This window comes from Cibotium barometz, chromosome 4, assembly GCF_041138505.1.
Source record: "Cibotium barometz isolate CiBa-2024 chromosome 4, ASM4113850v1, whole genome shotgun sequence".
Classification (NCBI taxonomy): Eukaryota; Viridiplantae; Streptophyta; class Polypodiopsida; order Cyatheales; family Cibotiaceae; genus Cibotium; species Cibotium barometz.
The window spans coordinates 46,895,533-46,965,532 of record NC_141049.1 but is presented as its reverse complement, the minus strand read 5'-3'; the positions used below and the strand labels follow the sequence as shown (position 1 = coordinate 46,965,532).

At 40.1% G+C, this 70,000-nt stretch overlaps 2 protein-coding genes across 2 annotated transcripts; both read right to left on the bottom strand.

The window, feature by feature from the left end:
* Positions 1–28,860: 28,860 nt before the first annotated feature.
* On the bottom strand, positions 28,861–30,947 carry LOC147639326 (mitogen-activated protein kinase kinase kinase 18-like). Its single transcript, XM_086790119.1, has one exon. It carries the CDS (start codon positions 30,551–30,553, stop codon positions 29,111–29,113), a length of 1,443 nt encoding a protein of 480 aa, XP_086646245.1. The 5' UTR covers positions 30,554–30,947; the 3' UTR covers positions 28,861–29,110.
* A 5,091-nt stretch (positions 30,948–36,038) lies between these two features.
* LOC147639325 (mitogen-activated protein kinase kinase kinase 20-like) lies at positions 36,039–37,693 on the bottom strand. Its single transcript, XM_086790113.1, has one exon. It carries the CDS (start codon positions 37,544–37,546, stop codon positions 36,314–36,316), a length of 1,233 nt encoding a protein of 410 aa, XP_086646239.1. The 5' UTR covers positions 37,547–37,693; the 3' UTR covers positions 36,039–36,313.
* Positions 37,694–70,000: the final 32,307 nt, after the last annotated feature.

The following is a 70,000-nucleotide window of genomic DNA, read 5'->3' as shown; positions in this document are numbered from 1 at the left end:
TTTGGCTCTTCATTCACATCGCGATGCGAGATATGATATCATCTTGCAAATGGTAACAAAGGTGTACTTGAACTCGAATTGGATTCAATATGAAGTCCTTCAAAATCAATGCACCCAATGCTTATTCTCTCTAATGCCTCTTATTTTCACATGTGATCATTACTTTTAGGTATTACAAGTAAATTACCATCTTAACTAAGTTCAGGTTGATATATTATCCTACAATGATACATTCTTAAAAATAAACTTGAAGCGTAAAGATATTATCAATCAAAGATTGATAAACCATATGGATCACGTATTATGCTCTAGATTTCATATACCTTGAAGATAAAAGAGTTGTTGACGATTCAAAAGTGTGGAGTGAGTAAAATCTGCGTAAACCTTTATTATGGAATGGAGCCCTTTAAAGTTGCTTTTTGAATTGATTTTTTAAATGTGATCATTTGATAAAGACCTCCTAGTGTAATTTTTTGAGATTGATTTAACTACCTTTAATGGAGTTTAGTTCCTTTAAGCTATCAATTGGGTTGTTGATAATTTTAAAATCAAATTATAATAAGCATATTTTAAGTTCCAAAAGAAAAAAATGTTTACCGTTTATTATGTTTAAAAAGTTTTCATCATGATACAAGTCTTTTGGATTAGCTACGAAAAAATAATTTATGTGAACTCTATCACCTATTTTATCTATCAAAAGATGTGATTATCCCTACCCTGAGAGAGAGAGAGAGAGAGAGAGAGAGAGAGAGAGAGAGAGAGAGAGAGAGAGAGAGAGAGAGAGAGAGAGAGAGAGAGAGAGAGAGAGAGAGAGAGAATTCCGAAACCTAGAATCATTGTTGGTTGATTTGAACCAGGTGGTTTAAGAGGATGGTTCTTGCCCTGCATTGAGATAGCTATTGATTGGTTGTCCCATTAGGTTGCAGCATTGCACGAGAATCAATATGTGAGATATAAGCTTATGGCTCGAATGAATGCCTTAATGGATTCTAATTGTCAGTCACATACGTTCTTTGCTTATTTGCACCAAAAGCATGCACGTGAGAATATTGTCAAGATGCAAGATAGGCAAGGAGTATTGATTATTGATCCTGTTTATGTTCTAGATGTGTGTATGGACTTTTATCTCCATTTGTTGGGTTTACAGGAGGTCATATCTCATGATGTCATTGTAGCTAGAGAGTCTTTGTTTCACTTGGTTCGTCTCACCAGGTATCAAATGTTTCTGCAAATGAATTGGAAAGAGATTTTTTTGTGTAGTACGAGGTGGAAGATGTGTTGTTGAAGCGTTTGCCTAAAGGGAAAAGTCTAGGATGGGATAGGCTCCCCCATGATCTTTTCACTATGTATGTTGATGAGTTGAAGGTCCCTCTCGCTTCCATTTTTCAGGAGGTGTGGAATACAGGTATCATGCCTGCGAGTTGGAAGATTGGGCTTGTATGTTTATTGCCTAAAGTTCCATCCCGAGTTAATCTGCATCAATGAGACCAATCACATTGATAGGGGCCATGTATAAGATATTTGCAAAGGTGTTGGCCAACAGGTTGCAACGATTTCTTCCTACTTTGATTCATCCAAGACAATATGGATTTATTAAAGATCCGAATATTTTACAGAATATACTAAATGTATAAATTGGAATTGATTATGCAAGGGCTTCGATGCAAGAGGTGATTATGATTTAACTGGATATTAAAAAGACTTTTGATCACGTTAGTTGGTCTTTTCTTTCACAACTTATGCAGGCTATGGGATTTGGCCCTCTCATGTCTTCTTTGATTTATACTATTATAACCAACATGTAGTGGCTAGGTTTATGATTAATGGTGGGGTGATTGAGCCCATTCATTTGAGGAGATCGGTTAGGCAGGGATGCCCACTTAACCCTCTCTTGTTCGCAATCGTTACACATCCAATCTTATCTCGACTGGATAAGTTAGTGGAGGACTGTGAAGTTGTAGGGCTTACTCTTCCAAGTAGATAGCAAATGGTCGGCCAAGCATTGGCAGATGATTCTTTTATGTTCCTTAAGTCTCAAAGAGATAATGTTCAGAAGGTTATGGTTGTTTGGGATACTTTTGGTCTTGCTTTAGGGTTATACATTAATATGCAGAAATCTACTCTGATATGTTGTACCGAGAGCAATTTGCTTGGTTTGGGATGGAATGGATAGGTCATACAAAGGGGATACATCACAGGTTATTCGATTGGAGTTGATGTTGATTCATATGCTTTGTTGGCATGGATTTCTGCAAGGATAGATGATAATTTTGTGTATTGAAAATCTCAAGGTTAGCCTATGCATGTTCAGCTCAAAGTGGCACAATCCATTATGATTAGCATGATATATTTTTTCTTGCCTTTATTGCCATGGACGAGCAAAGCTTTACATCGTATACAACAGCCAATTAGATTTATGGTATGGAAAAGAGCAAGAAATAAGCCAGGGCAGACGTAGATTTCTTGGGAACATGTTGCTACTTCTAAGAGGAGTGGAGAGGTAGCCCTATTAGATGTCAGATTACATATGGTCGCTAGGAGATGGCCTTTATTGCAAGACATATGTGTATCTCAAGAGCCATGGGTGGAAATGGCTAAGGTCCTCAAAGAGGAGGTCACACTTGTGCATGGTAATACTAGGATTGATGGTACATGGTGGGATGTACTGAATGGTTCCCAACAACTTTGAGTGGTGTCTTCACCTCTCCTTTCTCATTTGATGATCTCATGGAAGGATGGCACACAATAAATGGAAGCCTTTAGATCAACAGCTGTTGTTGAATTCGATGGCAAGTGAGGTGTTGGCTACTTCATGAGAGTTCTAGAGTGGCCTGACAAACTTGTTGAGCGGCCAAAATTCAATAGAATGGCTTGATTGGGACTAGTGAGAAAATTATGGATGCTTTATTACCATGTAGAGGCCGCTTATTGTCTTCAAAAAATCTATCAATATTTGTGGATTCCACATGGATATGTATAGTTATAGGAGAAAGTGAGGGCAGGACTTATACCGTTTGGTGATATTCCTCAGTTGGAGGATCAACAACCTTGGTTAGATTGGGCATTTCGAAAGCCTTAGAATATTGTCCAGCATATACAACAAATCAAGTGTACCATATGATGGTGGAAGATAAGTGCTGGATCACTGAGAAGGCTAATAGGGTATGGAACATCAGGAAAAGTAGGGCCTGGTGGAAGGAAGTAATCTTACAGGGTTGGTGGCCTAAGATTCCATATCAAGGGAATGTGTTCTTATGGCACATGCTAGTTGGAGGCCTACCATTAGGGGACTAGTTGCGAAAGCGACGGATTACTTCTGATAATTATGTGTTTTTTACTACATGCTTGGAAACATGCCCGCATCTTTTCATTTCATGTCCGGTGGCAAAGAAGGTGTGGGATTTCCTTTCTCACGTATGGATTCCATTGATAGATAGGCCCGTAAAGGTTAAAGACTGGATTTTTGGCAAGATTCTGAATGGACCGGATAACCCAGAACATTTAGTTTTCTTTCATTTTTTAAGGTGGATAGGCTTGTGGCATATCTAGCTAACTAGGAATGCCTTCATATTTGATGCAAAAGTTGCTATTACAACTCACATAGGTTGTATAAAAGGGCTACCATTGTGGCAAGTCTCTTCCTTGTGGTCAGCTCATTTGGTGGAGAATGACACGGCTACACCTGTGGTTCGGAGTAATTAGTGAGGGAAAGCTAGTACATCACATGGCGGCCATGTGGTTCGGAGTAATTAGTGAGGGAAAGCTAGTACATCACATGGCGGCCATGTGGCCATTTGTAAAGTAATTTTGGGAATATATCTTCTATTACAAGAGAGAGAGAGAGAGAGAGAGAGAGAGAGAGAGAGAGGTGAAAAAACGAAAGTAGAAGAAAAGTTTTATCGCTATATACATAGATTGTTGAAAGCTTTTGTAGGAAAAAAAGGAAAATTTTAGAAGAAACTAAAATAAAGATTTTATTGAGTCCTTTTATATGACTACCAGAGCTAGGGTGGGTTGATTTAGCACCTTGCTGTGAAAGATTTAAGGGCTTGTACATCTAAATAAGTTTATGCACCTTGCCTTTATGGATCAACATGGGCAAGTTTCATAATCTTCTTCTAGCCATGTTAGACATTGTGCTACAAAGTCAAGATTGTTTCTTTGCAACGTTAACCTTAAGTTATTGCTTGTTTTTTGCATGTTTTCCTGCATCTGTAAGATCTTTTGCTGGAGCTCTTTAACTAGTTGGATTTACTAATACTAGTTGTGTAAACATAATTTTTCCAGTCTCTATTCTTTTACTATGTAATGAAGATGTTTACCACTTGATTTTTTTTGTTATCCTCAAGCAATGTAGTTATGAAAAAGTGTCCAAAATATGCCTAAGCCATATAGACTCCACAATCACTGTGAAAGCTATCCTATATTCAGTTTCATAGCTTGAAGTGAACATTGTCTTCTTGCTAAGCCATGATATACATGAATCATCAAGATGAAAGCAAAAGCCACTAGTGGGGCACTCGTGTGCCATAGCATCCAACTCAATCACTAAAGGCATGCAGCTTAATATCACCCCCCTTAGCATAGAATAGGCCAAGGAACTGAGTGCCTTTTGTAAGTATCAGAATGCTTGCTTGGTAGCCTCCCAATCCTTACTTCCAAGATTTTGCACAAACCTGCTTAACTAGGAGATCCCAAACCATTATGAGGCATTTGGACTCTAAAAGGGCCATGTTGATTAACATTTGGACTCTCTCTACCTCTCCATAGCCTCTAATCTTCCCCTTCCATAGCCATAATTTTCTTCTTGCATAGCCACTAATGTTATTCCTCCCACTAATGCTCTCTTTCTCTCTCTACCGCTCCATAAACACTAATCTTCCCCTTCCATAGCCACTAATCTTCTTCCTCCCCAAGGTCTCTCTCTCTCTATCTCTCTCTCTCTCTCTATCTCTATCTCTCTCTCTATCTCTGCATATTATTTCCCACCCCCTGCAAGGGGATGGTCACCGAGAGAGCTTTGGTCACTAAGAGAGCTTGGTGGAGGGAGATTTTCTTGGCTTCCCTCTCTCTCTCTACTTGAACAATCTCTCTCTAACTATTGCCACCACCATCTCTTCCCACCACTGCCCAGCGTAGCCTAGCCCACACCACCAACTTTGTTCCTTCCTTTCTCTCTCTATCCATTTACCACCGTCCCTTCCTCTCCCTCCCTCCCTTTCACTCTCCCACCCTCCCTCTCTCTCATTCTCCCACCATCTTCCCTCCCTCTCTCACTCTCCTTCATCTCCCTCTCCCTCCCTCTCTTTCAATCTCCCCCTCTCACGATGTCTATCCTTCTCTTTACTCACTCTCTCTACCCCCCCTCTCTCACTCTCTCTATCCTTTTCTTTACTCTCTCTATCCTCCCCCTCTCGCTCTCTCCTTCAGTTCCCTCTCCCTCCCTCCCTTTCACTCTCCCACCCTCCTCTCTCTCTCTCTCTCTCTCTCTCTCTCTATCCATCTCTTTGCTCACTCTCTCTCTACCCTCCCCGCTCCCCCCTCTCTCTCTCTCTCTCTCTCTCTCTCTCTCTCTCTCTCTCTATCCCTCTCTCTCTCTCTCTCTATCCTACTCTTTGCTAACTGTCTCTATCCTTCTCTCTTTTATAGCTCTCTCTGTCCTCTCCTTGTCTCTCTCTCTCTCTCTCTATCCCTCTCTCTCTCTCTATCCTACTCTTTGCTAACTGTCTCTATCCTTCTCTCTTTTATAGCTCTCTCTGTCCTCTCCCTGTCTCACTCTCTCTATCATTCTCTTTACTCACTCTCTCTATCCTCTCCCTCTCTCTCTCTCTCTATCCTTCTCTTTGCTCTCTTTCAGTCCTTTTCTTTGCTCTCTCTCTCTCTCTCTCTCTCTCTCTCTCTCTCTCTCTCTCTCTCTCTCTCTCTCTCTTAGTCCTTTTCTTTTCTCACTCTCTCTATCCTCCCTTTCAACGCTAAGGAGTAATGTCATGGTACGACAAGACACTCCTACAAACCGTACATTTTGTAAGTGCATGCACCACAAAAATACATTACATTATCATTACCAAATTATCATTACCAACAATGAGTAAAATCATACTTGGAAAATTCATTTGGGTTGGGGTCAAGTCACCCAGGCTAGGTGGATTAATATGTCACAATGGTGAACTTGGCGCTTCACCTCTTGCCAAGCTTATCTGAATCCATAACTTAATCTATGCTAGTATCCAAACAATGTAACAATAATACTAATTAACCACAAGTAAAAGAGTGCCCTGCCTATGTTGCTGCATGACCCACTTCTTCAACTTTTCCTTTCCCTTCATTGCATACTTTTTTCCCTTCATCATCATCATCCTCTTCATATTCATCATCCCCTTCATTTTTCATAAGACCTTTGCCCTTGCCTTAAACATGTGATTTGTCACATAGACTTCTAGGCTTCACAATAGAATTCACGATTCAAAAAGATATAAAAAATCATATTTAAAATAAAGTGAAATATCTAATTGTATAGTTTATATCATGGTTGATTTCGCTTTACAAGCCCGAGTATATATCTCCTTCTCGATCTTGGGAAATTTGCCACTTGGAAAGTCAAGGAAAAATGGGAATATCTTGTATATCCCTGCATCGCAAAGGTCTCAAAGTTGTTGCTGTGTATACATAGTGCTCTCATATTTTGGATTGCGCCAATCTTTTAAGATTGCAGGCACATTTGTAATATATCTCTCCGTGCATGGCACTTACAAATCCATCTACACATTATTATTTATGTTCAGTTTATGAATATAAGAGTATAACTAAGTAGTAAGTAATCTTTATAGAATGTTATGGACCTAAACACATCATGCTTGGTAGCCTTAACGATGACAGGGTTTGAAGTAACCACACCTTGTTTCTTTAGGGATCCCACCATTTCCTCGAATAGCTTCCAAAAATAAAGTCTCTTAAGATTCTCTAGGAATGTATTTGGGAAAATTACCTTGTACTTTTCTGGATCCCACCATTTCCTCGAATAACTTCCCAAAATACAGTCTCTTAAGATACTCCAAGAATGTATCTAAGAAAATTACCTTGTACTTTTCTGATATTTTTGCACGGACAGCTACACCCTACGCTCCAATCTCATGCCATATGACTTCTATAATCGAAGCCATCCCTGAAAAAACTTGCATTTATTGTATTGCCATTGAAATTGTTATTCAAACAAAATAAAGTGCTTTGTAAATATCAAGAAGATAGGGAAAGTAATTATTATTTATTTTTAGGGATTTGTGAATCCTTCAGCCTCTGCAAATTTCCATCAATCAAAATATCCAAAATATGTGCTTTGTGCGGGTCATTTGGCAATGAGCTACCTGCCAAGTTGTATAGTCTATCCTCTGTCAAATAATCCACTTTCTCGTCCCAATTAACTTGCACTAGTCGTCTACAACACAACACCAAAATTAAACCACAACATTAAAATCATAAAATGTTGTTGCCTATGAAATAGAAAGAGGAAAGAGTGTAAGATTTCTTACTCAAAGAAACCTTCTCCTTGTGGAGGGTTTGCAATCACCGCCAGCCGCCTTGTAGCATGCCTCCACTTTCTTTCATCTTTATAAAATGCAGTTCTTCATTTCTCTTCAAACTCATGTGCAAGGTACTCATCCTATTATTCACAAATTACAACATTAGTGGATAATATGCAAATCTTAATCATATATTGCAAGCGTCAAAAGATTGAAGGTTTACCTGGAATATTATTTGGGAAAGTTCTAAAAGCTCATAGTTATACCAAGATGGGCGGCCCTTTTTTTTCTGTGTGAGGCATGGCATGCTTGTCCATCTCTCTAGTGTGCTTCATAATTTTTTCTTTGTTTTCCAACCCAAGCACCCTAATGAAGCCCACTTCATTCATCCTATGGCAAAAAAATTTAAGGTTGATGAGAGATTGAAACATAGTACGTTGAACATTCCAAATTCAAAGAGACTTAAGACATGTATTCTCTTATTTATTTAAGTGAGCTATCACTACGAGAACGTCCCCGTTGCTATCTTCATTGAATTCAATAAGGATAGTGCCAACACAAGGCTTTCTTGATATGACATTATTCAATGCTACAGTTAGATAGTGCAAGTCCCAAAACCATTTTATAAAACAAAAGACCGCATTCAAAAAGTAGGTAATTTAAGTAGACTCACATTTATTAATCTCCTCCATCCATGCCACAACTTGATGATTTTTGTCCCACACATACAAGGCTAGCCAATAATGATGTATCCTTTGGTTTGATTGAACTTGTCGATATCACCATCTTTGAGGGGAAAAGGAAGAGGTACTTGTCCTGCAAAACGGTCCCAATAGCTACCTTGATATTATTGAACATCACGGAAACTTGTGTCCTGCTTTGGAATTAGGGAGACGCCATGAGGACGAACACGTAGCACGAGAGAGAGAGAGAGAGAGAAGAAATAGATTACCAAATACAATCAAATAGAAGGAGGTTGAACAAGGAAGAAAGATTCCTAAAAGATATAAGAAAGAGAAGAGGTGATCTAAATAAAGCAAAAGATAAAAATAGAGAAAAAACGTAATAGATATAAATAGAGGGATAGATATAAATAGAGAGAGAAAAGATTAAATTAAAAAATTTTAGGGTTTTGAAAGAAGAGAAAGAAGAAACAAAGAAGAAGAGAGGAGAGGGAAGAAACAATGAAGAAAAGAGAAGGAGAGGAGAGGAAAAGGAATAGAGAGAGAGAGAGAGAGAAGAGGAGAGGGAAGAAACAACGAAGAAAAGAGAAGGAGAGGAGAGGAAAAGGAATAGAGAGAGAGAGAGAGAGAGAGAGAGAGAGAGAGAGAGAGAGAGAGACAGTCTATGAGAGAGAGGGAGGGAGAGGGCTCTCGTTTTAGGGTTTAGGGAGGGAGAGATTCAGTGAGAGAGAGGGAGAGGGGGTTGTCGTTTTAGGGTTTAGAAAGGGGGAGAGATGAGCGTTTTGTTTTTAAGGGGGGATGCCACGTTTACGTGTAGGGAGGGGGAGAGCTGTGTTCACGTTTAGAGGGGGGAACGGGCTACTGCATTCACATGTAGGGAGGGGAGGGAGTGGTCGTGCTGGGGGGCCGCGTTCGCATTTGGGGGGGAGGGTAAAATGCGTTCATGCATTTAATGGGGGGGAAGGCGTGTTGCCAGTTGGGGGGAGGGAGTGTGCCACAACAAAGGGCGACCATTGCCCTTTGTTGGCACACTCCCCCACGAACTAAGCATGACTGTCACCCTTAGTTGGTGGGGGGTAGGGGGGTCACCAACTAAGGGCGACGGTCGCCCTTAGTTGGGGACCCCCCCACTAACTAAGGGTGATGGTCACCCTTAGTTTGGGGGGGATGGTCGCCCTTAGTTGGCGACTCCCCCACCAATGAAGGGCAACCGTCGCCCTTAGTAGTGGGAGGTGGTCGCCCTCAGTTGGTGACCCCCTTTCCCCCCACCAACTAATGGCGATGGTGGTCGCTCTTAGTTGTTGGGGGGAGGGACGGTCGCCCTTAGTTGGTGACCCCCCCACCAACGAAGGGTGACCATCGCCCTTAGTAGTGGGAGGTGTGTGCCACCCCTCACCCTAACTAAGGGCGACTATCGCCCTTAAACATTGTTGTGGGAAAAATAGGTAACTAATGAGGGTTACCTAAAAAGTTTCCCTCCAAAAATACATGAAAGCTTTAGAATAGCTTAAAAACACACTTTTTTTAAAGCACATCTAGAATCCCATGTGTAGATTAAAAACCTACATGAATTTTGACACTTTTTCAAGAGAGAACATGTGGTGACCTCCATAGATTTATAAACTAATAATGCTTGACATAAAAACAACTTGACTTTTAAATGGGATAGAAGAAATCCCCACAACTTAAAGAAATACCAAAAAAAATTAATTAAAAATTATAGAATAAATTTCATGAATTAAATAGACCTTTTTTAATCAACTTTCTTGGAACAAAGTTTACCACTATACATAAATATACACATTATTTGACAAGTGATAAAAAAAGATTAGAATAGATAACATCATAAGCTCTATAGTTTATAAAAAACCCTACATTCAGGCTTGAATGTATTTCTAAACCCAATAGCAAAGCCAATACAAATAATATGAAATAAAAGTTCTTCATACAAAGATGAGACGAAACTTCTTGAAGGTTTCTAGAGCAATAAACTAAAGTATGTAAAGTAGGAGAGTCATGATAAACTAAATTATGTAAAGTAGTAGACTCAAAAATCCAAACATCTAGGACTTGATTTGGATATTCCTCTGCTTCTTTATTGGATTGGTGATCATTTTCTTCTCCTTGGGGACTAGGGAGCATCAAAGTAAGATTTTCATTTTCTATTAGAGATGCTAATTCCCCAAGCTAATCAGAGAGGGGAGGCATAGGTTCTTTTTATGCTGACTAGAACTTCTCATTAGCGTTAATGGAGACTGCTCCCACCTCTTGATCTTCATTTGGAAGTTCCATAGCACCCTTCACACGCATAGGAATAAAGGCTGCTCTTGGATCTCATCCTTTTCAACTACAATGCAGTTTCTCTTTCTCTTAACTGCACATGTCACAGTTGTACCTACAGTTTTAAAAAAATGAATATGAGAACTAACATACAATCAATAATAAGAAATTATATATTTAAATATGATTTTTTATAGCAAAAATACGTGTATACTAGTTCCAAAAAACAAGTAAAGTATCCAATTATCTGGCATAGAAAATAGGTCGATCAAACGATTAATCAAGCATTGAGGCTTTTGGTAGGGATTCACCAATAAGGCTTTGGACTCAGTCACATGCCTTAGTTTTCTAGTTACTACCGGAAAAGAAATCACGTTGGAGCATCCAGAATCATTGACATGTGCTTTAACACGTCTTTGCTCAATGTCATCCTAATAGCCAACCGTGATAATTTCAAAGGAACTTTTGAAACGAAAACTAGGAACATGATCTATATTTGTTTTGACCCTACAATCAAATTTAGTGAAACATAAATTTAAAGTGTGAATAATAATGAAAAGAAACTAAAAATATAATTTCTTGAAACCATACCAAACAAGAGACTCCAGACCATGTGCTTCTTTTCTCAGAGCTGCAGTTACTGATGTAGCTTGGCTAGTACTATGAAAGATCACAAATCTCCACATATTCAATGTAGTTACCACTTTAAAATTTTGTAACATCTTTTGAATTTCTTGATAGGTATATGCTCTCTGAGCATTCGTAGAACCACTCATATTAAAACCATATGGGATATCAGCAATAACAACACTGTAATCTTTTGAATTTCTTGATAGGTATATGCTCTCTGAGCATTCGTAGAACCACTCATATTAAAACCATATGGGATATCAGCAATAACAACACTGTAATCTTTCTTGGAATGATATTCTAAAGTTTATTTACATCCCCACAAATCACTTTATAGAATGCTGATTTACTTTCCTGTCCAGGAAGAAAAAACTCTTCTAGTCCATCTCCTTCAGTTGGAGCAGCATTTTGTAAAAGGTGTCTTGCTTTCTCTTGACGAGCTCTTTCAAGGTGCACAAGAAAGTTTTGTGGACACTCTGATTCTTCTTGAAAGAGTGACTTTTTTCCTTTTTTAGTTGGAGGCTTCTGTTTTGTTAGTAGAAAGTTAATATACAAGAATATAATATTTAGTGGGGCTGGTTTCTTTATACATAACAACAATACCATCACATTTGAGTCTTTAATACAAAAACAAAAGAATATTACCCAATCTCTGAAGGACAAGAAAAAATCTTTCAAAATTGCCTGAGAGCTAGATTGGGGATACTCTGCACGTATGTCGTTCCCAAGTGGTGCAGTTTAATTTTTTTATCATGACCTCTTGCATCTTCATATAAACTTTATGGCTGTAAGACACATGTAAAGACAATATAAATACTTCATTTACATCAAGAAGATAAAAAAATTAATAACTAAAAACTTTACTTACTTTTGTAGCTTCAAAGACATTTTATCAAGTGATAGCTCCTTCGAAATGACACGCCATAAGATAGAAACTAGCAGTGTCTGATCCTTCACTCCTTGAAGTGCTCGCTATGGATTACTTCATATCTTCTACAAGGTCTTCAATTGATGTGTCCACCTTCTTACCACAACTTTTAGCCAAGCCACTAGATTCATTTAACCCTTTAGAGGTTTTCTGCCCTTTCAAAGCTTTATTCTCCCACATTGAAAAGATTCTATTCTGTTGAAGGTCCCAAATCTATCCTGGTATGAAAAGCAAGATGAAATATAGGATCATACTTTCTGATTCCATAAGAGATCTCCTCTTTCTCCACAAGAATCCCAACCTCCAAAAGACACTGTCTTCGTAATATGCCATCAACCAATGACATAATAGTTATAATTCTGACATTCTACCACTTTAAAGCTATTTTTATTGGGACAATCTTGGGGGTCTACCAAAACAATAAATGGAACCACTGTGGCATGGGGATTTACCTTCATTTTCTTCTTAAGATTATTGACAAACATGTACTGTGTGAGGTTCTCTAATCTCCATTGATCTTCTACCAGATGGTGTATCAACAGGTGGTCGATGTATCTTTTCCATTGGCAAGTTTAAAATGCTACCATTGATGAGCACAAGTTTTTGTTGTTTAATTATCTCCCTTATTTTATTTTGTTGAGTTGGGAGTGCACCTGTGCCAAGCTCACCACCAGGAGTGATGATGTCAAGCTCCTCGTTGTCATCTGAAGATACAAAATCCTCCTCGCTTGACAAATTGATGTTTTTACGAGAAGTCCTCTTATCTCAAGAGCTTGTAGACATAGAAGTCCTTTTAACTTCTCTCTGTTTCCCTCCTTTCCCATGAGAGTCATAGAGGACCTTGGAGGCTCTTGAGGGGTGACCTCTAAGAAGGTAGCAACATTAGAGTCTGCAGTAGTCGGAGTCAAGAAAGGTCCTAAGCTCACTAACAAATTGTCATTTTTTTCCAATGCACAAGTTAGTTGCACATGACCACAAAGACCCACTTGAAGATTATTTTAGCTCACTAGAAACTCTCTAATGTTGTTCATATCATCAACAATAAAAGAAACAACATCATCTCTCTCTTCCCCTGTGTATAATCCACCTTTAACACTTTGCCACAAGACTTTTGACTCTAAGAAGATTACCCTTGCCAAAGTGCCTAGAAATGATGAAAAAAAGACCACCATCGACCCGAAAAGACTCCACTCATGTTGAAGATAAGCAAGAGTTTTAATTGATGTACCTGCTGAGAGTTGACGTCTATCTTTTGGTGCATTTATAAAACCATGAGTTTTTCTGGGGGGTACATAATAAGTTGTTGTCTTTGTCCTAGCTCTCACTGGAATAGACATAGGTTCATCCTTCTTCTGATTTTCTTCTTCATCTTCATCAACAGAGGATGGTGATGAAGCTATAAATCTCTTTTGGGTGAAGGCTTCAGGTGGCAGTAGCCCGGGGAGGAAAAGTGGCAATGGTCCCAAAACCTACTCGAGTTTGAGTTTGTACTTCTTCATCTTCATCAACACTGCATCGAGTTCATGGGAAATTGGATGCATTATAACGGAATCAAATAAAAGAAAATCTAAAAAAGTTTGAAAATGGAGAAGAAGATCTCACCTTAGATGAAAGTCGCCTTCTCTTTTGTTCGCCATATTTGTGTCAACAAATTTCAATAGTCACAGTGTGGTATAGAAAATGTAGAGAAGTGGCGTAGCATGAAATCAAGCAAAGATATTGCCCACTGTGTAGAAAAAGGGATAGAAAGAAGATATGCACCGATAAAGTGCCCAAGGAGAAAGCGATGGTTTTTTTGGGCTGAAGTGCTTTTAGCGCAATTTTACTAGTAAAAAAAGAGACTTTTGAATTATTATATCATGCTCACTATTTTTGGCATGCTTATGTAAGCAAAGTTGATGCACCGCATCAACTTCTCCACACAAACTCGATATCGTGCATCGAGTTTATGGTAAACTCGATGCATAACATCAAGTTTTCATAGAGAAGTTGATGCAGTGCATCAACTTATGTAAGAAACTATACTTTTTTAGTCCTAAAACAATAATTATCTCACACGACCACTATGCATGCTTTTTTGGGCTCGCGGTCACTATATGAGTACTAATTACACTATCGGACAAGTGGAAAAATCCAATAAGGTTTTACTATAACGGCCCTTCGGTCCGAGGGGTGGGCCACCCCCCAGACCCCCTCCTAAGAAGGGGGTGTGCCCCCCCCCTTCACCCCCTGGGCTATGCACCTTATCGGGTGCCTATAAGTTGTTGGTCTAATTGCGCGAGGTGACAGTGCCTCCAGATATAGCTCTTCTATGGTTAGGTTTAGAAATAACTTACCACACATACATGTAACCTAGCTAACATTGTGATAGCTTAATCAAAAACTATCTCATATGAATTCCCTAAAAAATATAGAGTTCTTGCATTGCATCAACTTCTCCACAGAAACTTGATGTTGTGCATCAACTCAATGCATAACATCTAGTTTGTGTAAAAATGTTTATACAACTTTGCATAATGGTTTTTAAAGTTGATGCACTATATTAACTTTTGATGTTGTGCATCAACTCAATGCATAACATTAAGTTCGTGTGAAAAAGTTGATACGGTGCATCAACTTTGTTGTTGATGCAATGCACCAACTTTGTATACACAAAAAAGTTTTTAAAAGTGGATGCATGTCATCAAATTTTCCACACCAACATGTTGTGTATCAACTAAATGCATAGCATCAAGTCTATGTGGAAAAGTTGATACAATGCATCCACTTTTAAAAACTTTGTTTGTGTATGCAAAATTGATGCATCGCATCAACTTTGTCAAAGAGTGTGTATTTGTGAGTCTTTGTGTAAGAGAATGCCATGTGTCACGTTAGGAGTTATCCCATAAGCATATGGTACTTAAGTGTTTGTGTTCACTCTATAAGAGTGATGATGTACTTTCTTGAGTGTTATATCAATCAAGTCAAGCTATGTTGGTCTACATGTAAGTACTTGTTCATTGCTTTCATTTCCTTTCATTTCCATTTCATTATGTTTGCCATCTTTCCTTTCTGCACCTAGAGTTAGCTTGCCCTCCTGTTCCTTCATGTGGTATCAGAGCCATGCTTCTCCATGGGCAACCCTTGGGGGTGAAGGCCGACCTACAAATGGAAGTTGGTCTTCCTCCTTTGGTTGACCACTCCCATGAAATTCTCTTCTCTTTCTCACCATCGCGCTTGTAGCCTATCTCCTCTCCCTAAAGCCTCTTCATGAGCATCGCTTGGTTTGCTTAGCTCCCCTCACCAGCCTCATCGTGTGATCTTCTGATTGCCGGCATATGTGCTGAGGATAACGTCACCAATGGAGCAGGCACTTACCATCAGAAAGACCCGAGCATCACTCCTGTGGCGAGGTAATCTGGTGCCAGCGACTATCAACAACATTCATCTTCTATTTGCATCGTTTAGGAGCCCAAGCTCTGGTCGCTGCTTGTTTCTTTGAGTCGTCACCCCCATCTGACAGCAGCAAATGTACAGCAATAACGACGTATTGTCTTTCAGGTTAGCAACATCTTGTTCTGTTCTTCTGCATAGCTTTTCTTTGACAACTGGCTATGTGTGGCGAGCCCGCCGCCCTGCTCAGGAGATGAAGGCATCATTCTTGTTTGCGTTCAACAGAAGCTGTGTGTAGAGGCACTTCCTGTGAATATCAGAAGAGGGCTTTGCTGACTTCTACCCAACCTGATCAAGAAGGTCGAGACCCAGATCTGATTTTCTCCTCTTCACCGACTTCACAGCCACTTGGAGCCATGACATCACTCCATTCTACATCTGTTATGGTCGAAAAGTTTAAGGGGGAAGGCTTTCCCACCTGGCAAACCAAGATGCAGCTCCTCCTTATGAAAGAAGGAGTATGGGACATGATTGACGACAATGAAGCAGATGCTACTGATGATCTTCAGCAACCCAAAGTGTGGAAGCAATGCAATGCAATTCCCGAGCCATTGCTATCATTGGGCTTTGCTTGGCAGATTCCTTTATTCATCATATGGATTTCAAATCAACAGCCAAGGAGATCTAGAAGAGCCTGGAGGCCCTATTTGGTAACAAAATTACAAACTCCAAAGTTTTTTTGAAGCTACAATTTTTTAAGTTAAAAATGGAGGACAATGATGACTTTTGTGATCATTTAGGAAAACTCCAATCTCTTGTGCAACAACTATCAAGCTTAAAATTCCCTCCAAACAATGAGGATAAAATGGTGGTCCTTATGAAGAGTATGGAAGGGATCTCTCGTTTTGAGAACACCCTTGAAGTACTTGGTTGGCTACCACCACATTTGATGATATGGTGGTTCTTCTTCTTGAAAAAGATCACCGAAACAAAGATTCTACTTTTTTTGCAGAGGCACTGAAGAAGCTCTCATCTCCCATAGCACATGGAAAGCCAGTAAGAACATCATATGTAGGTACTGTAAGCGAAAGGGTCACATGGAAGCAAATTGCTTCAAGAAGAAGGAGAAAGAACAAGAACAACACCATGCTAATCTTATTGCCACACCTGTTTTGTTGCTGATCCACCAGATGAGATGTACTTTCTACCCATGTCACCCTCGATGAGGATGACAAAGATTATTGTTTATGATTTCTTCTATGTGTGTATGGGTGCTCTGCCCTTGCATTATGCATAAAATGGATGAAATAAACAGTGTGATGGTCAATAAGGGTCCTCTGCCTTGGGTTGTCCCCAAAAATGTGTATTGGTTTTACTTTGATATGATGTATTGACACCCACTTCAAAGTAAGGGGGGGTGACCAGTGATGGTTCTCACTGCCAATCGCAAGCTGACTCAAAATTCACTATCACACGGGAGGTGTTGGATAGTTGGACTTGCTCTTTGCAGTATTGCGGTGGAGGGGGGATCGGTCTACTCCTTGTGTGTTGGGTCTCACATCTTTGCTTTGAGGGGGGATGTTGAGAAAATCATAGTCAAAGAGTGTGTATTTGTGAGTCTTTGTGTGAGAGAGTGCCACATGTCACTTTAGGAGTTATCCCATAAGCATATGGTACTTGACTGTGTGTGTGTTCACTCTATAAGAGTGATGTACTTTCTTGAGTGTTATATCAAGTCAAGCTATCTTGGTCTACATGTTAGTACTTGTTCATTGCTTTCAATTCCTTTCATTTCCATTTCATTATGTTTGCCGTCTTTCCTTTCTGCACCTAGAGTTAGCTTGGTCTCCTGTTCCTTCACTTTGCCACACAAAATAGATGTTGTGTATCACTTTGATGCACAAAATCAAATTTGTGTGGCAAAGTTGATGGAATGCAACATCTTTGTACACACAAATGAAATTTCTTAAAGTTGATACACTCCATCAACTTTGCTACATAAACTTAATGTTTTGTATCAACTCAATACAAAACATCAAGTTTGTGTGGAAAAATTGATACAATGCATCAACTTTGCATACATTGTTTTCTTAACAAAGTTGATGAAATGCATTAACTTTGCATTAATAAACAAAACTTCTTAAAATTGATGCATTGCATCAACTTTACCAGGTCACCTTAATGCTGTGCATATTCTTAAAGTTGATACATTGCATCAAGTTTGCAAAGCCACCTTGATATTATGCATATTCTTAAAGTTGATACATTGCATCAACTTTGCCAAGCCACCTTGATGTTGTGAACTTAATACAAAACATCAACTGTTTATACAGAAACTTGATACACAACATCAACTGATGCAATGTATTAACTTTTATACAGGACTTTTATACAGGAACAATTTTTTTTTAAGTTGATACATTGCATCAACTTTGCATACACAAATAGAGTTAACTTGTGTATATCAACTCGATGCACAACATCAAGATTCTATGCCAAAGTTGATGCAATGCATTAACTTTATGTACACAAACAATTTTTAAAAATCAAGATTTTGTGTACCAAGCCATGGTTGGTGGACTTGAAAGTACGATTTGCTCTCCTTGTTGCTTTGCTTCTTGTGTGCCCAAATAGTGCTCTCTCTCTTACTTTATATCTCTCTCTCTCACAATGCGAGGTGACCAAACGAGCCTCTCAACTTCTTATGTAGCCTCATAGTTCCAAAAATAGTAGTTATTTAGTGTTTTAATTCTAGGGTTTCTTAATCAAGTCCCACCTTAATTATGTATTAAGTTTAACGACTTTCTATATAATGGCCACATGGGCTATTAGGTTCTCATTTCTCATTTGTTAGCCAAGGAGAAAGATATGAGGAGAGACATTCCGTTGGTCATTTGCCCTACACAAGTGGGTGGGAGCTCATCCCCCACCACTGCATCACATTCAAAGGGTCTCTCATTCTCATCCTATTCCTTGTCTACTAGGGTTAAAAAACTAAAAATAGAGATAGAGAAGTGGACACTCCAAGCCATGGGCAATCACCAGGCTTATCTTTTACATCATATGAAGCTACGATCACAAGAAGGAGTCTTTACTTTGCTTCTCCAAGTAAAACCTCCACACCACAACAAGCAACAAATGATGGTAGTGAATGAACATGATGCCTTGGATACCATTGAGCAGTCGACACTATCTCCAAGCAACAAATGATGGTAGTGATGAACATGATGCCTTGGATACCATTGAGCAGTCGACGACATTATCTCCAATGTATCGAGGTAAGACCTACCATGGGTTGAAGAAAAAAGCATTCTTGTGTGCAGATAGAAAAGTAAGGGATGTAGTTAAAAAAACAGAATGTTGCAAGCAAGAATGTCTAGAAAAGTTTCGGTTGAAAAAGTTAAAGGCATTACGAACACGCTATTTTGACATGAGCAATGGAGAGCAAGATGCATTTCTTAGTGGTCTGCTAATGCCTTGTTTGCATGGAAATTTCGAATATAGCCTTGGGTCTGATTTGGTATGTAGGACAGCCTTTAAGGTTGCTTTGAGTCTTGGAAATGTACGGCTTGAGAGGGTGAAGTGTAGGAACAAAAAATGGGGCAAACCAAAGCCGTTAGATCCTTTAATATCCATAGGTCCAATGGAGAAAAATGCTTTAACATGGCTTCATTGTTATTTTAAGTATCATGTAGAATGTATGCCGACAATAGGAAGGTTTAACTTATTTGACAATTTTACAAGGTCAGAGGTATTCTCATTGTATAGAGATGCTATGACAACTAAACAAGAGTAGTATACAAGCTACTCTTATTTTACCAGGCTTTGGAAAACCTTCTTTGCCAACGTGACTATCCCATGAAAAGTTCGAATGGGTGTGTGCACTATGTGTGCAAAGCTAAAAACAAGAAGAAAGATTGCAAGTGATCCAGTGAGCTAAGGATAGTCAAGAATGCTTTGAGAATTCACAGCGAGGAAGTGCAAGAAAATGAAAGAAGGCAATGGACCATAGAGGGAAGTGTTTTGCATCTCCAGAAAAGTATCTCGGGCTAGTTATTGATGGAATGGACCAGAAAAAAACTTGCTTGCCTCACTTTGCTAGGCTGTCTAAGGACATTACAAAAGGCACACTTGTGCAAATGCATTTGGTTGGTTGTCTTGTGTATACAATGCTCAAGTTCACCCAAGGGTTTTTTTCGCATATCCAAATATCCATAATGATCCAAATCTAACCCGTCACAATCATTCATCATGTGATATCTAATTGGGAAGGTGCATTGCCAAGTATATTATATTTACAGCTAGATAACACTGCAAGAGAGAATAAGAATCAAATAGTTCTTGGATACCTAACCATGTTGGTTTCCTTAGGGGTGTTTAAGAAAGTGAAAGTGAATTTTCTACTTGTGGGTCACACTCATGACCACATTGATCAGATGTTTAGCACATTTTCAAAAAAATTATCTCGCCACAATGCATTTACTTTGCTGACCATGATGACACTTATAGAGAAAGCTTACACACCAAAGCCAATGGTAGAGAATTTGAAGAAGACAATGGATTTCAAGTTTTTTGTTAATGAGCCAAGGATAGAAAAAAGGAGGTGCTTGGAGCAGTTGAATGATCTAAGTTATCAGCATGCCTTTCTGATTAAACTTGTAGAAGAAAGTGGACAAACTTTATTGTATGGAAAGATTTTCTCTACTGATGCAGAGTGGCTTCCTTCAGGTGGCCTTAAAGTTCTCAAATTTATTCCAAACATGGTTATGCAAGCTTCAAAAATGGAACCCTTGGAAATTTTAAAGGAAGCAAAGGAGGCAAGCAAGGTAGGTCATGCTATGGACTTTCAAAGGTGCATTGCAGAGACAAGATCGCTAATCGAGAAGGCAAAGCAATATGCAGGAGAGCAAGATGTAAAATGGTGGGACACGTTCTTTGAAAAATAAGAAGAAATACTTGAAAGGAATATCAATAACTCATGGAATCAACAGAGATAGATAAACTTCTTCATGTGGTGGGGAAGCAAGAGAGATATACATAGGAGCTAGATGATCGAAAGAAAGGCGAAAAAGAATTCAAGAGATGTGGAGTGGTGATCCACAAGAGATAAAGGAGGGTACCCTTGTTGCTACCCTAGCTGAGGATGATGCTTTAAAACATCCGTTTTGGATTGGCAAGGTAATAGCTATCACAACAAAGATGAAATTGGCGAGCATACATTGTCACTAACAGTGCACTACATGAGAACAACTCATGCAAATGAATTTTGAGGGAAATTATAGCTTGGAAATGGTAAATACAACAAAAGGAAAGGGCAAACACAAGAGGGGAAAGAACACTGCCAGCACTAATGTACTACCACTTGATGAGGTAGATATTTTGGTGTATGACTTCTCTCACAAAAACAAGCTATTTGAGAAAGTTAACCATTTCTATTTTACAAGAGAAGATCCCTTGTTTCAATAACTCTGAGCTTTGTAGCACATCCTCGGGTGTGCTAACATGACAGCGAACCCAAGGAGTCTTAGCTTCAGGTGTACACATAGAAGAAAAAAATGTCTTTGTGTGGATAGTGATAAAGAGGATGCCTCATCTACCTCCTCAGGGGAAGGCACACCAACGAGTGATGTTGGTGATGGTATAAGTAGGAGTGATGAGGAGCCATAACTAACCATGAGTTGTATGTCTAGAAAACAGCTCCTTTTTTAGAGTTGTATTAAATACTTTTCTGGATTGAAGATGTCAATGACAAATGATCTCTATTTTGGTATATTTTTTAATACTTATTGTTAGATTTTAAGTTGTAATCTAAGCAAAACCATGTCTTTTTTTTCCATTTTTTGTAAAAAATGCGCAGAGTGTCCTAAATAGTGTCATTTTTGGGTGGCATTGTACGCATGCATAGACCACTTTCCAAAAAAGGTAAAAATTTGGCCTTTTTTGATGGAATCTTTGAAAGATGCTAAATGTTTCTTGTTTTCACGAAATATTACCTAGTTTGCCCTCCAGTGTTCTTAGTGAGGGTGGGGGGTGGCACACCTCCCACTGATGAAGGGCAATTGTTACCCTTAGTTCATAGTTGGTGAACTAAGGGCGATGGTCACCCTTAGTGGGGGGTGTGGGACACCCCCCACCAACTAAGGGCGACCATCGCCCTTAGTGAGGGTGTGATGGGTGGCACCCCCCAACTAAGGGGGATGGTCGCCCTTAGTGGGGCGATGGCTAAACTACCCACTCTTTCTAAGCATATGCCTAAACTACCCACTTTTTCCTACCCACTCTTTCTATGCAATAACTACCCACTCTTTCCAACAAGCACATGCCTAAACTCAACATGAATGACTCACAATGGTAAATATTATTAGTGAATAATGTGGGAATAGACAAGAGCTAGGTAGGTTGTGTGAACTAGCACTCTAATATGTGTAAGTTTAGGGTTTAAATAAAGCGGTTCCAATGTGTGTGAACACAAGTGCTAGTGTGTGTAAGTTCTTTGTATGGGATATGTACTCCTTACCTGTGGTTGGTTAAAATTAGTGGCTTAAGAAATATACAAGGATGTACTCTTTACTTGGAATAAAAATGGATGGAATTATAAAACAATACAAGAGCTATCTGATGTTCTTTTGCTTTGCAATAGTCCTAGATGATGATTGGCAGTAAGGTTATAGTCTAAATTGGGATCACAGAGGACATGTAAAGGTTATGCAATCATTATATGGGAGTTATTTATGGAATAATCATTATATGGGAGTTAGTTATGGAATAATCTTCAAATGGAAGTTAGTTATGCAAGCATTTATTATATAATATAATTATTGAAAACTATTTATGACACTATTTATAATGATTGAAGAATGTTTTTATGTTTGTCAGAATAATGATTATTTTTACAAAATGAGTATATTAATTTTTTCTAATATGTATAGAATTAGTGTTTAGATTTTGAATTCGTTGTCATTAGTTTGTTGTGTGTTTGTGAGCTAGTTTTCTGAGAGCTTGTGTATTTGTGAGCTGGTTTTTTGGGAGCTTATCTTTCCATGAAGAACACTTCTTTCACATTTTTGTAGGAGGTTTGTAGAGTGATCCTATTGTTAGAACTGTACAAGGTCAGAAATAGTTTCCTAATCATCAGACTGACATCCTCAGGGGTTCAACCTCCATAGACTCAATGAAAACAACTCATATATCACAACAAACAACAAAACAACAAACTTAGCATTAATTCTTCATAGACACAACCCAAACTCACTGTCTGCTCCAAATAGATAAAATACAACAGTGTCTTAACATCCCTGAGACTGGGAGCTCAGATAAGATATAGAAACACCAAGAAAATTGAGAGATTCTTCAAGAACCAACATCAAAAGTCTCTACAGCCCTACAGGTCTCCTCCTTCAAACACGGCAAGGAATAGTTGAGCAAACGTTGCCGAGTCTTTGCTCAATGAACTTGACTTACAAGGGTCGCACTCCATTGGAACCACATTTTTGCCTCTTTTAAGTGCACTCACAATTGTAGTACCTGTGCGTGCAAAGAGGTCCATTATCCACTCTCTCTTGATTGAAAGAAGATCAATTAAATCCATCATCAAAAGCTGGGGATTTTGATATGAAAAAATTTGATGTAATTAGGTGTTTTGATGCATATCTAGATACTCTCAAAACACTCAAAAACACCAATTTCAACTACTCATATGATCAATTTAGATCCCAATTAATACATTTTCTAATTTTTTTGCCTCTTGAACAAGATTAATCACCCTTAATGACAAAAACTAGTCCATTAAGAGAAATTAGTCAAATTCAAGGATTTTTTGATGGTTTTAAAATTTTTTTTGAAAGATTAAGCTACTCCTAATGCTTGTTAACACTCTAATGCAACCAATTTTAACAACAACCACACAATGAAGAATTTTTTGATGGTTTTAAGAATTTTTTTGAAAGATTAAGCTACTCCTAATGCTTGTTAACACTCTAATGCAACCAATTTTAATAACAAACACATAATTACGCTAAAATTAATGATCTTAGTTCTATGTTTAACACTAAAGAGAGCTAACATTCACTAAAAATTGCATTCTGTTACATTGTTTGATGCAATGGATGCAAACTAAGCCTAATACAAACTATGTGCAAGCCATAAGAATATGAAAAACCACAAAAACAACAATTAAGGTAAAAATTAAGCAAAAGGCATTCTTTTCAAAATCAAAAAAGAGAGCTATTCTACACCAAATCACCATCAACAAATCCACTTCTTCTTTATGGAAAACCATTAATAAAGATAATGGGAAATGGGTAATGTGTAGATTAGAGGAAAAACAATGGAAAAAGCCAAGGGATGGCTCCCCGACAGCGGCGCCAAAAATGTTAAGGCTCACCCTAACCCTCCTTGAAAACACATCCAAAAAGAGATTACCTAGTGATCCTCACTGTCGTGAGGATCTTTCCAATGGCCGAGCTCGTAACCCTTGAGGTCTCCAAGCTCTACAACTCCTTGAGAAGCAATTCCACCGTGCCTCCCGCCACGAGCGTTGTCACACCGCCGCGTTGCACTACGAGTACTCGTCCCTCCTCTCACCTCACTTCACTCACACCACACACTCACTAGCATGCATTAGGGAGAGATATTAGCAAGAGGATTAGCAAGAGCAAGACTCAATTATTGAACATTGGGAGAGTATGCTATATTATGAAAGATATTCACTTATATACATAGCCATAAGTGTTCACACTCACTTAAACTATGCCGGTCGGGCACTTTAGGCTCATAATAGGCCTAATGCTATTAAAATGACTACTCTCATAATATATCCATGAAGTACATCACTTAGGACTTCATCCCAACTTGCTACCACACGCTCTTGAAGAGCGAGAATCGCCATAAATACTCTGTCACACCATTATGGGCGCCCGTCCAAGTTGTAGCTTTGGACACTATTGCTTCATGTCTTGAATGTATGACCCTTTGGTGTTTCTATCATGACTCCTTGATGTAAGATACTGGTGGTAGCTCTTGTTAACCCTCTCTTGTTAACCCTAGAATTGGGTTAGCATATGCTGGGGTCGTATATGGATATCGAGGCGAGCCCATACATATGCTAGACAATAGCCACTAAACCTTATTTTGCTTGAACCCAAGAAACTTCCAATGAGGATTTAAAACCCCTCGCACTCACGAACATGGTGTGGATCACATGCACTTGGTTGCATGAAAACCTAGGTATCCTTACAAAATCTTTTTTCTACCCATTCCCCCATTTCATCCCTTGTGTTGTGTAATAAGAGCTCTTTTATCTAGTCCTTCAATCTTTTTAAAGTGCTTGATGAAGCCATAATCTGATGGAATAATGTGTAGAGAAAGAAAGATAGAGGGGATAAGCGGAGACTAGGTGTTAGAAAAAAATGTAACTATCACGTGTGTTCAACATGACATTTTTAGTCATGTTTTTACACAAATATATTTACAAAGGGGTGCCTATCAATAACAAAGGTTACATTACTTTGTATAGGAAAAGGGTGCATTCTAATCATGGAAAAGGGTGCATTCTAATCATGGAAAATTCACAAGATAAGGAATTTTAAATATAGGTCTTGAATGCACATGATATACATGGTTTTCATATAGTGAACCCTTGAGGAGGAGATTAAGGACTATGGAAGGGTAGATTAGGAGTTATGGAAGGGGAGATTAGGCGTTATGGAAAGGGAGATTAGTAAGAGGGTAGTTTGTTATAGTATTAGGAGCTCCGAAAAGAGATTTGCAAGTGGTGGCAATATATATAAAGAAAGACAGAGAGAGAGAGACCTTGGGGAGGAAGAAGATTAGTGGTGTGGGCAATAATATGTAGAGAAAGAAAGAGAGAGAGACCTTGGGTAGGACGAAGATTAGTGGCTATGAAAGGGAAAGATTAGTGCCTATGGAGAGGTAGAGAGAGAAAGAGAGCTTGGGGAGGAAGAAGATTAGTGGATATGGAGGAAGAAGATTAGTGGCTATGGAAGGGGAAGGTTATTGGATATGGAGAGGTAGAGAGCTTGGGAAGGAAGAAGATTAGTGGCTATAGAGAGGTAGAGAGAGAAATAGAGCTTTTGGTAATGGAGAAGATTAAGGACTATGGAAGGGGAGATAAGCAAGAGGGTAGTTTGTTAGACATTTAAGAGCTTGGAAAAGAGAAATAGAGGTTCAAAAATGACTTTTTGACCATAGGATTTTATTTTTTTTATTTTTTTTGGGGGGGGGGGTTGAAGGGAAATGGGACCATTTTGGGGGAAGGTGAAAATTGGCCTTTTTGATGTACGAGAATTGAAGTGGAGCCATTTGTGCATAGAATGTAGGGGGCGGGGAGAAGGGACAAGACTAGTAATTAGGGAGACAAGCCTAGCCCCCCTTACTTTTCAAGAGAATAGAATGTGCTCACTCCTCTTTTCCTATTGGTCCATTTTAAATGAAATGTTAATCAAGTGGATAGAATGTGCACACTCCTTTTTTCCTATTGGTCCATTAACTCCTCTTTTCCTATTGGTCCATTCATAAAGAAATGTTAATCAAAAGAGCCCTTTTAGAGTCCAAATGCCTCATAATGGTTTGGGGTAGGTCTCCTAGTTAAGCAAGTTTGTAAACAATCTTGGAAGGAAGCATTGGGAAGCTACCAAGCGAGTATTCTGATATAAGGCACTCAGTCCTTTGGCCTATTCTATGCTAAGGAGGGTGATATTTAGCTGCATGCTTTTAGTGATTTCGTTTGAGCTTGATGTTATGGCACATGAGTGTCCCACTCTAGTGGCTTTCGCTTTCATCTTGATGATTCATGTACATCATGGCTCAGCAAGAAGATAGTGGCCACTTTGAGCTATGAAACTAAGTACAGGGTGACTTTTATAGTGATTGTGGAGTTTGTATGGCTTAGGCATCATTTGAACATTTTTCATGGATCAGACGTAGGATGCAAGGACTAAGATTTGTGAACATTAAAGGTTTAGAAGTTGATGCACACACAAGTGCTGTGGAGGATACCAAAAAATTCAAGAGGTAAACATCTTCATTCGACAGTGAAGGAAAGAGGTTGGAAAAATTATGTTTACACAACTAGTATCAATAGATCCAACAAGTTAAAGAGCTCCAGTAGAAGATCAAACCGATGCAGGCAAACATGTAGCTTGAAAAGGGAAGCGACAAGTTAACGTTAACAATGCAAAGAAATAACCTTGACTTTGCAACTCAATGTCTAACATGGCTAGAAGAAGATTATGAAACTTGCCCATGTTGATCAACAAGGCAAGGTGCATAAATTTATTCATATGTACAAGTCCTTAAATCTTGCACATCAAGGTGCCCAATCATCCCAAACCCACCCTAGCCTTGGTAGTTATGTACAAGGACTCAATAAACTCTTTATTTTAGTTTCTTCTTAAACATGGAATTTTTTTTCCTTACAAAAACATTATCTTTCATCAATCTATATATATAGCGATAAAACAATCTATATATATAGCGATAAAACCTCTCTCCTACTTTCGATGGATACAATAGGTGATAGTGTTTACATAAATTATTTTTTTGTAGCTAATCTGAAAGACTTCATATTTGAAAATCATAGTATTCATGATGAAAACTTTTTAAACATAATAAATGGTAAACATTTGTTTTCTTTTGGAACTTAAAATATGCTTATTATACTTTGATTTTAAAATTATCAATAACCCAATTGATAGCTTAAAGAGATTAAGTTGCATTAAAGGTGGTTAAATCAATCTCAAACAAATTACACTAGGAGGTCTTTATTAAATAATCATATTTAAAAAAATCGATTCAAAATGCAACTTTCGAGGGCTCCATTCCATGATAAAGGTTTATGCAAATTTTACTCACTTGACACTTTCAAATTGCTAACAACTCTTTTATCTTCAAGGTATATGAAATCTAGAGCATAACATGTGATCCATATGGTTTATCAATCTTTGATTTGATAATATCTTTGCGCTTCAAGTTGATTTTCAAGAATGTGTCATTGTAGGATAATATATTATCAATCTTTGATTGATAATATCTTTGTGCTTCAAGTTGATTTTCAAGAATGTCATTGTAGGATAATATATAAGCTTGAACTTAGTTGTTACTTGTAATAACTAAAAGTAATGATCACGTGTGAAAATAGCTCACGGGCATTAGAGAGCATACGTGTGGGTGCATTGATTTTGAAGGACTTCATATTGAACCCAATTCGAATTCAAGTACACCTTTGTTACCATTTGCAATATGATATCATATCTCACATCACGATGTGGTAGAAGAGCCAAAGATGTAAATTTTTTCTACATTCATGGCCAAATTTCAATTCAAGTGATGGGACAAACCATGTTTGTGTCTGTGCGTGTGTGAAACTAACATACAAGTTAAAGCACCTCTCTTTGATTAACAAGAATAAACAAGAAAATTGGAGCTAAAAGGTTACGTGGGACTTGCCTAGTGCTCTAGCAACTCATAACACCATGGCAATGTTGCTAGAAACACATGTTTGTTGGACCTCCATAAAGCACGCTTGTGAACGATTATGAGATATTTATTAGCATAAATCAATGATAAGTCAAAAAAAGGATGCTTTGTCAACCAAGCCAGGCAAACTTTCTTAGGCAAAAAAAGTACTGTCTATACGTACTCAAGTGGGAAAGATATCAACCAAATATTAGTAGTAAGGTCTGATCAGATCAACTCTGGACAAGATATCCAACCGAATGGACTAGGTTTCTCAGATAGGACCAGAGAGTTTTCTGAAATTTACTTGCCATGAGTGTGAGTGGCAGGAGGACATGCACAGAGCCCTTTGGACATAGCAAAAAGCCCTCATAATAAATGTTGGAGATGGGAAATGCCATAGATACCATGAGTTGGAGGATGACATGCACATCTTCATTCATTGTCCTGTTGCAAAAGTGTGTTTTAATGCCTTGGCTAAATGTATTCAGAATTGGAATGGTTACACCTTAGGCTGAAAAAACTTGTTACTAGGGGAAAGGATTGGGTGCACCATGGAATTATGGACAATTTTGAGAATTGAAATGTTGTGGTGTATTTGGTTACATAGACTTAAGTTCATTTTTAACAACAAGCCTACTAACCACATCTGGCTGAAAGAGAAATTGGTGCATACAGGTGAAAGACACATACAAAGGAGGCTGAAAGATCTGGACTCAAAATTAGGGAAACTGCACAACAAAGCTAAAGACAATCAGGTGGACCAGCTGAGTCAAGCAATTCACGAACATTTGATGATAAGAGAGACAATCATTTCCAAGGATATTGTGCTTATTAGAGCTCTTTATACGCTATAACCTCTCTCTCTAATATCTTAATATAAGCAGCCTTTATTTGAAAAAAAGGACGCTTTGGCCTCATCAGAAAAAATAAGTGAGAAAATATAAGCAAACAAAAAACACAAGAACAACTTGCAAGACCTCAATAATATATTTGCATTTTCAAAAATGTGTAGCCAAAGTACACAAGCTCTCTCTTGTCCGGGCATCTCCAGGATTGCATTCACTGCATGCCGACGAGACGTTTGAGTCGCGGATGTGCTTGCACGCCTGACCAATTTGAATTGTGCTTGCAGGCGCACCTCTCCGACAGCCCAAGCGTAGTTCTGTGGAGCTAATTTGCTCGCTGATTCTTCACATATCGCCATGAAAGAAAGCCTCCCCAATTCACCCCACAACCTTTGTGTTCCTTCGAAATGCTGCAGAGTCCAAGCTCACTTCGTAGCCTTTTTTCAATTGGACCTCCCCGGCTCCAAAAGACTCCATGAAGGGCATTCGCCTGTCTTTCGACCAACCGTCTGCACTCTTCACTGTGACCCAATTACTAGCATCTGGGATGCTTACATCCCTTGAGTACGTTGTTTCTGTCGTCGTGAAAGAAGGGCAAGGCGATCTAGTGGCCATTGGCTGTTGCTTAGAAGCCATGTGTGGGAAACAGAGAATGGGCACAGAGCCCATATAAGAGTCATCTTCCCAATCGCTGTCACTGCTGTGAAGGAATTCAAGAGTGCTTCTGGGAGATAGTTGATCGCACTTGTCATCACCGCCTGCTTCCAATCTGGAAACAAAAGGATGCTGGAGAAGCTCGGCAGCCGTCCACCTAGCCTTTGGATCCCTCTGCAGGCATTGATGCAAGAAATCCCTGGCCTCTGCAGAGATAGACTCTGGCAATGGTGGATTTTCCTGTGAGCACCCAACCTTGAATAGAAGAGCTGCCAGATTGGCGATGTTTCCCCATGGTGGCCTGCCTTGAAGCATCTCCACCACAGTGCATCCCAGGGACCAGATGTCTGAAGGGGGTCCTTGCTCCACAGCTTGGACAACCTCAGGAGCCATCCAGAGAGGGGTACCCCTAAAAGGTCCGCCCACTTGCGAGGGTGCGCCCACTCTTTGAGCAGCCCCAAAATCAGCAATCTTGACACCGGACGATCCAATCAAGATGTTCTGGCCCTTGATGTCGCAGTGAGCAATCCCATTCTGGTGAAGGTAATTCAAGCCCTCTAGAATTGCGCGGGTGTAGTGCCGGACGCGGAGCTCATCCAGTTTGCCGCCGGATTTCTTGAGGAGGTCGGCGAGGCTGCCGCCGTCCATATACTCCAGGAAGAGGTTGCGGGCCACGGGGGAACCGTTTTCTGTGGAGTAATCGGCCCCTAAGCAGCGGAGGATGGTAGGAGAGCGGAGGCCCTGGAGGATGGTGAGTTCATTCTCTAAGGCCAAGAGCTCTGCAGAAGAGGAGGAAGAAGGGGCAGGGGAAGAGCAAGGGGTGGACTTGACTGCAAAGAGCGCGCCGTCGTCGAGGTTAACGGCGAGGGAGACGTGACCGAAAGAGCCAGAGCCAAGAGGGGAGCTTCGAAGCCAGTGTCGAATGGAGGGCTCCGAAGAGGAAGAGCGGCGGGGCAGAGACATGGTGGAACTAATGAATTGTGGTGCGAGCGGGCTATTTATGCGCGGGTGCCAGGTTGGCCACCGGAGTCTTTCACTGCCCTCCACGTGGAGTAGGTGCCGGCTATTTGTGCTTTTGGGGACCAGAGGCTTCGAGCAATGATGCGCCGACACGTTGAATCGCGGAAGCCCGGGAAGCCGGCAGGCGGCTTGAATGGCCAGGGCCATGGACCGGTACGGACAATCTCATCACGCTGGACCTTTGAAGTTTAGAGGCGGCCCCATAACCCTCTACATTTGAGGGGCACCCGGACAGACTAGTGTGTAGAGAGTTTTGAACCCCCGTCTTTTTTTTTTAATGCAAAGAAATTTATATTAAGTATCAAAATAGATACAGCACCCTAAGGTGAACACTGGAGCTTATGGACTTTCCTAAGCCCCCCCTCTCTATTTTCCCTCTAAGCTGCAATAGCCCACACCTCCAAATGTGGAGAGTTGGAACTTGGGGGGTGGCTGACCTATGATAGGAGGTGCAATAGCCCACACCTCCCTTCTAGAGGTGTGGATGGAGCTTTAACTCTTCATGAAATCTAGAGCATCACATGTGATCCATATGGTATTTTGACCTTTTGAGATGTCACTAACTCTTCATGAAATCTAGAACTCGCACATGATCCATATGGTATTTGAATCCTATCAATATTTTTTGTTGACAATACCTTTCTCCACTTACCAACCTTAGGTCATGGATGTGAAAACTTCTTATAGCGTTGGGTGGTCTTTATTTATTGTCATCCTTATGCAAGATATGATATCATCTTGCAAAAGGTGACCAAACGTCACACATGTAGGCTACTCTCTCTAGTTCACTATTTTCGGACTCATTAGCTCAATGCCCTTTGCCTTTTCCTCCCTATTCCATATACGTGTTTGGACTGGGCTTCAACTTGAAAAATACCTTATGCAAGATATGATATCATCTTGCAAAAGGTGACCAAACGTCACACATGTAGGCTACTCTCTCTAGTTCACTATTTTCGGACTCATTAGCTCAATGCCCTTTGCCTTTTCCTCCCTATTCCATATACGTGTTTGGACTGGGCTTCAACTTGAAAAATACCACTTTAAAAAAGAAGTTAAGAAGCCCATGAAATAGTGCTTTAACGCTATTCTCGAGGAAACCAAGTTCAATCGGTGCCCTTCCACATACTCAACTTTGGCGTGAAATGTTCCATGGCCAAGTACCACGTTTATTCAAGTGGAACATCAAAACCCATATCAATACCTAGAACCATAAAGATTTCACCTTTACCGATGCTTAAATTACATCCTCGATTTTGAGGAACGGATATTGTTTTCCTTGTACTGAAAATCCCTATTGAAAAATATTAACACCTCCAAAGCTCTACAATATCAAAGTTTGTATTCTTATAGTGAAGCTGGTATCACTTACAAATAATTCATTATATTGAGGCATTAGATGGGAAAATATGGAAGTTAGATACCCTCATTAATAAGAGCTTTTTGTGTTCTTTCATGAACCAACCACCTAGGTGAATCAAGTGCAAACAAAAGGAGAGACAAGGGGCAGTCTTACGTAACGGATCAATTTAATTTAAAAGTATGAGTAAAATAACCATTATGAGTTAAATTGTACTCATTGGTGGATAATCTCCATCAAGAAGAGTGGAATCCATATTGAGAAAATAAGGAACAAATCTAATATCTTTTATACAATCAAGGATAAATCTCTATTTCACCTCATCATGTGCGTCATGAAAACCATTCTTAACAAATTTAGTATCTTACTATGATTATGGGTTCACTCGTATCCCTCCCACAATAAAATGATGGTTGATAAATCATTTCTTTCTTTTATGAATTTGTTTTTCTTAGGTCTAATAAAGGGATGCATCGTAGGATTAATTATGATGGCTAGGAAGAGATATTGAGGTCAAAGGTCTTGATAGAATGTTTCTCCTTGTCTGCAAATGAAGGTCTATGATACGTGTATCAATATTGTGGTCAAGAGAGATACACATCAAAGCAAACTAAGCAAGCCTCAAAATGTGAGATCCCAACTAGGGTGCTCAACTTGAAGACCATTTAGGGGTTTTCCTCTTAACCATATATTTAGTTTATTGTTCTAATTCTTGTCAAGAAAGAAGATTATCTAACATTATATCCATGTATCCAAGGGTAATTTAAGTCCTACATTGAAAGCACAAATCTCAAGCTACTTGTTGCCCCCACTCAAAAGATTCTTCCTTTACCATGAGGGCCAAGAAATGATTATTTAATCATAGATGCACAACAAAGGTGAGTTACCCCAAGAGTATCTAAGCCCTAAGTAAAACATGTATAAAAAAAATGTGTATCTCGAAAAAGGTAAGGAGCTTTTGGTGAAATTGTGAATGGTTGACAAAGAGAGACTTTCTACTTCAAAGGCTTCTTCTCTAAGCTAATCTAAGTTTTTTCTTGAATTGAGATGGTCTACTCTTAGCCCAAGAAAAAGGAAGAAAAAGAAAATAAAAATAAAAATGAATAAATCCCAAGGGCTATCACACTTTTGTTAAGTCACTTGAATTTTTTTAAGTCTATAGATGTATGTATACAACTTCCAATCATACGACATACAACTCATCAATACATCGTATACTCCATCTTATATAGACCAATACCAATCGTTTGATGAACAAGGTTAGTCATCCATTCTAGTGCTTACTAAAAACAAAATATTCAACTAATTAGAATAAGAACAACTCCACAATCTACCTGGTTTTGGTTCCCAAAATGTGTATAACATGAACTAATCTTTTGATAGATACAATAGGTGATAGAGTTCACATAAATTATTTTTTTGTAGCTAATCCAAAATACTTGTATTCATTGTGAAAACTTTTTAAACATAATAACCGTAAATGTTTTTTTCTTTCGGAACTTAAAATATGCTTATTATACTTTGATTTTAAAATTATCAACAACCCAATTGATAGCTTAAAGGGACTAAACTCCATTAAAGGTAGTTAAATCAAACTCAAACAAAGGTAGTTAAATCAAACTCAAACAAACTACACTAGGAGGTCTTTATCAAACAATCACATTTAAAAAATCAAATTTGAAAAAGCAACTTTAAAGCGCTCCATTCCATGATAAAGTTTTATGCAAATTTTACTCACTTCAACACTTTTGAAGTGCCAACAACTCGTTTATCTTCAAGGTATGTGAAATCTAGAGAATAACATGTGATCCATATGGTTTAACAATCTTTGATTGATAATATCTTTACGCTTCAAGTTTATTTTTAAGAATGTGTCATTGTAGGATAATATATCAACTTGAACTTAGTTAAGATGATATTTTACTTGTGATAGCTGAAAGTAATGATCACATGTGAAAATAGCTCATGGGTCTTCGAGAGAACTTATAAGCATTGGGTACATTGATTTTGAAGGACTTCATATTGAACCCAATTCGAGTTCAAGTACACCTTTGTGACCATTTTCAAGATGATATCATATCTTACATCACGATGTGGCTAAAGAGCCAAAGATGGAAAGTTTTTCTACATGCATAGCTAAATTTCAATTCAAGTGACAAGACAAACCATGTGTGTTGGGTGTGTGTGTGTGTGTGTGTGTGTGTGTGATACTAACATACAAGTGAAAGCACCTTTCTTTGATTAACAAGAAGAAACAAAGAAAGTTGGAGCTAAACGGTTACTATAGACTTGCCTTGTACTCTAGCAGGTGACAATGTCACTAGTAATACGTGTTTGTTGGACCATGGCAATGTTGCTATAAAGAAACACATGTTTGATCTTTGATTGATAATATCTTTACGCTTCAAGTTTATTTTTAAGAATGTGTCATTGTAGGATACTATATCAACTTGAACTTAGTTAAGATGATACTTTACTTGTAATAACTAAAAGTAATGATCACATGTGAAAATAGCTCGTGGTGGGCACTGGAGAGAATAAGCATTGGGTGCATTGATTTTGAAGGACTTCATATTGAACTGAATTAGAGTTCGAGTACACTTTTGTTACCATTCGCAAGATGATATCATATCTCACATCACGATATGGCTAAAGAACCAAAGATGGAAAGTTTTCTACATGCATAGCCAAATTTCAATTCAAGTGAGGAGACAAACCATGTGTGTGTGATACTAACATACAAGTTAAAGCACCCTTCTTTGATTAACAAGAATAAAAAAGAAAGTTGGAGCTAAAAGGTTATTGTGGACTTGCCTAGTGCTCTAGCAGGTGACAATGTCACTAGTAATACGTGTTTGTTGGACCATGGCAATGTTGCTAGAAACACATGTTTTATCTTTGATTGATAATATCTTTACGCTTCAAGTTTATTTTTAAGAATGTGTTATTGTAGGATAATATATCAACTTGAACTTTAGTTAAGATGATAATTTACTTGTAATAACAAAAAGTAATGATCACATGTGAAAATAGCTTGTGGGCATTAGAGAGAATAAGCATTAGGTGCGTTGATTTTGAAGGACTTCATACTGAGCCTAATCAGAGTTCAAGTACACCTTTGTTACCATTTGCACGATGATATCATATCTCACATCACGATGTGGTTGAAGAGCCACAAATCGAAAGTTTTTCTACATGCATAGCCAAATTTCAATTCAAGTAACGAGACAAACCATGTGTGTGTGTGTGATACTAACATACAAGTTAAAGCACCTTTCTTTGATTAACAAGAATAAACAAGAAAGTTGGAGCTAAAAGGCTACTGTGGACTTGCCTAGTGCTCTAGCAAGTGACAATGTCACTAGTAATATGTGTTTGTTGGACCATGGCAATGTTGCTAGAAACACATGTTTGTGAGACCTTCACGAGCTCAACTAACATAATATTTGAGAAATAGATAGGAACCACATATGCACCTAGATTGTAAGGACAACATTTGTGAGCATCAGACGCAAGGACTCAATAAACTTTTTATTTTGATCTTGAACATGGAAAATGTCTTATTCTTCTTTTTCTATAAAAACGTTGGCTTTCACATTTTAATAATATAAATTACAGCAATAAATATGTTCTACTTTTGATCATTATGTGTTGTCCATGCCCTCTCTCTCTCTCTCTCTCTCCCTCTCTCTCTCTCTCTCTTTGTGTGAGGGTGGGGATGAGCACATCTTTTGATAGATACACTAGGTGATAATGTTCACATAAAGTATTTTTGGCAGCCAATCTAAAAAGCTTCAATTTGAAAATCATAGTCTTCATGATTGCTAAACATTTTTCTTGTTGTAACTTAAAACACACCTTTAACATTTTGATTTTAAGTTCTCAACATACAATCATTACTTATGTTGAAATTTATAAAAGTAAACGAGAAATTAAAGGCACAAAGCTTAGTTCAAAAAAGGGACTAAAATCCATGTATAAGAGTTGAAGATAGCTGAATCGTGCAATTTTAAGTTTGCACATCATAATTCTCTTACTAAAGCATGGTTAATTTACTGATATACATTTACATAAATACCTTTTATAATGTATAAAACCGTGTGTAAATCATAGTATTGACAGAATAGCCTTTAAAAAAAACTTAGTTCTCCTATAATATGTAAATTTCAGGTTTTTAAAAATCGAAAATCTAAAACTTCTTGCAAACGAAATGATAAGTCGAAAAATCGGGACGCTTTGGCCTCAACAAAAAAAACATAAGAACAACTTGCAAGAACTCAATAATATATATTTGCATTAAAAAATGTGTACTCCAAAGTACATAAGGTCTCTTACGATCCAGGGGCTGAACAGAGAGTAAAATTGTGCATCTCCAAGGATCATTCACTGCGCGAATCGCTGCACCCCCGATTGAGCAGGCACCTCTCTCATTTGAACTGGGCGCTCGGGCTCGCCGGCGCACCTCTCCGACAGCCCAAGCGTACTTCTCTGGAGCTAATTTGCTCGCTGATTCTTCACCTATCGCCATGAAAGAAAGCCTCCCCAACTCACCCCACAACCTTTGTGTTCCTTCGAAATGCTGCAGAGTCCAAGCTCACTTCGTAGCCTTTTTTCAATTGGACCTCCCCGGCTCCAAAAGACTCCATGAAGGGCATTCGCCTGTCTTTCGACCAACCGTCTGCACTCTTCACTGTGACCCAATTACTAGCATCTGGGATGCTTACATCCCTTGAGTACGTTGTTTCTGTCGTCGTGAAAGAAGGACAAGGCGATCTAGCGGCCATTGCCTGTTGATTAGACGCCATGTATGGGAAACAGAGAATGGGCACAGAGCCCATAGAGTCATCTTCCCAATCGCTGTCACTGCTGTGAAGGAATTCAAGAGTGCTTCTGGGAGATAGTTGATCGCACTTCTCATCGCCGCCTGCTTCCAATCTGCAAACGAAAGGATGCTGGAGAAGCTCAGCAGCTGTCCACCTCGCCTTGGGATCCCTCTGCAGGCATTGATGCAAGAAATCCCTGGCCTCTGCAGAGATAGACTCTGGCAATGGTGGATTTTCCTGTGAGCACCCAACCTTGAATAGAAGAGCTGCCAGATTGGCGATGTTTCCCCATGGTGGCCTGCCTTGAAGCATCTCCACCACAGTGCATCCCAGGGACCAGATGTCGGAAGGGGGTCCTTGCTCCACAGCTTGGACAACCTCAGGAGCCATCCAGAGAGGGGTACCCCTAAAAGGTCCGCCCACTTGCGAGGGTGCGCCCACTCTTTGAGCAGCCCCGAAATCAGCAATCTTCACACCGGAGGATCCAATCAAGATGTTCTGGCCCTTGATGTCGCAGTGAACAATCCCATTCTGATGAAGGTAATTCAAGCCCTCTAGAATTGCGCGGGTGTAGTGCCGGACGCGGAGCTCATCCAGTTTGCCGCCGGATTTCTTGAGGAGGTCGGCGAGGCTGCCGCCGTCCATATACTCCAGGAAGAGGTTGCGGGCCACGGGGGAACCGTTTTCTGTGGTGTAATCGGCCCCGAAGCAGCGGAGGATGGTAGGAGAGCGGAGGCCCTGAAGGATGTTGAGTTCGTTCTCTAAGGCCAAGAGCTCTGCAGAAGAGGAGGAAGAAGGGGCAGGGGAAGAGCAAGGGGTGGACTTGACTGCAAAGAGGGCGCCGTCGTGGAGGTTAACGGCGAGGGAGACGTGACCGAAAGAGCCAGAGCCAAGAGGGGAGCTTCGAAGCCAGTGTCGAATGGAGGGCTCCGAAGAGGTGGAGGGGGGCAGAGACATGGTGGAACTAATGAATTGTGGTGCGAGCGGGTTATTTATGCGCGGGTGCCAGGTTGGCAACCTTTCGGCCGTCCGAGTCTTTCACTGCCCTCCACGTGGAGTAGGTGCCGGCTATCTGTGCTTTTGCGGACCAGAATCTGCGAGCAATGAGCCGTCGACACGTTGAATTGCGGGCACCGTGGACGCGGGACGGCGGCTTTGCGAATGGCCAGGGCCCGGTATTCATTTGTTATTAATGGGTCATAACAAAAGAACGCACACCAGGTCATGAGTCAAATAGTGAATACGCACAACTCACACAACAAAGGAATGCACACCAATGACCATTCATGTGTTATTCATGGGTCATAACAAAAGAACACATGAGTCACAACAAAAGAACGCACACGTATGATCATTCATGTCATGAGTCATTGTTGGAAAGTACTTGAGTTGGGTTTAAAATAAACCATCCATTTGGAAAAACCACTTATATTTTGGCTTTTCTATTTGGATATTTTAGTTATAAAGCACATTGATGTAAGATGTTGCTCTACCAAGCTCATTCAAAGACCTTATAACCAAGTTCATATATGAATTGAATTGGGTAAACAAGCTCATATATGACAACCAAGCTCATTCAAAGACCTTATAACCAAGTTCATATATGAATTTGAATTGGGTAAACAAGCTCATATATGACAACCAAGCTCTTTCAAAGACCTTATAACCAAGTTTGTATATGACAACCAAGCTCATTCAAGAAGACATTACAACCAAGCTCTTTTATGACAGCTCATTACAATAAACACAAGAAAATCACACTTGATGGTTTTTTCATTACTACTTTTAATTACATAAAAACATACTAGAATAATGTGAAACATTTTATTTTCCCAAGACAAAGTCACCTAGAAAAACATGACTTTTAAGATGTCAATAACTCTTCATGAAATCTAGAGCATCACATGACTCTTCATGAAATCTAGAACATCGCACATAATCCATATGGTATTTGAATCCTATCAATCTTTTTTGTTACAATACCTTTCTCCACGTACCGAACTTAGATTCTTCTTATAGCGTTGGGTGGTCTTTACTCTTATTCTTATGTAAGATATGATATCATCTTGCAAAAGGTATTCAATACCATAACGGATTTAAAAAGAAAACACTCAATGCACACATGTAGGCTACTCTCTCTATCTCACTATTTTTGGACTCATTAGCTCAACGCCCTTTGCCTTTCCCCCCTATTCCATATACATACATGTTTGGATTGGGCTTCTACTTGAAAAATACCGCTTTCAAAAGGAAGCCAAAAAAAACAAGTTAAGAAGTCCATGAAATAGTGCTTTAAGGCCATTCTCGAGGAAACCAAGTTCAATTGGTGCCCTTCCATATACTCACTTTTGGCGTGAAATGTTCCATGGCCAAGTACCACATTTATTCAAGTGGAACATCAAAACCCATATGAATACAACCATAAAGACTTCACCTTTACCGATGCTTAAATTACATCCTTGATTTTGAGGAAAGGATATTGTTTTCCCTCTACTAAAAATCCCTACTGAAAAAAGCTCTACAATATCAGAGTTTGTATTCTTATAGTGAAGTTGGTATCATTTACAAACAATTCATTAAATTGAGGCATTTGATAGGAAAATATGGGAGTTAAATACCCTCATTAATAAGAGCTTTTTGTGTTCTTTCATGAACCAACCACCTAGGTGAATCAAGTGCAAACAAAAGGAGAGACAAGGGGCCGTCTTACGTAACGGATCAATTTAATTTAAAACTATGAGTAAAATAACCATTATGAGTTAAATTGTACTCATGGTGGATAATGTCCATCAAGAAGAGTGGAATCCATATTGAGAAAAAATAAGGAACAAATCTAGTATCTTTCATACAATCAAGGATAAAGCTCCATTTCACCTTATCATGTGCATCATGAAAACCATTCTTAACAAATTTAGTATCTTACTATGATTATGGGTTCACTCATACCCCTCCCACAACAAAATGATGGTTGCTAAATTATTTCTTTGTTTTATGTTTTTTTTCTGAGGTCTAATAAAGGGACTCATCATAAGATTAATTATGATGGCTAGGGCTTGCTCTATGATCTTGTAAGAGATATTGAGGTCAAAGGTCTTGATAGAATGTTTCGCCTTATTTGTAATGAAGCTCTATGATATGTGCATCAATATCGTGGTCAAGAGAGCTTCTCATCAAAGAAGACTAAGCAAGCCTCAAAATGTGAGATCCCAACTAGGGTTCTCAACTTGGAGACCATTTGGAGATTATATCCATGTATCCAAGGATGATTTAAGTCCTACATTGAAAACACAAATCTCAAGCTACTTGTTGCCCCCACTCAAAAGATTCTTCCTTTACCATGACGGCCAAGAAATGACTATTTAATCATAGATGCATAACAAAAGTGAGTTACCCCAAGAGTATCTACGCCTTGAGTAAAACTTGTAAAAAATGTGGATCTCGTAAAAGGTAAGGAGCTTTTGGTGAAAGTGTGAATGGTTGACAAAGAGATACTTTCTACTTTCAAAGGCTTCTTCTCTGAGCTTATCTAAGTTTTTACTTGAATTGAGATAGTTTGCTCTTGGCCAAAAAAAAAGGAATAAAAAGAAAAGAAAAGGAAAGGAAATAAAAATGAATAAAGCCCACAGGCTATCACACTTTTGTGAAGTCGCTTGAATTTTTTTAAGTCTATAGATGTACACATATAACTTCCAATCATACAACATACAACTCATCAGTATGTTGTATACTCCATCTTATATAGACTAATACCAATCGTTTGGTGGACAAGGTTAGTCACTTGTTCTAGTGCTCGCTAAAAACAAAATATTCAACTAATTAGAATAAGGATAACTCTGTAATCTACCTAGTTTTGGTTCCCAAAATGTATATGACATGAACTAAAAGGGCTATGAAAAATCTCAAGCATTTTTTTTTCATGACTATAACTTGTAAGAATACACTAAGTTGCTGTTATGATCTGTTATACAAGTGCCTAGACATATGCGTACATATTCCATTTGTGGCTGTACACATTTGCTTTTTGGTGGGTGTCTTACCATTTGGCCATAAAAAACGTGTGATTTTTAAATTTTTTTTAAAAAATTATAGTAAAATACAAAAAAGCTTGCTATATTTTACCAAACTCGTCAATTTTGAAGGGCAACGGTGCTCGTCACAATTCCAACTTCCCGTCATCCATATACAAATGTTCTAATGCGCAATGTTAACTATATTTGAACATCATCATCAAGATCAAAATCATCTTATATGTGGCCCAATCTAATCATCATCCATCTATCGTATGCTCACGTATAACTGTTCACGTTCCGGTCAACCAATCCAGGCACGACTGCAGAGTTCCATATTAAAAACAGTTTTAATATGGTGGAAGTCGGTTCCAACTGTTCACATTCCGGTCAACCAATCCAGGCACGACTGCAGAGTTTCATATTAAAACAGTTTTAATATGGTGGAAGTCGGTTAAAACTGTTCACGTTCCGGTCAACCAATCCAGGCACGACTGCAGAGTTCCATATTAAAAACAGTTTTAATATGGTGGAAGTCGGTTCCAATTGTTCACGTGCCGGTCAACCAATTCAGGCACGACTGGAGAGTTCCATATTAAAAACAGTTTTCTGACAAAGAGCCACCCCAAGGGAGACGTGGCTCTGAACCAGGGCTCGATAAAAGCATTTTTTGAAACCGATCAAAATAAGGACATGCTTATAAACTAACTGGTTTTTTAGGCTAAATTTGTATATTTTTTCGGTATTTTAACTAAAAATTAATAGATTTGAATGTTTAAAGAGGGTTTGATATATTTCTAGCTAATTTTTCCAAATTTCACTTAGTAAAAATACATTAAAATTTTATTTTTGTCGAGCCTTGCTCCTATTCAAAGGCTTGATTTTTGACGGGCACCTTTTACCCTTCAAAATTGAGGGTTTATAGCAAGTTTTTCTTTTCTCATTATAGTCTAATTTTTGGTGTGCGCTTTAAAAATTTGGAAGTATTTTACAACCAAAATGCTAAAAACATAAACGTGACGTCCGTCAGAACTCAGAAGAGCGCATTGTTCAAGCGGTTTTTTTATTCACTGCCCTCCACGTGAATTAGGTCCCGGCCAGGGCCGCCTATTTCAGATAAGCGGACACTTTATGAGGTGTGGACACGTTGTTGCTGTATTTTGTCGGCGGCTCCGCCAATAGCCATCCGCCGGTGACCCCGCCCGTCCGCTTCATTTCACTGCTGCCGTCACACCCGACGACCACTCGCATCCCCAAACTAATAACAAACTTTTTTTTCTAAAAAAAGGAAAAAATGCATATGTTAAACTAAAGTTCTAAAATTTTGAATGTTTAAATTTAAGACCAAACAAAATTACAACCGGTTTTTCTCAATTTGAATATGAAAATTATGGTAATGGACACTTTCTTTTTTTCTAACACATGTCCGAGATAGCCTATAGGTAGTGTATTTGGTATTGGAAGTTTACCCCCTCCTCATAAGACCCTCTTGTTGGAAAAGTATGTGAGTTGGGTTGGGCATGGGGGTTGGCGTTAGTAACATGCTAGAAATGTGATACAATGCTAGAAAAAATACCTATCCATTAGCATACTTTTTGTGGCTCTTATTGAAAAAAACCACTTATAATTTTGGTTATTTTTGATTGAAAATTTGGATATTTAAGTTATAAAGCACGTTGATGAAGACATTAATAGTTTGGTCAGACGAAATGTTGTTCTACCAATAATGCATGGGTTATACAAGCTTGTGAATGACAACGAAACTTATTCAAGAAGACATTTCAATCATAGAAAGGAACACAAGCCAATCACACTTGGAGATTTTTTCAATACTACGTTGAACATCACACATGATCCATATGGTATTTGAATCATAGCAATCTTTTTTATTGACAACACCTTTCTATATGTACTAAACTTAGGTCATGGATGTAAAAAGTGCTTATAGGGTTGAATCTTTACTCTCGTCATGATGTAAGATATGATATCATCTTGCAAAAGGTGAGCAAACGTGTCCAATAATATCCTTTGAAGGATTTAAAAATAGATCACAATTAATTCACACATGTGTCTATTCTTTTGAGCACACTATTTTTGCATGTTGCAATGTTAATCATTACAAAATGAGTGCCATCTAAATTAAGTCAAGTTGAATGTTTCATCTTGCAACAACAAAACTATAAAAGAAAGTTAATGTTCTACCTTGTAACAACACAACTATAAAACAAGGTTAATTAACAAACTAACAAAGTAATTAACAATATTTGAGAAGGTGTCAACTTTGGAGGTGTCAACTATAAAACAAAGTAATTAACAATATTTGAGAAGGTTAATTAACAAACTAACAAAGTAATTAACAATATTTGATATTCCTATATTTGAGAAGGTGTCAACTTTGGAGGTGTCACATGTGAGTGTTTGCAATGGGTTACTCTTCATGCTCCATGCCCATCCTATTTATTCCCCTTACTTTCTAGCCTCCATTAGCTCACATGGCCCTTTACCTTTCCCCCCAGTCCATGTAACCGCTTGAATTGGGCTTTGGTCTGCAAAAGACCACTATCAAAGGGAACCCAATAACTTAGAAATAGGTGAAGGAGCCCTTGAGGAAGTGCTTTAAGGCTATTTTCAAGGCAATCAAGTTCACGAACCATTTCCCTTCCACGTATTCACTTTTGGCATGAATTGCTCCATGGTGAAGTTTCAAGTGCAACAAAACCCATACGAGTACCTAGAACCATAAAGACTTCATCTTTGCCGATGCTTTTACATCTCTCATTTTGAAGAAAGGAAGTTTTTTTTCTCTTAGTTGAGGGGCCAAAAGGGCATATTAAAAATGTTTAAGCATCTTCTACAATATGAGAGTTTGTATTCTTAGAGTGAACTTGATATCATTTGCAAATAATTCATTCACTATCCATTTAATGTGGAAATATGGGAGTTAGATACCCTCAATTAGACATTTTGTATTCTATTATGAACTAGCCACCTAGGTGAATCAGGTGTAAATGAAAGGAGAGACAAGGGACATCCTTGTCTAATAGAGCAATTCAACTCAAAACTATGAGTCTCCCCATTGATGAGCTCCCTCAATGTAAGATCTCTCCTTCTTGTATAAAAGGAAATTATTAAATAAATAATTTTTGGCAAAAGATGATAAAACTCTGTACTTTTGAAGTGAGATAAGATGTGAAATAAATTGAGCGGACATATGGGAAATTGTCTGAGTTGAGTAAAATCTTGGGAAAATTTAACATTTAGATAGGAGCATTAATTTTGACCTAAAGATCTAAGGTCCACATGCGGTGAAAAAAATTAAAGAAGGTGAAATAATGATATTAGTGCGCATTTGTACACAAATGCACATACATGGAAGCTCATTGATCCTAAGCGAATTTGTGGGTTTTACTCTAGGGCTAGTAGCATGGACCAGAATGTTGATAGCACTTGGCAAAATAGGGACCTAGCCTTGGTGTACACCCTTGAATAGATAAATAAATTAGACTATGGTTTAATGGGGTTTTGGGGATTCTTATTCGTCTCGTCAAGAGCTTCGCATCGATATAAAGATCACCCAAATCGGATACCGTTTGAATAGAGAAAAAAAATCAAGAAAGTGGTCTTTGCAAGGAGGGATCAATTACGCGCATGGAAATGACTAGAGGAGGTCAAAACAAGGGAGCCCGGAATGAAAATGATCAAAGACAACCGGAAGCAATGATGGCAACGAGTTCATCAATGAGGAATGAAGAAAATTCAACCATAAAAGCACCATCTCCAGATGAATCTCAGCCAGTGGAAATGCCTCAATCTTTGGGAACTACTCCGCTAACAGTGGACATGATGTTAATGGCTATGGAGAGTATGTTTCAAAGGATTGAAAATAACCAAACAAATCGGCAACAACAATTTGGTGAACACCTCATGGAATGGTTCGACAAGCGACACCACTACCTGGATGACGTGATGCAAAGAGGGTTAAAAGACTTGGAGAAAGCCATTAGTGCATTGGCTCCTCTCAAGCTCAACCAAGAAGCCGATATGAATGCAATGGATGGTGTACATTATGATGCCAAACATGATGGAAAGCCTTCTATGCCAGAAGAGAACAAAGTAAGACAAATGATGCCACCTCAAATGATGCCACATTCTTCTTACATGGACAAGGGCAAGAGACCTATGGGTGATGCTTCTTATGAGAGATCCAATGCCAGTATTCCAAGAACTTCATCCTTTATGCAAGATGCAAGAAGAGGGAGGGATTTAAAGATGCAGGTGATTGGCAATTGGAAGATGAGTAAATGCATAGACACTTGGGTGAAGGAAGAGGATTTGATGATCCAAGAGCACGGCAGAGGGGTTCAAGAATGCATGGTGATTTTGACAATGCTGTGAAGGACAAAATCATATTTAATAAGTTCAAAGGAGAATCAAATTCTATCGAAGACTTTGAAGAGTGTGCAAACAAGATGGATCTCTACTTCGAAATCAGCCCAAGGAGCGAGATTGCCAAAGTCTTCTTCGCCTCACTTCATCTTGAAGGTTTTGCTCACACTTGGTGGAGGAGGAAGCAATCTCATGGTTATGTCATCACTACTTGGGAAGAATTCAAGAATGACATGGCAGAAGAGTTTACTTCTCGCATGCAAAGGGACAATCACATTGTGGAATGGGACAAGCTAGAGCAAATCACTACCGTGAAGGAATATTCTCATAAGTTTCTAAAGCTTCTATTATACTTGGACGACTTTGATGAGCATTATCTTGTTGTCAAGTATATAAGGGGCTTGAAAGCTCCTATTGGTGGTGATGTCAAGTCTCATGAACCCGCCACTTTGAAGAAGGCAATGATGCTTGCAGAAATTCATGAAGAGAAGTACTTGACAAAGTGGGCTAGCAAAGGGAATATCAAAAGGGAAGTGATCACAAGGACTGACATGGGTTCTCATGCAAACACAAGACCTAATCTTCCAAGATTTCCTACCGTGTATGGTAGAGGGTCTAATAGACTTCCATTTAAACCACCATTTATGTCCAATAAAGCTACATACAATGAGTCCAAGCCAGCAAATGGGGGTTCAAAAAGCAAGGTTATCAAGGAGGACCGTTTGCATGAAATGAGGCTCAAAGGTCTATGTTTCAAATGTGGAGAAAAATGGAACAAGGATCACTTCAAAGTATGCAAATCCAAGGATATGTCCATAAGCTACATTATCACTGAGGACAATGCTAATCATGAGGAGGAGGAATTCCTTGAATGCAATGATGCCTTAGGATGGGGAGATCCTCATGAGGGTGGAGGTTCTCATAGAGGGTCTAATAGACTTCCATTTAAACCACCATTTATGTCCAACAAAGCTACATACAATGAGTCCAAGCCAGCAAATGGGGGTTCAAAAAGTAAGGTTATCAAGGGTGGAGGTTCTCATAGAGGGTCTAATAGACTTCCATTTAAACCACCATTTATGTCCAACAAAGCTACATACAATGAGTCCAAGCCAGCAAATGGGGGTTCAAAAAGCAAGGTTATCAAGGAGGACCGTTTGAATGAAATGAGGCTCAAAGGTCTATGTTTCAAATGTGGAGAAAAATGGAACAAGGATCACTTCAAAGTATGCAAATCCAAGGATATGTCCATAAGCTACATTATCACTGAGGACAATGCTAATCATGAGGAGGAGGAATTCCTTGAATGCAATGATGCCTTAGGATGGGGAGATTCTCATGAGGGTGGAGGTTCTCATGATGATGGTTTTGATGAAGAAAATCCCGAGTTTCCTTTTGATCCGGGTGGGAAACTAAAGTTTGCTCATGACAAAATGGATGATGGGATGTCTCTATGCGTGTGGAATGAAAACAATAGTGCACATACTACCTTGTGTACAATCTCTCATGATGCTTTATGCGGGAAGTAAGGGTGCCAACACATTGAGATTGAAGATCAAGGTGAATGGGAGAACAGCATATGCACTCATTGATACTGGAAGCACGTATAGTTTTGTCAATAAAAGGTCTTTGAACACTCTCAAAATGCAACCAACTTCTTTACCAAACAAGCACATGGTGTAAGTGGCCAATGGTGATTCAATGGGTTGCAATATGAAGTGTCAAAGTATAGAATTGGAGTTGTCCAAGAGCTACTCTTGCAAAGTTGATCTTTTGGTGATTGAGTTGGGACCAATTGACATAGTACTTGGATGTGATTGGCTGTCCACTTTGAACTCTTTTACCATGAACTTACAGAAAAGTTTCATGAGTTTTGTGCATCATGGAGGGGTTATTACATTGAATGGAATGCAAGGGTCCAAGCTCTTCATGATCAATGCTACTCAAATGAAGAAAGAGTTCAAGAAAGAGGGCTATGTTTATGTACTACAGCTTTGCAAAGAGGAAGATAATAGCAAAAAGGATTGCATCGAAAATGTGGACATGTTTAAGCTACTCAAGGATTATGAAGATGTGTTTACCATGCCAAAATCAATGCCGCCAAAGAGCAGTGTTGATCACGCTATTGATTTGGAACCAAATGCCAAACCAATCAACAAGCCTCCCTATCGTTTGTCAAAGGTTGAAAAGGAAGAGGTGGCAAAGCAAGTCAAAGAACTCATTGACATGGGATGGGTTGAACCAAGTCAATCTCCTTTTGCTTCTCCGGTGCTACTTGTGAAGAAAAAGGATGGTACTTTCCGCATGTGCATTGATTACCATGATTTGAATAAGATCACCATCAAAAATCGTTTTCCAATACCAAGGGTGGATGATCTTTTGGATGAGTTGAAGGGTGCCACATGCTTTTCAAAGATTGATTTGCGTTCCGGATACCATCAAATAAGGATGAAAAGTGGTGATGAGTTCAAAACACATTTCGTACAGAAAGGGGTCTTTACCAATTCATGGTTATGCCGTTTGGATTATGCAATGCACCGGCAACTTTTCAAGCATTGATGAACAAAGTGCTTCAACCTTTCCTCTACAAGTTTGTATTGGTCTTTTTCGACGACATACTTATCTATAGCAAACATGAGGAAGTGCATTTGAAGCACGTGAAAGAGGTTTTGGAGGTCTTGAGGCAAAACAAGTTGTATGTTAAGGAGACAAAATGTACCTTCATGGCACATGAGGTGGAATATTTGGGTCACATTGTGAGCAAGAATGGCATTTGTGTGGATCCAAAGAAGGTGGAATGTATTAGGAATTGGCCGGTTCCTTCAAACACTACTCAATTGAGGGGATTTTTGGGGTTATCTTCATTCTATAGGCGCTTTATTGCCCACTATGCAGAAATTGCAGCCCCAATGACGGACAAATTGAAGAAGGAAACCTTCTTTTGGGATGCCATTGCCAACAAAAGCTTTGAAGATATGAAGAAGATGCTCACATCAGCACCTATTTTGGTATGTCCAGACTTCACCAAACCTTTCACAATAAGGGCGGATGCAAGTGGAAGAGGGATTGGTGCGGTACTTTACCAAGACCATGGAGTCATTGCTTATGAAAGTAGAAAGCTGAATGACAAAGAAAGAGAACTCCATGTGTATGAGCAAGAGATGATTGCTATACTCCATGCTATCAAGAAATGGCACCATTACTTATATGGGAGTCATTTTTATGTGAGAAGTGATCATAGGGTGCTGAAGTATTTCCTCACACAACCCAATTTGTCTCCTAAGCAAAGAAGGTGGGTAGCAACACTACAAAACTATGATTTTGAAATCACATACACAAAGGGCAAAGAAAATGTGGTTGCCGATTCCTTGTCTCGTATGTGGGCCTGCTCATTGTATGCCATTTCTGAGGTGCATAAAGATTGGATCATGGAGATACAAGAAGAGTACTTGTTTGATGAAGAAACCTCACAAATAGTGCAGAAATTACAGCAAGGTGTATGTGAAGAGTTACCCCATTATGAGCTGAAAAATGGTCTCCTCTACTACAAAGGAAAAGTCTACTTGGTTCCTACTTCATCATTTATCAAGAAGATCATGGAAGAGATGCATTGTACTCCTATGGCTGGTCATTTGGGTGTCTACAAAACCTTTGATGCAATAAGGAAAAGTTTCTTTTGGAAGGGGATGTGGAAGAGCATTCATGCTTATGTAAGTGGGTGCCGGTTATGTCAATTGAACAAGGATCCTACACATAAACCGGGAGGTTTGCTTCAGCCATTGCCCATTCCCGGAGTCATATATCAATGGATTTCATTACTAACCTTCCGCGCACAAAGAAAGGGTGGGACAGCTTGTATGTTGTGGTGTATAGATTGACCAAAGTGGCCCATTTCATTCCTTCCAAGGTCACATATTCAGCCCAAAATGTTGCCAAGCAATTTGTTGATGGGGTTTTCAAGTTGCATGGTATGCCGTCACAAATTGTGAGTGATCGCGATGTCAAATTCATGAGCACTTTTTGGAGAACATTGTTTGAATATATGGGAACCAAGCTTACTCCAAGCACCGCCTATCATCCCGAAACCGATGGTCAAACAGAAAGAGTAAACAAATGGGTGGAAACATATCTACGCCACTATTGTCATGATACTCAAAGCACATGGGATGATTGGTTACCTTTGGCTGAGTTTGCTTACAACTCAACATATCATGTGAGCATTGGCATGTCACCCTTTGAGGCTTTATATGGTTACAAGGTCAATTTGCCTATGTTGGTGGGTACATATGAGACTTCTAACCATAATGCCAAGGAGGAAGCTGAAAGGATGCAAGCTTTGTTGCAACAATGCAAAAGTAATTTGAAGGTTGCACAAGAGAAAATGAGACAATATGCCAATGTTCATCGAAGACCATTGGAATTCAAACTGGGAGATTGGGTTCTTTTGAGAATACCAAAGTCAAGATATGCGTCTTTAAAGGGAAGCACCAACACCAAACTAGCTCATCGCTATTATGGTCCTTATCAAGTGATACGAAGAGTTGGGGAGGTTGCATATCAACTCTTACTTCCATCTACAATAAAGATTCATGATGTGTTTCATGTCTCTCACTTGAAAGGATATGTGGGTATGATCGATCAAATGGTTGATGAGTTACCTCCAATGAATGAAGAGGGAATGATTGAATACATTCCAGAAGCTATCTTGGGTACAAGGAAAAAGGTACTTCGCACTCGTACCTTGGTGGAGTATCTTGTTCAATGGAAAGGTTTACCTAAGGAAGAAGCTTCATAGCAACCTATTTCAGCATTGGAGGGATATGAAGCATTGATAGAGCAATATGGGTTGGTGTAAATTCAGCCACATGGAACATTCTTCTCCGAATTTGGGGTATTCATTTGAGGTTTCGAGGACGAAACCATTGGGGAAGGGATGGTTTGTAAGAAAGCATTATGGGCCCAAGGCCATGGACAACTAGTAAGTAGGTGTGAACTCTTGGGTGGAGTATAAATACCAATGTAAATGGGATTATGGCTCATTCATGATAATGTTATCTGTTCCAAGAATCAATGGTGAGCTTCTCTCGTGAGATGCTAAGTGGTGACTCCTTCATGAGCCACTCCCTTGGTGAGGGACTAACCCACCCCTGTTACTTTCTTTCAAGTGGGAAGAATGTTTACATTGAATGTAAATATGATGCCTGAAGTGAGTGCTGCAATGTTTGTAAATGGTTCAGGAGTTGTTGCAGATACAGACATTTGGCATAAGAGAATTGAGCATGTAAATGTGCAAAGAATGAAGTCTATGTAGACTAAAGAAATTGTGATATGGCTACCTAAATTTAAATTTGAAGGTATGCAGAAAGTTTGTAAAGCATGTGAATTTGGAAAGCAAACAAAAGATGTATTTCCACATGACAGAAATGTAAGCAGGAATGTACTAGATGATGTGCATTCAGATGTATGGGGTCATGCGAAGACTATGTGTATGGGTGGCTGTAGGTACTATGTAACATTCATTGATAACCACACGAGGAAAGTGTGGGTGTATTTCATGAAGGAGAAGAGTGGAGTGTTCACGCATTTTCAAACTTAAATTCTAGTTCACATAGATAATTCCTTTCCAGTCCATCGATATCTTCCTCGACATATGTCAGGATAAAATTTGAAAGGTGTTTTTGGTCAGTGTACATATGGTGCGTGTGGTTTGTGAATAAAATTTGCCCTGAATGCCCTGGCAAGTGTACAGGCCGAGTGGTTTGGTTGTGAGCTGGTTTATGCACGTGTTTTGTTTTCCGAGAAGATGCTGGAGATCTGGAGTTTTATGGCAATTGTGTGATGTGCGGGTGGTTACTAAAAAGAGGGCACCGACTGGAAATTGATGGGCTTAGTAGTTATGATGCTGATGAGGGTGGCCGGGAGCAGTTCTGGTATTGGAAGGTTATGGACGCGGTGATATGATCCGAAGTACAAGGAAGAGGAGGGGTTTTTTAGTATTGAGTGTGGCAATCATTTTGGAGCCTTAAAAAATAATAAAAATATATTGACTAGGTGGCCACCTTGTAAAGGGGCCACTTGGAAGCTTAGGTGGTCGCCAGCTTGAAGCTCTAGAAGCTAGTGAAGGCGTCGAAGGCGTAAAGGAAGATAAGACGGTGGCTCTAAAAAAAAAGAGGGGAGAGTCCCAGATGATCAGCGGCCTGGAGTGCAGGTGCGAGAGGAGCCGCCTTTGACTGATGTGCTCGTGGCCGAAGGAAGCAGTAGCGGACTGAGAGGAGAGCAGCCGATGTGAAGATTGGCTGGGCCCTCCGTGTGAAGAGCTGAGGAGCGCAGAGGAGTTGCAGGCGACTGGGCTACGCCATGCTGCACAACGAGGGCTGGTGGTGGGCCTCCCTGGTGAAGAGTTGGGTGACTTTGGTGCGTGGAGGTAAGCAGCAGACGGGCATGAAGAAGGCATAGTGGTCGTCAAAGGATACGAAGAATCGCCTTGCCAAGAGTAGTCAGACCCGTGAAGAGCGCTGAGGCTGAGGCAGCTCTAGGCATTAGCAGCGAGACTGGGAGCAGCCGCTTCCTGGACGAGTGAAGCACCTTGGTCATAGCAACGAAGTGAAGCGCAGCTGGAGCAGTTCGAAAGGTGGCCGCCTAGTGGTTGGCTTGGGCTGGTGAAACCAGCGTGGAACAGTCCAGGTGTGAAGGGCTGGAGCACAGCCAGACTTGCGAAGAGAACAAAGTGATTGGCCGCCTTGGAATTGGAGACGGACTGGTGAAGCCGAGGTGAAGCTAGAGTACTGCAGCAGCCAGAGGGAAAAAGGACCGCCAAGTTTGAGAGATCGGGTCGCTAAAGAGGGGTGATCAAGGGCAACAAGTGGAGCCTGTGTGAAGAAGGAAGCCGTGGTGGCGAGACTGGGAACAGTGTACAGGTGATGTGGCTTTGGCTGGATGCAATGAGAAGGTGATGCTGCGTTGAGCAGTGGTTCGTGGTGCTGAAGGGATTGTGCAAGGCTCTGGTGGTTGGTGAAGCTGCTGGTCACGACATACAGAGAGTGGGAGCTACTGAGTTGAAGGTTAGCTGGTGTGGGCGCCTTCTGGAGAGAGTAGCTGGTCTTGTGTGGGCGATGATTGCAGGCAGTGTGTGGATGCTAACCAGAGAGGGAGCCTTAGGTTTTTGTGTGTGTTGGATGCAGAAGAGGTGCTGATGTGTGGGCTGGAGACAGTGGGGCTCGCCTATGACAATTGGCAGGTAACAGCTGGGGACAGAGAGTAGCCGAGCTACAGAGGAAGTGAAGAAGGGTTACTGGTGTGGGCGCCCTCTGGAGATTATAGGGACCGGGAGACAAAGGCTTGGTTGTCAGACGCAAGGGTGTATTCCCTTGGCAATAAATCCTAGCCAGAGTCCTGGTCTTTGGTGTATTTGCTGTGTTTATACAGTGTGTATGGTGCTGTGTGTTTTGCTGAATAATCATCTGTTCATTGTGGTTCTGAGCTGTCTTATGGTGTGGGTGGGTGGCGAATTGTGAGAGAGTGTTCCAGCCGGTGGCTGGTGGTGCCCCGTTCGTGGTAGTGTTTCCAAGTTTGCGAGGTGGAAGGGCTATAGAGGCAGGTTCTTTCTTCTTTTTTTCACCTCACATCCTTTTGGTGCCCCCACTGAGGATCTGCTCTTTCTAGTATAGTTTGACTGAGGATTGCTCTGTTGTTTCCTTCAGTTATCAGGGTGTGTGCCCTAGGGTTGAGAGTTTCAGAGAAGGTGCTTTCTTGGGATCTGAGGTGAAGTTTGGGGGGTTAAGATGATGTCTTATCTAGAGTTTTATGGTAGCCCTAATGAGGATGTGGCAGACTTCTTGGAAAGGATGGAGGTTGCATGCATAAGCAACCATATTAATGAGTCGGTACAGGTGTTGCGGCTTCTGAGCATGTGTTTGAAAGGGGATGCAAGGACCTGGTACAGGACTTATGAGGAGTCATTAAGGGATGCTGTTCCACGCATTGAGATGACTGAGGATGGATTAAAGACAGCACTTAGCAACAGGTTCAAGAAGGTAGAAGACCCCGACAATGTTTGGCATGAGGTGCAAGCTCTGACACAAGGTGAGTTTGAATCAATAGATGATTATATGAAGAAATTTTCTTTGCTATGGGAGACTCTATGCAGGGCTTTAGGGGAAGACCAGGTGCCCCCTGATATGATGAAGAAAAACAAGTTTGTAGCCGGGCTTAAGAGGAGTATTCGCTGGAAAGTGGAATTGAAGAAGCCCAGGTCTTATGAGGATGCGGTAGAAATTGCTAAATCAAAAGATTGGAAGCTGCAGCGGATGAATCAGCTGGGGATGATTCCAGTTGTAGCACAGCCGGAGATTCGTAGAGTGGAGGCTACACCCATGAATGCAGTGATTGAGAGGATGAAGCCCACTGAAGCCCAAGCTATGCAGATGGTGCCTCAAGCTAGTCAGGGAGTACCTATGGTTCCTGCAAGTTCTGATGAAGGATTGCGGCAGGAAACAGATGGTTGATCTTATGAAGAATTTGAGCTTAAATTTAATGGGAAGTACAGGTGGTGGACGTGGTAGAGGCCGAGGTAATAATCATGAAGGGGGAGATGGACAAGCAGGATATGGACGTGGTCGCGGTAGGGGCCGTCATTTCATTCCTACATGCTGGAACTGTGGTGAGCTTGGTCATCTGAGTACAGATTGTGATAAGCCTCAGCGAATGGGTGGTGATATGTACCCACTACCTTCATAGTTACCTGATAGGTCAAATGATTATGGTATTGATATCAGGGATCAAGCAGGCCCCAGTAGAATCACAGCTGAAGAGAAAGGAAAAACTAAGGTGATAGATGTGGTCACCCTTGAGAAGACGAAGGCAGCAGAAGCAGATGTGATGCCTTTGGGGAAACGGATGCCACAGGAAAGGGAAAGCAAAGATGCTGCAGGGCCCAGCAAGAAGAAAGGAAAAGTGAAGGAAGGAGGGGATGTGAAGGTCAAGCAGAAGCGGAAGCCTCGTAGGAAGTTTCAGGTAACTGATTTTCCACTAGGGGGTGGGCAGGATAGCTACAGTTTATAGGAGGACATGGCTGGAAGGAAGGCTAACATTACTTTTGGGCAATTGATAGAGTTAGCTCCCAATTTGAAGCGTCAGTGGAAAAGACTTGTGAACCCGAGAGAGAAGGAGCCTGCTAAAGGGATAGTAATTGTTTTATCTGTTCAGGACTTGCCTGATATATGTCCTGTGGTGAATGTGTGGTATAAAGGGAAGAATCTGGGAGAGGCATACATAGATGGTGGAGCACAGATTTGTGTGATCACATTGGCAGCTGTGGAGAGGCTTGGTCTTAATTTTACTGAAGCGTCTGGATTCCGAATTCGGCTAGCTAATCATCAAAAGGTCAAATGCTTAGGTATGATCAAGGAATTAGAATTGGAAGCTTTTGATGTAAAGGTGCTTGTGGATTGTCATGTTATGCCTGCAGGAATGGGTGCATTCCCCATCATTTTGGGAAGACCATGGCTGAGAGCGGTGAAGGTTGTTCAGGATTGGAGGAAAGGGGTCATTACTCTGTATGATAGGAGAGGGGATAAGAAGCAGTTTAATATGGATAACCAGAAGCCTGTCAATGATGAAGAGGAGAGTGAAGCTGATTCGAGTGATGATATGACTAGTAGCACTACTACTAGTGAGGGAACAGAGGATACTTCATCCAGTGAGGAGGATGCAGAGATGGATGCTGTGGTTATTGATGAAGAAGTGCTTAGTGATGAGGTTGCTGAACAAGAAGAGGCCATACATGAAGAATGCGAGGAGGTACAAGTGAATCATGAGCAAAGGTATGCATGTGATGTGGAAGAGTCTGTTTTACAGTCTTTGAATGAACCTGTGTGGGATGAGTGGGAAATAGACAGTCTACAGGATGATGAACCTGAGTTGGAGCTGGATGACCAGATGTGTATTAATATTAAGAAAGCCATGACTAGAATTGAGGCTATGAAGGAAGAGAAACACCAGAAGACTTTGAATGATGCTGCTGCTATGGATGAGATGGATGCTGTAATAGATGAATTTCTTGGTAGCCTTGATGAAGATGAGTATACAGGAATTGAGGTGGATGCTTTGGCAATGGTGCCTTTCAAAGGGGAGTTTGTTTTGCCTGTGGGTGGCCGGTTTTGATGGTGAAGCTTCTTATGTGGATGGACAGGAAAGTGTTATGGCACGGCAGATCTTTCTTGATGAAGCTTTCATCAATTTTTACCCTCAACAGGAGTTGCTTCACTGGTTCTCCGATATTGGTGTTGATCATATCAGTGATTTTGGAGTTGAGATGAGGCAGGATGGTGTGTATGTCAGGAGCTTTGTCTCCAGAGGTTCTGGTGTTATGTTGTGGGAAGTGGGATGGCAAGACATGCCTTGGGAGGATGACAGAGTTTCTTGGATCATTTGGAACAGAGATGTGTTGGTTACACTGTATGATGCTCAAAGGATAGACGGAGGGAAACGTGGTCATATGCTTTCTGCTGATCATAAATGATTCAGCAGGCTAGGGGTTGGGCAAAGTATGTCAGGATAAAATTTGAAAGGTGTTTTTGGTCAGTGTACATATGGTGTGTGTGGTTTGTGAATAAAATTTGCCCTGAATGCCCTGGCAAGTGTACAGCCGAGTGGTTTGGTTGTGAGCTGGTTTATGCACGTGTTTTGTTTTCCGAGAAGATGCTGGAGATCTGGAGTTTTATGGCAATTGTGTGATGTGCGGGTGGTTACTAAAAAGAGGGCACCGACTGGAAATTGATGGGCTTGGTAGTTATGATGCTGATGAGGGTGGCCGGGAGCAGTTCTGGTATTGGAAGGTTATGGACGCGGTGATATGATCCGAAGTACAAGGAAGAGGAGGAGTTTTTTAGTATTGAGTGTGGCAATCATTTTGGAGCCTTAAAAAAATAATAAAAATATATTGACTAGGTGGCCACCTTGTAAAGGGGCCACTTGGAAGCTTAGGTGGTCGCCAGCTTGAAGCTCTAGAAGCTGGTGAAGGCGTCGAAGGCGTAAAGGAAGATAAGACGGCGGCTCTAAAAAAAAAGAGGGGAGAGTCCCAGATGATCAGCGGCCTGGAGTGCAGGTGCGAGAGGAGCCGCCTTTGACTGATGTGCTCGTGGCCGAAGGAAGCAGTAGCGGACTGAGAGGAGAGCAGCCGACGTGAAGATTGGTTGGGCCCTCCGTGTGAAGAGCTGAGGAGCGCAGAGGAGTTGCAGGCGACTGGGCTACGCCATGCTGCAACGAGGGCTGGTGGTGGGCCTCCCTGGTGAAGAGTTGGGTGACTTTGGTGCATGGAGGTAAGCAGCAGACGGGCGTGAAGAAGGCATAGTGGTCATCAAAGGATACGAAGAATCGCCTTGCCAAGAGCAATCAGACCCGTGAAGAGCGCTGAGGCTGAGGCAGCTCTGGGCATTAGCAGCGAGACTGGGAGCAGCCGCTTCCTGGACGAGTAAAGCACCTTGGTCATAGCAATGAAGTGAAGCGCAGCTGGAGCAGTTCGAAAGGTGGCCGCCTAGTGGTTGGCTTGGGCTGGTGAAACCAGCGTGGAAAAGTCCAGGTGTGAAGGGCTGGAGCGCAGCCAGACCTGCGAAGAGAACAAAGTGATTGGCCGCCTTGGAATTGGAGACGGACTGGTGAAGCCGAGGTGAAGGAAGGCGAAGCTGGAGTACTGCAGCAGCCAGAGGCGAGGGAAAAAGGACCGCCAAGTTTGAGAGATCGGGTCGCTGAAGAGGGGTGATCAAGGGCAACAAGTGGAGCCTGTGTGAAGAAGGAAGCCGTGGTGGCGAGACTGGGAACAGTGTACAGGTGATGTGGCTTTGGCTGGATGCAATGAGAAGGTGATGCTGCGTTGAGCAGTGGTTCGTGGTGCTGAAGGGATTGTGCAAGGCTCTGGTGGTTGGTGAAGCTGCTGGTCACGACATACAGAGAGTGGGAGCTGCTGAGTTGAAGGTTAGCTAGTGTGGGCGCCTTCTGGAGAGAGTAGCTGGTCTTGTGTGGGCGATGATTGCAGGCAGTGTGTGGATGCTGACCAGAGAGGGAGCCTTAGGTTTTTGTGTGTGTTGGATGCAGAAGAGGTGCTGATGTGTGGGCTGGAGACAGTGGGGCTCGCCTACGACAATTGGCAGGTAACAGCTGGGGACAGAGAGTAGCCGAGCTACAGAGGAAGTGAAGAAGGGTTACTGGTGTGGGCGCCCTCTGGAGATTATAGGGACCGGGAGACAGAGGTTTGGTTGTCATACGCAAGGGTGTATTCCCTTGGCAGTAAATCCTAGTCAGAGTCCTGGTCTTTGGTGTATTTGCTGTGTTTATACAGTGTGTATGGTGCTGTGTGTTTTGCTGAATAATCATCTGTTCATTGTGGTTCTGAGCTGTCTTATGGTGTGGGTGGGTGGCGAATTGTGAGAGAGTGTTCCAGCCGGTGGTGGCTGGTGGTGCCCCGTTCGTGGTAGTGTTTCCAAGTTTGCGAGGTGGAAGGGCTATAGAGGCAGGTTCTTTCTTCTTTTTTTCACCTCACAACATACACATAGGTGTCCTAGCAACTGCGAGCGCGTGCATCAGTTGGTTAGAACCCTTTAGGATCCTACTTAGGTGTCCTAGCACTTCACTCAGGGACCACTTCGTCGGTCCTCGCCCATCGTAACAGAAGCGCACCATTTTAACCATACCGAGGCTGGTCAAGGGCTTTGTCAGCAAGTGACGTCCTTTGACGACTCCCCGCTAGTTGTTGCAACGAATCTCTCCTTAGTTAAAACATAAGCCAAATGCTTCCTCCAACATTCTGGCGTAAAACAATCCTTTCCAAAAACAAAGTTTCTATGCAAGTAAAAATTTCCCGTTTTTGAGTTTGATTCCACAAAACCCTTTTTCTCACAAACCAGATTTTCTTAATGAAAATCACGAATCTATAGGAATTTCTCTTTTTGCTTTATTAAAATTATGAATAAAAATAAGATTTATCTTTTTTTAGAAAATTTTACGATAGCTTCGCTCTACAATTACTGAGAATGTTCAATTTTCTATTTTAAAACGAATACGTGTAATGGAAATATGATAGGAACTCTTCTTTTAGACTAAAATTAAATTATGTATACATAACATAATTATAATCATAATAATCTCTTTGATTATTCTAAAATAACCATTCCTCATTTCTAAAAATGTTAGCATAACCATCTTTCAATTGAGAATGAGTTGATATGATTTTTCTTACTCATAATCAAGCTAAAAAGAATTAAGCCTCATTTTTACTAGATTAAAAATCATGAAAATATCTAATCTCTTTCTCTAGCTTATCAAGCCTAGAGTTTTGATTAAAATAAAGAGATTATCATTGAGAATCATCCTTCTAACAAGGGTCTAATCATAAAGAGGATTAATCTTTCCAAAAGAGAGATTTTCTTAAAGGAAACATTATAATTAAGTATAAAGACTAGCATTAATCTAATTAAACATTATGAATCATTGGAAAACTTGATTTCAAGAGAAACCCATTCCATTGAAAGCTTCTCAAGATTTAGAGGGTTGAGAAGAAGAAAATCATTGAGAGGAATAGAAAAAAATCATTAAATTAGAGTTTACTGTTGATTTTGGCTTGATTCTTTGGATAGAAGTGAAGCCCTTAAGCAAGTCCTTGGCCACCAAGAGGGGGAGGGTAATCTCCAAGAGAGGATGGAGAATAGAGAAGCTCCAAAGCTCCCAAAAGAAGAGGCCAAATAGAGGGATAATAGAATTATGCTAAATTGAAGATAATACTGGCATGTAGTTACTCGAAGATGAAAATACAAAGGAATGAGGGTCTATTTATAGGTAAGGGAGGCTGCTAACCAAGTCCAACTAGGATCTAGAGGCTTCTAGCTTCAGTTTGATCCAGTTTGGACAAGTTTTGGACCAGTTAAGCTCACTTTATGATCCAGTTTGCACCAGGAGAGAGGAGAGAAAAATATCTCATTTTTTTGAATTAAAAAAGCCAAGTAATGATGATAAAAAAGGTTCCTACTTGATGGGGCTCTCCCCCCTTATTGAAGTGTCCAAAATTCATCATTTTACTAAAATATCTCAATTTTTAACTAATAACCTCAATTTTTAACTAATAACCTTAATTTTTAACTAATAAACCTTATACTCAATCAACTCTTCATGTTATGTGAGCATTTACTCATTTTTTGGGGTATTTTCTTTTATTCTTTGTATTTTGTCATCCCCAACACTTGGATTAATCCTATTGGCCCTTTGGAACCTTATTTGGACCTTTATCCAAATTTTTTTGAAAATGTGGACCCTTAGGCTAAGGCCTTTAATACACATTCAATTAATTCCTAATGCACATTGGAAAATTCCTTTTGAACTTCTATTTCAGGGGAATTCATCTTAGGTATTAGAAGAAACTGTGTATCCAGAAATATCTTAATTTTGAATTATCTCTCTCTAGGCCAAAACAAGGGAAAACAATATTTTCTTGCATTCTGAAATAGGGAATGATTATAGGGGGTTGAGGTGAGAGCTTATCCATCTTTTAGGGCTAAGGAGGAATCTTACATAACAATGATGGTAGCATAAGCAGGTACAAGGCTAGATTGGTAGCCAAAGGATATGCACAAATATATGGGATTGATTATGTGAGGAGACATTTGTCCCAGTTGCAAAGATGGCAACTGTGAGAGTTTTGATTGCAGTGGCTACAGCTAAAGGCTGGTTTTTACATCAGATGGATATAAAAAATGTGTTCTTGCATGGTGACCTGCAAGAAGAGGTGTATATGGATCAGTCACCAGGTTTTTAGGATACATGTCATCCAGAGTATGTGTGTAAGCTTCGTGAGGCCTTGTATGGGCAGCAGCAAGCTCCACGAGCATGGCATGACAAGATTGATGAGTATCTTGTCACTATTGGTTTTCATATGGCAGATGCAGATCACTCTTTGTATGTGCGCAAGAGTGATAAGGATATTGTGATCATCACCATTCATGTAGATGATCTTATTGTTGGGGGTGAGAACTTGGATGAGATTGAGCATGTGAAAAGTCTTCTTAAAAGGAAGTTTGAGATGAAGGATTTGGGAGATCTACACTACTTTTTGGGAATTGGGCTCATTCGCACACCTGATGGTATTTGGCTATCATAGAGATAGTATGTATTGGACATGTTGTATGGGATGGCTGATTGTAAGTCAATCTCGGTGCCATTAGACCAAAATGGCAAGCTTAGTGCGGATGCAGGTTATGTGTTGGAGGATCCCACTATGTACAGGAAGATCGTGGAGAGTTTGATCTATGTCATGATTAGTAGGCCAGATTTGAGTTACACTATTGGCTTAGAGAGCCAGTTTATGCAGGTTCCGTGCAAAGCACATCTTGACAGTGTTGGATGCACACTTCGGTATTTGCAATCCACTATTGATTATGCATTGTTTTATGTAGCAAGTGTACCATTGGAGCTATATGGGTACACAGATGCAGATTGGGCAGGTAGCATCTCAGACAGGAGAAATACGAGTGGATTTATGTTTTCATTTGGGAGTGCTGCTATGATATGGAGCAATAAGAAGCAGCCCACAGTTGCCTTGTCAAGTACAGAGACAAAGTACAGAGGAGCTGCGGTGGCAGTGTGTGAGGTAGATTGGTTACGCAAGCTACTTGATGATGTTACATGTGGAGAGAAAGGTTGTCATATATTGTGACAATCATCGCAGTATACAGTTGGCTAGGAACCTAGTTTTCCATGCACAGACGAAACACATTGAGGTACATTACCACTTTAGTAGGGAGGAGAGAGTCTTGGCAGGCGACATTGACTTGGCCTACATCAGCACACATGATCACGTCGCTAACTTCTTCACGAAGGCCTTGGGAGCTGAGAAGCTCTGTAGATTTTGAGATATGCTTGGAGTTCAAGAGGTGGAGTTGAGCTTAAGGGGGAGTGTTGAGATGTCAAGCTCAACGTGAGCTGACACTCACGAGGCACCTGCATGACCGTTCGACATTTACATCATTGGGGGGTTTGGTAGCTGGCACCAACATATCTTCACTATAGATTCTACACCTGCTGGACTATACCGACTAGTCCACACCTACCCACTCCACTTAGCGTGTTCACATTATGGACCATTTGTATATACTCTATTATGTGTGTTAGTCACTTTATCTTCTTTGCAGACCTCTTTTGTTGTGTGAAGAAGAAGAAGAATTTTTAGCCTCTCACCTTGTGTGTTCTCTTCTAGGCTTTGTGTGAGTGTGTGTGTGTGCTTTTGCAAGAGCTCAAGCTCTCTTCTCCCCTGCATCATTTCAATACTTGTTCGACCATTTAGGTTCAAACGACCCTAATTCTTTCCTAGTAGAGTTAAGCTTTACAAGATAGATTGTTTCTTTCTTCCTAAGGTGTTTCAACATTCTGGATGACTTTAACTACAACTTTGGAGATCATGTTACTCCAATTCCTTGAACCTTATTCCCATGAAGATTCAGGAAAGAGATGTTCCCCTTGTGACAGTGGATATTTTCCCGATTCTGAGTAAACCAATCCATTATGAGAATTCCATCATAAACTCCTAAAGGCAAGACCGTGAATTTGCATTTAGTGGAGGTTCCGTCTAGAGAAAAGCTGAGATTGTCCATCCCATGACATGTGAGCAAAAGTTTGCCACTAGCCTTTTCAACTTGCATTTGTTTACCTTGTTTTAGGTCTAGTTCTAACTTTTATAGGCAAGCAGGCAAAATGAAATAATGAGTACTTCCAAAATTAATCAAAAAATAAAAATGCTTACCTTGGTAATTAGTAGGTGCTCGAATAATAGAGAACTATTGATTTTGGGCTTGATGCTCAATGGCCACATGAATTTTACCTCTATCATCCTCTTCTAGGTTGGCAATAACCATGATAACTCTAGAAGCAGCCTAACTGAGCTAGAAAGTTCCTTCTCTGATTTCCCCAATTTTGGGGTGGTGGCTCTTTGTTGGTAACTTTGGGAAAATACAATAGGTTTCTCATTTGGATAGAAACAGTTAAAAGCATGGTCCCATAGTGCTTTGCATTGGATAACTTATGCTTGGGACATTCACTTGTAATGTGCCTTGGCCTATTAACATTGGTAGCATCTTTGTTCCCTTCTAGGTTGAGGCATAGATCCATTAAATATTTGAGAATTTTCTCTTTTTGCCTCAAATTTTGAAAACCTTAGCTCAAGTCTTGAGTCTTGTTCTTCTTTGACGTAGGTGGATTTTGGTTTCCTAGCTGAGCTGATGATGTATTTGGAGCAACTAGAGGTAACCTTCTAGATAGAGGGTTCTCCTTCTCTGAAAAACCTTGGAGAAGCCTTCCACCATGTGCACTGCTTTAGCTACTATAGAATTTGACTTAGCATTTTTAATGACCTTATCTAGGCAAATTAAGCTTTTTGACAAGTTTATTGAGTAATGTGGTATCATCCATGGATGGAGCAAACGACATTAGATTAGCATAAGCTTGATAATACACATTGATAGATTTACCATTTTGGGATGGTTCCAAGAACTTGTTCATCTTATCTTCGTCATACCCTCGTGGGCAATATCTTCGGAACAAATACATCTTCAAGTCATCCCACTTTAGCTGACCTTGATTAACGTGGTTGGCCTCAACATGGTTCTTCCAACCAGAATGAGTCAAGACCAATGATCGTGAGACGTGCCGAGTCCATCTTTCTTCATTTATTGTAAGGCAATGTAAAAATATTCATCCATTGCATCCATCCAATTACGAACAACTTCGTCCAAATTATTCCCTTCACCACTAGTTGAGATTTGTCTAAGGCTTCTCGAATGTCATCGTAATGCTCTTTCACCAACAAGTGGGAAGATTTACCTGCATGGCTAATGGTGACTATTCTAAAAAATATAATTATGCTTTTAAGGTTTAGATACATGAAACTTGTGTAAAGGAAAAAGAAAATATTTCTTTATTACATTGCAATAGGGAAATGTAATCCCTCATCCCAAACAAGTAAAAATTTCTATACTGTCCCATAATTATAAATTTTTGGTGGAGGAGATACAAACTCAGATGATTTGATCTAGATAAATATTCATTTAGAGAGTATTGACTTCGACCTCTAATCCTATACTCTTAACTAACCCAAATTTCTCAGTGATCATGGCTAAACTTAGATTGAAGACATAAAATGGAAGAAAACCTAAGCTAATCTCAATAATGAATTTTTTAGCATCAATCCAATGATGAGGCCACATAATGAGTTCCTGATATATTTTTCCAAACTAATAATCCCTGAACTAAAAATAATATGTAGCCATCCTTCCTTTATCATTTGTCATATACTGGACAGCAACGCTAAGAATAGCTTGATACCTACCAATGTCTGAGAATAAAGGGTATGCCTCTATCTCTACCAATGTCCAAGAAGAATTCTAAATAAGAAACCTTCTCTTGCATATTTCTAGAATATGTTTTACTTCCCGATGATCATCTTCTTGTTGATTAGAAGGGCTATAAGGTCTTGAAAGTTAGGGAAATTATCTCAAGTCTAGATATGTCCAAAACTTCTCATAATATTTTCTTACCCATTCAATGTGAGTGATGCTAAGTCATCATCATCAAGTGGTGCTTAATAGAATCAAGGAAATTAGCAAGTGATACATATGAAAAGCCCAAACATGCCACATTTCACAAGTACAAGAATAACCAAGTGGAGTGCACTTACCTTTCTCATGTTGTGGGAAACTTGGATGCTTACCCACCATCTTGGAGAAGAGGCAATCATGTTGTAGCAAGCTAGCAATTGAGATGATTGCCTCTTGTTGTCATCACATTGTCTATGTTGAGCTTGTGTTACGAGAATGCATTTTAAGCCCTCTTAAAAATATTATTCCACTCTTGTTAGTCATAACCTCTATGGGAACGCCCCAATATTTTATTTGGATGCGCCTTTCATTTATATCATTTACCAAGTTTAATGTGTTTAATCAAGCTATGTGCATTGGTATGATATCGTCTGGATTAGGACCACTATGATATATTTTGGAAGACATGTGAACACCATTTATGGTTTCATATTCAGGCATCAATATTTTAGTAAGGCTAAGGTCTCATACCTATGTACATAGCCAGAGGAAGCGTTCTCTGAGGGTATGTATGCATAAACAGCTCTTGATCAATTCCAAAGGCCTAGCAACAGGCATGCTCAATAATTTCATCAGGTGACCCAGCTGTGTTACGGGTAAGGGAAAGAAGGCATGAGGACAATAGTGGAACAGATGCTCAGTTCTTCAGCAAGACTTGGAAGTGGAGATCAGGAGTGAACGTGTTTAGATAAAAATCAGTTAATCATACATCAATACAATATTGTTCAACAGTAAGACCCTTTAGGATATGATTTTGTCGTATGCCATAGCCCCACTGTAAGCCCCAATCCAAGATATGTTAGGCACACAAGCTACGTAGGTCTTTCCTCAACCTTAGAGTGTTAGTCAAGTCCCTTAACCCACTTGAAGAGAATCATTCATGCATGTAGAAGTCAGTAGAAGCCTCATGCTTTGCATTAGTTCATGGTTTCTATTTGAAGTGTACATATCTCTCTCTCTCTCTCTCTCTCTCTCTCTCTCTCTCTCTCTCTCTCTCTCTCTCTCTCTCTCATCTCTTAAAGCGTGAAGTGATAACATGGATTGCTAAAGACTCACGAAACTTAGGATATAGAAGGCGGTATGAGACTTTGTGTGACAGGAATCTACACCTACGCATAATTCCGCTGCATCTTACAGAAGGTGCATAGTTCCACAACAGAAAGGATATAACAGGGTAGTAGATGGAGTGGTCTGCAGGAAAAAGCCAAAGGAAGCATTCCCTGAGGATAGGTACGCATACTTATAGAACCTAATTAAGCTCTCAGATCATTTCCAAAGATCTAGCAACAGGCATGATCAGATTTAGTAGGTGACCCACCGCCGCTGTGTCAAGGTTAAATGTCACGTGCATGCCTGTGCCATGGCTAATCTTTGGCATGAACATTCTTAATCCCTAAATTAGGTAGTAGTTTAGCATCATCAGTAGCATCAGCATCATCATTAGTATTAACTTCAGCATCAGCATCATTCTCGGCACCATCATCATCATGGAGGGTCTAGAACCCCAGTCGACATCCATTAGAGGCAACCAGCCTACAATCGTCGGGGCAGCCATCAAGGGGGGGTCCAAGGTAGCAGGAGGTGGCTAAGCCTACGTAGTGGCCAATTAATGGGACAACATGTACTATGAAGCGCAACATTTAAAGGGATTTTATGGGAATATTTCATGTCCAGCACAGCAGTAGGCCGATAGTTGTACTGGTTGACAATTGTCTACTGGCCAACCCGAAGTACCTCTCAGAATATATATAAGCATAATCAGAATTCAGTATTCCATCAAGTGTTCATTCACCCATTCATCATTAGCATGAGTCTAAGTCATGTAGAAAGGGGCCAGGGTCAACCCTATGGGGTTGACCATAGGCCAGAGTCATGTACAAGCATCAAAGCAACCTTTTTCTACCATATGAATAAAAGAAAACCCTAACACCCAATATCTCTCTTCTTCTCGCTCCTCTGTCTTAATCATGTGTATTTTAGCATCAATGTTCTTAATCAGGCTTAGGGTTGTGGATCAGTACAGCAAGGCTTCCATGCTGACCAGGGTCATCCCTATGGGGGGGACCATAGGCCAGAGTCATGTACAAGCATCAAAGAAACCTTTTTCTACCATATGAATAAAAGAAAACCCTAACACCCAATCTCTCTCTTCTTCTCTCTCCTCTATCTTAATCATGTGTATTTAGCATCAATGTTCTTAATCAGGCTTAGGGTTGTGGATCAGTACAGCAAGGCTTCCGTGCATGTAACATTAAGGGAAAGCAGGCATGGGGACAGTAGAGCTGTGGGTCAGTACAATGTTATTAATCAGGGTTAGGGTTGTGGATCAGTATAGCAAGGATTCCACGCATGCAACATTAAGGAAAAGTAGGCATGGGGACAGCTCAGGGACAGTTGAACATATGCTCAGTTCTTCAGCAAGACTTGGAAGTGGAGATCAGGATTGAAGTTGTTCAGATAAAAATATCAGTTAAAGTAGAAGTCAGTAAAGTAGAAGGTCAAAGTCAGTAAAGAAGAAGGTCAAAGTAAATAGTGGTTCAAAGTCAGTAGAGAGGAAGGATGACAAACCATCCATCCCATTCATCAAGTTTAGTAGAAAGGAGTGTCACGTGCACGTTTGTGCCATGGCTTGACCTTTGTTCTTGCAATCCTTGGCCAAATGACCCTACTTTCCTCAAAAGTAGCAGTGACACCGACTTGTCTTTTGCATTGTAGCAAGTGCATGATCCTGTCCACTAGGAGGGAACCTTACCTTGTCCGTAGAAATAAGGGCAGATGCCTCCTCCAAGTGGGAACCCATGCCCATGGTAGTAGAAAACCTCCGCAACAAGCAAGTCTTTGTGCCACAAATGATCTCAGCACTCCACCACCAAGCTCCAAAACTTCTCGAGCAGCAGAAACCATAAGGACCAATCAGCCCCCTCAAAAATCAGAGATAGAGAGCACTTGGGCAGCAGTAAAATAGTCCACAAAAATCCTCAAAAGAACACCCACCGAGAGGGGAGGGAAGTAGCAAAAGAAGATGAATAGCAAGAGCCACTTGTCGAGCTGCACCACAAGAGTGATGCACATCTAGATTTTGTGTGCAGGTTACACACAACCCTGTATGGCTTGAAGCAGGTACCCAATGGCAATACTAGCTAGCAGATGGGTTAGTACAAGTGCCTGTGAATAAGTGTTGGATAACAAGAAGTGAGTGGAAAATAATTTAGTAGGACTAGTTGGCCTCACTAGAAATTGAGAACCGGAGGAGGAGTCTCAAGACGATTAATCAACCCTAATTATAAGATTAATCAACCCTAATTTTTATAAATCAAAGATTAATAAATCCTAATTCCAACCATTGGGGACAGTTGATGGTTGAATCTTGCCATTAGGGACATGCCACGATTAATCAACCCTAATTATGAGATTATTTAACCCTATTTTTTATTAATCAAAGATTAATCAATCCTAATTCTAACCATTGGGAACAATTGATGGTTGAATCTTTCCACCCATTAGGGACTTGCCACATAGCTCCCTATCACTTCATATTGTAAAATTCCCTTGTTTATTTATCATTATGCTTAATCCACCATGTTAATCCTATTTTGGGATGGGACCTACCATTTTCTAAGCTAGAATCCACAAGCTCTCGAGCTAATAACGTATCACAAAAGAGGAGCAATTACTATCTTTTTGAGAAAAATCACATGATCCTACTAGCATGTTTATGTTAAATTTGCAGCAATGTGATGAGCTATGGTGGATAAAATGCTAGAATCAACATCATTAGAAAAGAGATTAGATGATAATTAAGACGTGATTAGTGAGCAATTAACTGATAGCTTAATGTAGGCATGGATAATTAAAAACCAACAAATTCTCATTAGGCCAATGCCTCAATTTATAGAGTTTACATACAAGCATCTAATCCCACTGATCTCTCCTTGATTCACTCCACCTCTTTTGCTTGATTCTCTTCACCTCTTCCCAGAATATCTTCACACCTCCTGAATCTTCTCATGCTACCCTTTATTCTCTCCCAGTAGATACTTCTCACCTTTTCACAGCTTCTCACTCATTTACAGATTATCTTTTATAGCCTCTTGCTAAGGGCTTGTTGCCGCACACACCCTATTCACTTGTATATTTCAGCACCTCCCCTCAAGTGAATACTCCTAGCACACCTGGACCCTATACCAAGTTTCCCTCTTACTTGATAGTCCGCGACTAGTGCCTCAAGTCCCTAAACTCATAGTCCTTGACACTTTCTCTCTCTATGTGTCCAAGGCTACTACAAGTGCCCGTGACCTTGACTAAAGTGCTCACACATACATCTACCACATGGCCTACATCATCGGTGGCTCAGAGGTGGTTTTCCTCTATTGGGGCAGGTTACATTGGGTTGTGGGGTTTCTCTCTCTCTCTCTCTCTCTCTCTCTCTCTCTCTCTCTCTCTCTCTCTCAGAAAATATGATCTGACTCCACTTCCTTAGGAGCCTCCATGAAGTTTGCCGATGTCGTTCCTTCTCCACTACTGGGTTTGCTGTACCAGTCTCTTGCCATGTGTCCTAGCTTTCCACAGTTGTGGCAAGTGAAGGTCCTTCCTCCTAATCTACCTCTTCCTCGTCCTTGTCCTCGAGAGAATCCTCCTCGGGTGAAGAATGCTTTTTCTTCTCCAGTTGTTGAGTCCAACCATTTCTTCTCTTTGACTCTGGTCTCTTGCTCTAGTAGAGCTCCTTTTATCTCGTGCAGCTTCAATTCAGGTACATTCTTTAATGTTGCTACAATGTTTTCATATTCACCTTTGTCCACACTCTTCAGAAGCACTGCTAGTGCCTCATCATCTTTTAACTTCTTGCCAAGGCTGTCAATTGTTGCTTAATGCTTTTATATTTGTTCAAGTGTGTGATTAAAGGTTCTCTTTCCTTCATATCCAGTTTGTAGAATTGCATTAACAGATTTATCTTTGAATTTTTTGCTTGAGTGCCAAATAATTTATTGAGTTCATCCCATGCATCTTTTGCCCATTGTATCCCTGTGATGTGATGAATGATTTCATCATTTAAACTGAGTGCGATAAGTCCTAATGCTTTCTCATTCCTGCTCTTCCACTCATTTTCCCCACTCACCTATGGGCATTCATCTCTTCCCTCAACTAGCCCCCACAGATTTTTCCTCATGAGCAAATACATGGCTTTTGTTTGCCATGTATAAAACAGCTCCCCATTAAATTTGGCTATCTCTTGTGCCGTGCTCATGATGATGTGAAGGGGGTCTTACCTCTTGATCCAATTTCAAGATTCAAGGGCAGTGTCTACCCTTTTACAACTCAATCTGGTGTTTAGGTACAACAGATTTATGAGCATAAATTCACTAGAAATTACATTAAACAAGGGGTAACAAATCTGTTTAGGTACAACAGATTTATGAGCATAAATTCATTAGAAATTACATTAAACAAGGGGTAACAAATCTGTACTAAATGGTTGGAGTATCAAACCATCTTCGAATTGAAATCTGAAGTTATAGGGATCTGTATCAGATACCAATGGTTAATTTGAACCCTTAATTGTACCAAAATATAGTGATTAGTATTGATTAATCATTGATTAGCAAAATAATCCTCTGTTTTGTGTGCAAAAAACAGAGTATGCGAGGAGTCTACATCTGGGGCCTTAGAGTTCAAATGAGCTCAACCCCTTTCAAAGACATCAATAGCAATTAGTCAAGTAGAGGATTAAGCTAAGAAACACAAGATTTGACCAAACATTGAATGCTTAATCTCTGTTTTACCAAAGTCACCTGCAGATTTGATGGAGAGCTTGGATCTCACTACTGTAAGACTTAATGAAATCAAAAACTATCTTCACCAGCTTGTAGAGCACCCTTGAAAACCTCTAGGGCCAAGAGGAATTAGAGAAATGTCTTCTGTGTAAGTGTAGATCTGCAATTCTCTTCAGAGAATTAGCGCTGGCGAATTCGCAAAAATTGGCAGCTTTAGGAGGTGGTTTGGCGATTTGTGTTGATGGGCTAGAGCATGGGGCTTGTGGCTATGTGTGCCTAAAGGCTTGAAGGCTATTGTTAAGCCTAGAGGGAGATCAAGCCCCTCTACCAGTTGGGGGTATAGAAGCTCTTTGAAAGAAAGAGGTAAAAACTTGATTATCTACTAATCTTGATTAACTAGGTGATTAGCAAGACAATGGGCTCATAAATTTGATGGATTCTAAGCTAGGCTCTGATACCATGTTAAATTTGTAACAATGTGATGAGCTATGGTGGATCAAATGCTAGAATCAACATCATTAAAAAAGAGATTAGAAGATAATTAAGACGTGAGCAATTAACTGATAGCTTAATGTAGGCATGGATTTCTCTCCACCTCTTCCCAGAATATCTCCACAC

What these genes read in the sequence shown, in the direction of transcription:
- LOC147639326 (XM_086790119.1), bottom strand. Translation starts at nt 30,553, where the DNA reads ATGGCCCTGGCCATTCAAGCCGCCTGCCGGCTTCCCGGGCTTCCGCGA.
- LOC147639325 (XM_086790113.1), bottom strand. Translation starts at nt 37,546, where the DNA reads ATGTCTCTGCCCCCCTCCACCTCTTCGGAGCCCTCCATTCGACACTGG.